At 37.6% G+C, this 72089-nt stretch overlaps 1 protein-coding gene across 1 annotated transcript; it reads left to right on the top strand.

The window, feature by feature from the left end:
• Positions 1 to 7393: 7393 nt before the first annotated feature.
• On the top strand, positions 7394 to 45036 carry RAB18 (RAB18, member RAS oncogene family). The gene is made up of 7 exons (XM_082740937.1): positions 7394 to 7643; positions 12928 to 12983; positions 32712 to 32773; positions 36338 to 36410; positions 37817 to 37935; positions 38008 to 38074; positions 42136 to 45036. The coding sequence occupies exons 1-7, from the start codon at positions 7576 to 7578 to the stop codon at positions 42309 to 42311; spliced, it is 621 nt and encodes a 206-aa protein (XP_082597063.1). The 5' UTR covers positions 7394 to 7575; the 3' UTR covers positions 42312 to 45036.
• Positions 45037 to 72089: the final 27053 nt, after the last annotated feature.

Consider the following 72089-nt stretch of genomic DNA (forward strand, 5'->3'; position numbering starts at 1 on the left):
CTTTCTTTCTTTCTTTCTTTTTTTCTTTCTTTCTTTCTTGATTTTAGTTATTTGAGAGAGAGAGAATGTGTGGGAGAGAGGGAGAGACTAGAAAGGAGAGACTAGAAAGCATGAGCAGGGGGAAGGACACAGAGAGAGAGAGAGAGAGAGAAGCAGACTCCCCGTTGAGCAGGAAGCCTGATTCTGGGCTCGATCCCAGGATCTGGGACCATTACCTGAGCCCAAGCCCAATCCACTGAGCCACCAAGGCACCCGTGACTCAATTTCTTTAACTAAAAAATGGGAGTAACATTAAGTGCTTACTTCAGTGAATTGGTGAAGAGAATGGCTGCATCGGTCAAGGTCCCAGCAAGGAACAGAACATAACTCAGCTGTCTCAGGAAACTATCATCAAGGAACTATTTACAGTAGCATGGTCACATTAGAACAAGTAACAAGGGAGGAACTCAGAGATTAATGTAGTGGGAGGACTTTTCCACTCTAGACCTAAAGGGGAAGAGGCAGGCAGTGATGGTACCAGAGCCCAGTGAGAGCTGGGACTAGAGCAGGTGATCTAGAAGTCAGACAGATGCTCCCTATAGATTATGAATTCTATGAGAAAAGCAGCATCATTTGTAGTTGCAAGTTTCAAGCTTTTACTGCATCCTAAAGGACAGCACGTCTTACAGGGTATTGTCCTTATGCTGACATCTACACTGAGCCTGCCTTCAGCTAGCTATTCCACAGTTTGTCAGACCTGCTGCTTCTGGGTGGGGCATATGACAACATCATTCAAGTCCAAGGGCCTGCCTGAGCCCTCTGCCACATTTCTTTTGCTGCAAAAATGAATTCCTTGATAGGGAGTGGTATTGCATGGGTTATAATGGGCTTGAGGTCAAATGGAGAAACCGTGCAGTGGTCCTCTTCTCAGCCTCAGCTACCCTGCCCCCTGGGCCTTGAGACAGCCCTGCTGGTGTCTAGCTCAAAGCCGAATATGCAACGACATGAATGGAACTAGAGGGTTTAGGCTAAGCGAAATAAGCCCATCAGAGACAGACAATTATCATATGATCTCCCTGATACGTGGAATTTAAGAAACAAGGCAAAGGATCGCAGGGGAAGAGAGGGGAAAAAATGAAACAAGAAGACACCAGAGAAGGAGACAAACCATAAGAGACCCTTAATCATAGGAAACGAACTGAGGGTTACTGCAGGGGCGGAAGGTAGGTGGATAGGGTGACTGGGTGCTGGACATTGGGAGGGTAGGTGTTATAATGAACACTGGGTGCTAGATAAGACTGACGAATCACAGACCTGTACCCCTGAAACAAATAATACATTATATGTTGATTAATTGAATTTAAATAAAAAAATAAAAGGAAAAAGGAAATAATGGAGGGGGGAAGCCTAATATGGCTACTCCAGCTCTTCACCCTGACCCCTCTCAGTGTAGGGCTACAGACCAAAGTTCCTGTGCATCAATGGAGACAAGGAAATACCCAGAAGGTACAGCTGGTTTGAGAAACTCTGCTCCGCCAGGGACAAATGGAGCTTGGGGGAGGAGGGAGAGTGGGAAGGGAGGATGTGTGACTGCACCAGTAGCACCTGAACTCCAGCCACAAAGACTTATTGTACTTGGACATAGCAGCCCTGTGCAAGCCATGAGTCACAATCCTCGTGTTGGTGCCTGTTAGAGTGTGCACGTTTTGCAAGCAGCATTTCTATTCTCTCCACCCTGATGCTGAGAGTCATAGCAAAAAGTTGCAGAAAAGTCAACGGCTCAAATGTGATCCTTTTCCTACTCTGTTGTCCCTTTCTGGCAATATGCTGGGAGCATGTTGTGGTCAGCACAGACTCAGAAGGCCTTCCCCGTCACATTTCCAAGTGGTTTCATACTTACAACCCCTTCCCCTCCATACTGAGCTTCCTCATAGGTCGTCTCAAGCTTCAGGTTCTAAGCATCTTGCCTTTGATTGAGCTGATCATATTTTTTGAATATGGCAGAAAGAATTAATATTAGTGTGGAACCATAATGAGGTATGTCTGAAGCCTAAGCAAGAACGATTCTTTTTCCAGAGATTTAAGCATAATAGTGTATATGTGGAGTAGGGCACCCAGGCCAAACTGTTGGTTGAGAATGTCATTGACCTGTTTGTTCTATTTTGGTGTCTTGGCATCTGCCCTGAATTTCAGAACCACAGGTCTAAAAGAGTTCAGAAAACTTTGGTGTCAAGGCCCACCTTCATATGAAATTCACCATGGTTGAAACCTAACTCATTTTCCTCCCTCTTTCTGCCTTTTCCTTCTTATGGGTAGTACTAAAACTTAAAATATTAGACAAATGCTTGATATTTTTCTCTTCCCTTTCTTCTCCTTGCCCTTCACCAATTACCCCTTGCAATTTTCCCTTGTGTCTTTTGTAGGCAGCCTTCCTTTTCTAAGCCTCCTGCCACCACCATATTCTCGCCCTTTTCTGAATACTTCCTATACATAGCTAGATTTATCCATTTAAAAGATTCTATTTACCTATCATCCCAATGCCTTTGTTTATACTGAATTCATTCTGCCTGAAATGTTGCTCCCTTGTTTGTACTGATCTAAATTCTACATTTTGTCATGTCCTGCTTTCTTTGTGAAGCCTTTTCTGGTTGTTCTAAGTTTCAGTGTCCAGTTGCTCTGATCTGACTTTCCAGAACATGTATTGTCTGTATTGGTCATTTAGCCCATGCACGCACACACACACGCACACACACACACACACACACACACACACCCCACACATACACCCACACGCAAAATGCTACTTTGGCTTATCTGTGCATGAATGCTGGCTTCCTTTCTAGCGGTACTTGGTAATCGTTGTGCAATAAGAGTTACTGAGGTTTCTCCCTCATATTCAAGATAGAGAGTCAAGAGACATCCCAATTTATATAAAAAGAAACTAGCAAGCAGATTTTACATCATTCCAATTTCCTGAGGCTGATTTGGGGTTTTTAAATTGATCATTTTTCTGGAACAACTACTCTATGTCTCTATGCTAGACATTATACTAGATGTTGAAGATGGAACAATGAAGGACAGCAGTCAGTGCTTTCCAATAATGCACGTTCTGACCAGGAAACAAACAATTCAACACAATTATAACACCATGGAGTGCACATCACAATAGATATGTAGGCACTATCAGAACACATAATAGGAACATGCAATGCCAACCTGGGGAGCCACAGAAGTTGTCCCAGAGAAAGGGATCCCAAAACAGGAACATGGGGAATGAGTAGAAGTTGCCACGTGAAAGTGTGTGTGAGTGCATGTGCAGTGATGGGGTGGGGAATGGGGGACAGGGGATTACTTCCAGGCAGAAGGAACAACACATGCAGGGTCCTGGAGACAAGAAAAATTTGGTTTGTTGAAAATACGAAGGGCATTTAATTCGGCTGGAACACAAAGTACAGGGTATGGGAAAGCAAGAGATGAGGTTGGAGGGACAATCAGGGCTTATGATAAGATAATAAACACTTGTGAGGGCAGTGAGGCGTGGACTGAAGGCTGAGTGACTACATTAGATTCATATTTGGGGAATACCACATTGCTTGCAGCGTAGAGGATAGCCTGAGGGGACAGGAGAGCGGAGGTGGCAGGCCAGCTGGGCTGCTGATAATGGTAGGTAACCCAGCAAAAAGTTGAGGATGATCTAATCATAGCAGTGGTGGTGACGAAAAAGTAGATACATTTCAAGGATGCGTATGGTAGAACTGCGAGGACTAAGTGGGTGTAGGGAGTGAGTGAGTGAGAGAGAGAGAGTTAAATGGATACTAGTGCCATGTCATAAGAAGAAAATCAGGAGTGGGGCACCTGGGTGGCTCAGTGGGTTAAAGCCTCTGCCTTCGGCTTGGGTCATGATCTCAGGGTCCTGGGATTGAGCCCCGCATCGGACTCTCTGCAGGGAGCCTGCTTCCTCCTCCTCTCTCTCTCTCTCTCTCTCTCTGCCTACTTGTGATCTGTATTTGTCAAATAAATATATAAAATCTTTTAAAAGAAGAAGAAGAAGAAAATCAGGAGAAAAAGCTAGTCTGGAGGAGAAGATAATGCATTTGGTGTCAGGCGTGTTTAGCTTGGTGTTCTGCACCTGGGTAGACCCATATGGCTATGTCATGGCAGCTGTGTGCACTGGCCTAAATCTCAGGACAGAAATCTTGGCCGGAGATGTCACCTTGGGATTACTCCAAGCAAGTGGGATAAGGAAGCTATAAGTCCCAGAAGACAGTGTAGAGTAGCATAGAGTAAGAAGTGTGTGTAAAGTCAATAGATAAAGCCATACCTAAACCCTAAAACCCAGAGAACAAAAATGTTTAAAAGACAAGCAAGAGGATGTCATTAAAAACAAACAAACCTGAAAAGTGGCCCAGAGGTAGGAGGATATCTAAGAAAACATGGTGTTGCCTAAGTAGGTCAACAATGTTACATACAATATCAGTTAATCCAGGCCTGTTATTTATGAGAAGGTTTTTGGTTTTTACCTTGGTGTGAATACTATAGTGCAACAGTTCTCAAACTTTTTGGTTGTACAAATGACTGTACACTCTTACAAATTATGGAGCAATCAGAGCTGATTTTGTGGCTAGATCTATTAATATTTACTCCATTAGAAATTAAAACAAAATTTTAAACTTATTAATTAATAAGTAATAAGTAATAAATCTATTGATTACTAGTTAATGTGTTTATAAAAGTAACTATTTTAAAACAAAAAAACTTAGGACAGTGGCATTATTTTACATTTTGGAAAATCTCTTTAATGTCTGGCTTAATAGAAAACAGCTGGATTCTCCTATCTGGTCTGTCTTCAGTCTGTTTTGTGTAGTCTCTGGAAAATTCTATTGTATTATCATGAGAGAGCAAGAGTGAAAAAAGTAACATCTTTTTTTTTTAAGATTTTATTTGTTTATTTGACAAACAGAGATCACAAGTAAGCAGGGAGGTGGAGAAGCAGGCTCCCCGCTGAGCAGAAAACCCGATGGTGGGGCTCGATCCCTGGACCCTGAGATCATGACCTGAGTCAAAGGCAAAGGCTCAACCAACTGAGCCACCCAGGGGCCCCAAAAGTAAATAACGTCCTAAATAATTATGAAAATAGTTTGACTGCTTTGCAGACTCCTTGAGAGGGACCTCTAGGGCTCTGGGGATTATATTTAACTGCCCCAGAGTGGGAAAGCTTGACAACACCGTGAGCTTCACAAATAAACTCTTGATACTGTAGTCAAAATTAAGGAAGATAGAGTCGACTGAGTTTTCAAGGGCTATTTTGTGAGAGGTTGATGTTACCGGGTTGGTACTACTTCCAAAGTTAGGAATGGATTCAAGAATGTTCATTCAGTGAATTCACTCAACAAATATTTATTTAGGGGTGCCTGGGTGGCTCAGTCAGTTGAGTGTTGGACTCTTGGTTTTAGCTCAGGTCATGGTCGTGGGGTCCTGAGATCGAGTCCTATGTAAGACTCGGTGCTCAGCATGGAATCTGGAATTCTCTTTCCCACACCTCCTCTCCCTCTGTAACCCCCCTCCCCCCCAACTCATGCACATACTCTTTTCTTACAAATAAATAAATAAATCTTTTAAATAAACCCAAATATTTATTTAGCACATATTCTATGCCAGTAACTTTCAGATGCAAAAGATATAACAATAAAAAGACAAAAATCCCCTTCATTAAGCTTCCCTTCTGTTGGGTAAGACTACACAGTCAACAAAATAGTGAAATATATAGGGCACAGGAGCATGGTAAGGACTCTGCAGAAGTATAATGCAAAGAGGTATAGGGATTGATGGAAGGATTTGCACATTTCAGTAGTAGGGACACAGAAGGACTCATTTGAGCAAAGGCAACATTCTAGCAAAGACCTGAAGGAAGTGAGGGAGCCATTTGGTTGTCTGGCAGAAAAGCTTTTCTAGATATTTGAAAAAATTAGTTTTTAAAATTAATTCTAAATTTTATTTATATATTCTCTAATGAGATATCTATTGTACCTGGCATTAGCTGCAAGTATTAAGAAAACAAGATTTGGGGGTGCATGGGTAGCTCAGTGGGTTAAAGCCTCTGCCTTTGATTCGGGTCATGATCCTAGGGTCCTGGGATCAAGCCCCACAGCGGGCTCTCTGCTCAGCTGGGAGCCTGCTTCCCTTCCTCTCTCTCTGCCTGCCTCTCGGCCTACTTGTGATCTCTGTCTGTCAAGTAAATAAATAAAATCTTTAAAAAAATAAAATAAGATTTGAGAGCTAATGTTTATTTAGTGTCTGCCATGTACCAGGCACTTTGCTAAACATATGTGAGGGTCGGTACTTTTACGAAGATTTGCAGATTAGTGAAGAAGATAAAGCATGTACCTACAATTCCTGCAGTTATAGGGGTAGCAGTTCTAATGAGGAGCAGTAGTTGGCTTGAAGTTGCACCAACAGAGGTTTGTATGCACCTGATCTGACATTTACATCTCCCTTCCACAGTGAACTGACATGTGACCGGTACTAGTCTTTAACCTAACAGAAGCTAAGCCGGGAGGTTAATAGCACCCTATCGCACCTTTTACAGAGCACTTGAGTTTACAAAGTGTGTTCATTAATTATCTCATTTAATCTTCGTAACAATTTTAAGTCAATATTATTCTAAGAAGTATTATTGGCTTTGACTGTGAGACAGGAAATAGGGTCAGAAGGCTAGATAATGTAACATGGTTATATGGTATGGTGTGGGGTTTCTGAACACAACAGTACAGAGAGAATTCTTGAGGAGTTGTATGGTGCAGCGTAAGGAGTTTATTTAAGTAGCATGGGGACAGGACCCGTGAGCAGAAAGGGCTGTACTCTTTGCTGTATGATGCTGGTGGTATATGCTTAGTGCTCAAGAGGGAGGAGAGACGTGCAGAGAATACTAGATATTAATGTTTTCTTCCTGTTTCTACACCTGGAACTACTTTTACAAGATTTCTCTGGTGCTTATCATTCAGCTCAATATTAGCCACCAGTAAGACGTATAGGTAGTCATGAGACTATAGCAAACAGCACATATCTGAACCCTATCAAAACTATGCAGGCCGCAGGTCAGCCATTTGGTCTGAGGGTGAACACTTTCCTGCTCCGATCCCTCATCAGGTAGCACTGGGACCTAAATTTAAGATATCTGCCTTCAAGCACAAGCTTTTCCTATTGCATTGCACCTATTACGAGCAGCTGCTGAAATAAAAGAGCATTATGCTCTGCCAGCTCAGTCCTTTCCCAAGTACACCACTGAAGGAGGGTTAGGTTAGGAGACGGGAGGTGTAACCGCCTACAAAAGGGCGACATCACACGCGGCCCTTCCCTTCTGCGCTTGCGCAGAGGATGAATAAGCGCTCCGGAAAGACGCCTGGGACAGAGTTTGCGCAGACGCAGAGCTTCCCCAGGGCGGAACTGGGGCGACCGGGACTTCTGCAACCTAAACACCCGGGGAGAAAGGAAGGTGGCAGACGTGCAGCGCTGCGCATGCGCGGGCCCCTCTCTCCGGTGAAGGGTTGAGAACCGGAACGGGGTGGCCAGCTGGGCTCAGAGCGGAGCGGCGTCAGGATGGACGAGGACGTGCTGACCACCCTGAAGATCCTCATCATCGGCGAGAGTGGCGTGGGCAAGTCTAGGTGAGGCGGGTCTGCGGGCGGCGACGAGGGCGGCGGGGCTCTCTGTGCCTCCCTGGCCGCTGTCTGCTGGGCCGCGTCGGGAACGGTAAAGGCGGCGGCTGGTGCGGGCCGGGCTGGGGGCGGGCTCTGCGGGTTCTCCCGGGCCTCTCCGCGGCGCGGTCCTGCAGCCCCTGCCCCCCAAGCCCGCCTGGTTGTCGGCCCCGGGCAGGCCCGACTTGTCTGGATACGTTCCCGTCCTGTCGTAGCAAAGACGAAAACAGTTCCGAGGGCCGCGTCTCGGTCGGCGGCTTCGCGGCCGAGGAGCTCAGGGCGTGGCGGGCGGGTTCGGGCCCGAGTGTGGCCGCGAGCGGAGCCCGGACTCGGCCCTGGGGTTCAGGTTCACTGTCACCCCGCGAGTTGAGCTGTAACTTCAGCACTTTGGTGGTTCTGGCAGGCTTTCTCTGACGACGTAGTATTCCACTCGGGAAGTTTCGCGACGCCGGGGGTCACATTCCTGGCCTGTTTCGGGGCCGCCCATTGCCGCTTCTCTCTCTGCCCCTGAGTCAGCTGTGAAAGAACTCTCGGGCCTTCTGACCGCTTGAGTAATCGCTTTAGTCGGGGAGTTCAAGCTCTGGACCGCCTTGGAGAATAAAGTGTCATTGTCCCTTCGCATTCTGCCGCATCGTTTAGAGGTGAAAGAGCGAATTAGTGCTTTGTGTATTCTTTCTTGACTTTTTCTGGAGGGAAAAGATTAACTGACAGTAGTTGAGTATCAGGTAAGAACAATGACGCCCAGTGAGTGTTGCAAGTGGGTTGTGATTTCATCCAAGCCCTAGAACAAAGTTCTCCAGGTCAAGTTCTCCTTGCCCTCTTAGGATGATGATGATGGTGGTGGTGGTGATGATGATTACTAGGTTATATTCTTGGCGATCTGGATTTTTAAACAATATTCCAATTCCAGGAGCTGTAATTTCGTATTTTAGCTACATCTGCTGCCAAACTTATCTTTCAGATCGCTTCATCAAGTTGTACCTTTTTAAAAAAAAAAAAATTTTTAGTTTCTTTATTTGATAGAGACCGGCAAGAGAGGGAGCACAAGCAGGGGGGAGTGGGAGAGGGAAAAGCTGAGCAGGGAGCCCTATACCGGGCTCGATCCTAGGACCCTGGGATCATGACCCGATCCAAAGGAAGAAGCTTAGTGACTGAGTCACCCAGATGCCCCAAGTTGTACTTCTTTAACTTGAATTTTGTTTTGTAATATGTTCTGCAATTTTTTATACTTTAAAAGTGTGACAGTATGCTTTCTAATTTTTCTCACTTAATAATTTTCTAATTTTTCTCATTTACCTCCATGTATATTGGAGTGAGGGACTTGTACATAACAAGGAATGAATTAATGAAATACTGTGGGATAGCAAAATAGTATGGGGAGTGTGTATGTGTGTATATATATGCATTATTTAAAGAACTGAATAGGGCATCTGGGTGGCTTAGTTGGTTAAGTGTCTGCCTTGGGCTCAGTCCATGATCCTAGAGTTCAGGATCCCAGAGTTGTGGGATTGGTCTTGCCTTAGGCTTCCTGCTCAGAGGGGAGTCTGCTTCTCTGCCCCTCCCCTGGCTCATGCTGTCTCTCTCTCACAGAGAAATAAATAAAATCTTTAAAAAAATAAAGGACTGAATAAAGTACTTTTCATGATCACTGTTTGAGGGTTAAAAAGTTAATATTTCGAGCATTGTCTTAATAGGACTTCTATAGCCTCGTGATCTTTCTTTCTTGAGATGTGACCCTCATTTAGGTTAAGGCATATGAAATGGCTGATTTTGAGGTCAGGGGTGGTTGAATGTCATTTCGCGTGGTTCAGCCCAATCCAGGTTTGGTTGGCAGCATCTTCCTAAACATATTGGATGGATGACCAGTTAACTGTGTTAAAATTTTCTGGAAGTTTAGAGTGTTTACGTAATTGAGGTTCTTTAGTGTTAAATCAGTTAGGCGGATTTAACTGTTTCCTTAGTTCCCTCCCTTCAGACAAACTTAGTTGGATCTAATCTGCTCCAAACTTTTCTCAATTCTTAATGGTGAATTTTCAGCTGCTCACTGCAAAATATTAACCTTTGCCTCTTTCAAGAAAGGATTACGTTTAGGGAGAAAGTTGGCTTATTTTTCTAGCTAGATGAACATTATTGGTGCATGTGCTCTGCTGTGGAAAACAACCTCGAACACTTATTCTTTCTGGGTATGATGAGAATAAATGACTCTACTAACATAGAAGCCTGTTCTTTTTAAGGTGAGTTAGTAGAGTTAGTACACAAACATTTGTCCGGATATAATCTCTAAGGGTTGTTCTGACCAGTAAGTTTGTTTCTTTACAGATCTAGAGTTAAGGGAAGTGAAATATCATTTGTATTGTTGCAGGAGAAAGGACATCTTAAGTAATTGAAAGTAGTGGGTTATTTTTCCAGTTTATTTCAGACTGTTGGAGTGTGATGAGCATGTGTGGTAGCAGCCAGGAGACCAAGATTATGAAACTGGTGTTGCCACTTGTGTGACCTTGTGTGTGATACTTAACACTCTAGGTCTTCTTTTTTATTTGAAAAATGAGGTTGGAATAGAAATCCCTCACACCTTATCGAACGGTAATGTGTAAGATGCTTTGATTCTGTGGCTAGCCATGGTGAAGTAAAGAAGTAGCAAAGTGTTTCAGAATCTGGGAGGGATTATAGAGACCTTCTGTTAATTAAATTGCTGTCCTTCTGTGTCTCTGTCCACATCCTTTTTGGCCAACTTCAGGTGTAAATTAAGAAATGCAGACTATTTATGATCACACTGTTTATTATAAATTTGGTTTCCTCTAAATGATATGGAGGTAGTTACTCTTTCTACCTGTAGCTCTGTGTGGAGAGTGTTTTGTTCCTTGACTTTGAAAATACGAATGCTTAACTATATATCCTTTAAAGCATGGTTCTTAATCATGGAGTCTTTAAAAACTTAAACAGAGAAATAGACTCTGCCTAGAAAAAAGCATCACATAGAGTTTTGAATACATTTCCAGCTAACAGTATACCCGTGGCTAAGATCTCCTTACATTTAGAGCCAGTATTAAAATTTGTTGCTTTGTACCATATCAGTTCCCTGCCTTTCCTGACAAAGGACCTTTAAGACAAGGATTATCACAAGGATTAGCAATTATGTAAGAAGAAACACAGGCTCAAGTGTCTGGCACATTGTTGATGTTCAATAAATAATGGCCAATACCATTGTTATTATTTGTATTATTCTGGTATTATTATTACTACTGCCACTGCTACTCTGCAAGTTTCTTTTATGTAATACTATTTAGTGTGGTGACTAAGAATGGATACTTACCTTTTTCATTCTTAAATATGAGTAACTAAGTTTTTAGTGAAATTTTTACTTTTGTTAATTTAAAAACTTACTGTTGGGAAGAGAAGAAAATTTTTTACAAGTGCAGTCTTTTAAGATTCTTGTTAGTGTTGTCACCTGACTCACATTGGAATAAACAAAGTTACAGTCAAGAGGGTACAATGTTAAGTGGAAAATCTGCTATTTCACTTTTGTGGTGCTTGTTTCATGATAGACACAAGAAAGCAAAACCAAAAAAGGGAGAGTTAATCTTTTAAATACAATTAATGGCACTGGATTTTGAATACTAAAAGGCCATTATGTGTTGCATTATACTCTGGGGGAAAAAATAACCTCTAGCAGTAATAATTACAACCTACAGAAATATGCATAAGTTTTTTTTTTTTCAGACATCGGATAGCTATATCCTTGATTTTGTTAATGCATGCACGTCGATAGAACAGTCTTGTCCTATTAAAGGAGATAATGCAAATGAAGATTGATTAATTTTATAAATCTTGGGCTTTAACAAAAGCTTAAACTGCATTTTTGAAGAGCTCCTAATAATTGACTTCCACCTTATATTAAATAAATAATTCTGGAATATATAAGATCTTTGAGTACTCATATGGTGTCTTTTTTAAAAAAAATTTAAATTCAATGAAGTAACATATAATGTATTATTTGTTTCAGGGATACAGGTCTGTGATCATCAGTCTTATTGTATGTGCTCATTATAGCATATACCTTCCCCAGCGCCCTTCACCCAGTTACCCATCTCCCCATTCCCCTTCTGCCCAGTGAGCCTCAGTTTGTTTCCTATGATTAAGAGTCTCTTATGGTTTGTCGCCCTCTCTGGTTTCCTCTTGTTTCACTTTTTCCTCTCTTCCCCTATGATCCTCTGTCTTATTTCTTAAATTCCTGCTCAAATGGTGTCTTTTGCTATTATTTCATCTCTTTCTTTCTAGTTTCTTTACTATTTCCTAAGTTTAGTCCTTCTTACTCTCACCATAACCATGGCAGTTGTCTTCGATTAATTTTCTTGCAATTTTTGCTGGCATTAACTTTTCAAAATGTGGAGCAGTTCTTTCCATTCTTTTTTCTTTCTTTCTTTCTTTTTTTTTTTTTTTTAAATAAAAGCTTTCAGAACTCCCTGTTCGTAGTTGATTTCATACACCCTACCTAGCATTTGCTAGAGTATACCTTCTCTGGCTCTTGTGTGATCTACCTTCACTTTTAACTGTATGTTTTCTTCCCGCTAACTGTATGTTTTCTTCCCGCTTAGGAAGTAGTCCTACTACTTGTTACCAGATGATAGATTTTCACAGCTTTCTGTTCACTTGAATTCAGAGTAGTGCACATCAGATTTAAACAAAAAATTAATTTGTTGCATTTCAAGAGACTGATTTTCACCCCTTTTGTCCATGTTGCAGTATGACGTGTTGCTGATTCTATTTTCTCACAAGGATATACCATTACAATTAAAAATTAAAACCAAACCCAAACCCAAATCTTTTCACACTTGGGAATTGTGTAGGAGAGCATGGGCGGTATAGTAAGTAAACTGCTTTGCTCTTGGGATTCTTTCATTGCCTTTTATGTATCTGCACTGAGAGGTAGTATTTGTGGGAGCAGATCTACATCAGCTATTCTTATCTGTGTCTAATTTATTTTTTTACGGAGGCTCTTTTTTCTTTAGATTTTATTTATTTGAGCGAGAGAGCAAGCACGAATGGAGTGAGGGGCTGAGGGAGAAGCAGACTCCCTGCTGAGCAGGGAGCCCAGTGTCGGGGTTGATCCCAGAACTCTGGGATCACGACTAAGCCACTCAGGCGCCCATTATCTGTGTCTCATTGGTGACAAAATGAAATAATCATGAACATTTGTGAAATGGTTAGGAGAAAAAGACAAATTTCTAATCTCTCTTTTTAACATCTTTTTTAGCCTGCTCTTGAGGTTCACAGATGATACTTTTGATCCTGAACTTGCCGCAACGATAGGTAAGCCTATGTTTAAAGTTCAGTAGAAATGCCAGGTATTTTCTTGCCTTCAGTATGTTTTATTTAATTTTTTCTACCCTCCATCTACCACCCCATTGCTTCCATGTCTTTTGAATTCTTTGTCTTTCGAGGCTGAACTAGTTTCATTACATTTCTGGAGTCTTTGTAGATCTCATCAAGCAAAAATAACTCATTTGTTGTTTCGTGGCACTTGGTTAACAACGCGGATATTACGATTGTCTGTACATACATTTTTTCTTGTACTATGGATTGCCTTTCACTTAGCAACATGCAGTTATCTGAGTATTTATTGTCTGTCAGGCACTCTCCGAAGGGTGGGGTTATAATAATGAATAATATGGACTCGGTGTCTATCATCACGGACCTACCAGTATCACCTAATAGTAGAGTGTGTTAATTCTGCGTTTTTAGCATTTGCTTCTATATCCTGCGTATATTGTGAACTCACATGTTTACTGACATTAGTTATTAAATATCATTAGGAGCAATAATACCTAAATGCCTTTTTAAAATGAAATTTAGATTGCTAGAAAGTGGTTTGCCCCATTAGCTCACTAGAATATATGAGAAGATTGAGCTATTTAGTGTGTGTACCCATGTTCAGGGAGTAGATGACAATGTAAATGTATCAAGAGACAACTTGCATTGTGAAAGAGCTGGGTCAGAGTAGGGGAGTGGTCTTGGCTCTGCCTTAAACCAGTTGTCTAGATCTTGAGGAAGTCCTTTAACCTCACTGTTTTCACCAATAAATGGAAGAGTTTTGGTGAGAGGCAATGTGTTTTTCTTACAGCTCTAAAATTTCATGATCTATTCAGTGGAATGTAATAAATGTGATCCTAGCATTATTATTAGGGAGAATAAAGAGTTTCTCTTAACTGGCTTTGTTTCATTTATTGCATGTGGGGATTTGTATTTTTTTCTTTTTTTCAAATGTTAAGTAATTTCATACTAGAGAAAAGTTGTAAAAATAGTACAAGAATTCTTATATGTCCCCAAATGTTAATATTTATCACATATGCTTTATCATGCTCTCTCTAAATACACACACACACACACACGCGCACACAGTGTTCTTGGTTTTTTTTGAATTGAGAGTAAAATTGCAGACAAGATTCCTCTAAATACTTTAATGTGTATTTCCTGAATGAACATAGATATAGTTCTGCTGTATACAGACAGATTTCATTAATTGTCCCTCTAAAGTCTTACTTAGCAAAAGAAAAAAATTGTTTCTGGTCCAGGATCCAGTCCATGATCACAACAGAGTTTAGTTGTTATTTCTCTTCAGTGTCTTAATCTGGGCAGTTCTGTTATCTTTCTTGGTCTTTCCTGGCCTTGACATTTTTTGAATACACACCAGCTCAGTTGTGTAGAGCATCCTTCAGTTACATCTGTCAGATATGTCCTTGCGGTTAAATTCAGTTTATGGATTTTTTGTGGGAATTCCACAAAGTGCTTCTCAGAGCATGGTGTGTATTTGTACCATATATTTGTACCATGATTGGTGATGGGACTGGTTACTTTAGGTGATAAATGCCAAATTCCTTTAAAGTGTCACCCTGTCATTCTACCTATGGTGGTTGTCAAACTGATTTTTTTAGATTTCATCATTCTGTCTATATTTCTTATTTAGAATTCTTTAAGGAAGAGGCCTTTTTTGTTTCTTTTTATCAATATGAATTCATAGTGCCTCTAAATGTTTAATAGGTTATACCAGGCATTATTAGCTTTTGTGTGGCATATTAACTTTTACAGATCTACATTTATGTATGTGAAAAGGAATCATTTAAAGCACAAGTAATTTAAAATCTATTTTAATTCAGCTTTGATATATTATTTGTTCTTTAAGATTCTTTTTTTTTTTTTTTGACAGACAGAGATCACAAGCAGGCAGAGAGGCAGGCAGAAAGAGAGAGAGAGGAGGAAGCAGGCTCCCCACTGAGCAGGGAGTCCTATTATTTATTCTTTAAACAATTAGTAATAAAACTTCATTTCACTTAGTACATGCCTAGCAATGGATAGCAAGGAGTCGAAGAGTAGTAACTGGCAGGAAAATGAATTTGCCTAGAGTTAAAATTTTACTAAGGGAATGATCAATATATGATATAAACTTATCTGTCTCCATTTCAAACCCAAATGAAATCTGGAGAGTTGGACAATGACAAATTATGTATTGTCCTCATTATTAAAAAGCCTTTGTCTCCTTTAAAAATAAATACGAAGATTGTGGCTTACTTATGATGTACATAATTTGTTTCCCAAATGGGCTCTGGGTCTTGGAAGGTGTCTTTTACATTTAGGCATCAGATTATTTTCTGCCTGAGGTTGTAACTAATATACACACGAACTCTTAAACTAAAACAATTAGTTCAGTTGCTAATGGCCTTGTAAAAATTCGTGTTTTGTGGAAAATTAGTATTTTACTGGTAAAATAGTAAGGAAAGCACACCTTTTTTTTCCTTTTTCTTTCTTTTTTTTATTAGATTTTTAAATTTTATTTTATTTTTTCAGTGTAACAAAATTCATTGTTTATACACCACACCCAATGCTCCATGCAATATGTGCCCTCCTTAATACCCACCACCAGGCTCAGCCAACCCTGCACCCCCCTCCCCTCCAAAACTCTCAGTTTGTTTCTCAGAGTCCATGGTCTCTCATGGTTCGTCTCCCCCTCCTGATTTTCCCCAACCCCCTTTTCCTTTCCTTCTCCCCACGTCCTCCGTGTTATTCCTTATGCTCCACAAGTAAGTGAAACCATATGATAATTGACTCTCTCTGCCTGACTTATTTCACTCATCTTAATCTCCTCCAGTCCCGTCCATGTTGATACAAATCTTGGGTATTCACCCTTTTTGATGGAGGCGTAATATTCCATTATATGTATGGACCATATCTTCTTTATCCATTCATCTGTTGAAGGGCTTCTTGGCTCTTTCCACAGTTCGGCGATTGTGACCATTGCTGCTATGAACATTGGGGTACAGATGGCCCTTCTTTTCACTACATCTGTATCTTTGGGATAAATACCCAGTAGTGCAATGGCAGGGTAATAGGGAAGCTCTATTTTTAACTCCTTAAGATATCTCCACACTGTTTTCCAAGGTGGCTACACCAACTTGCTTTCCCACCAACAGTATAACAGGGTTCCCCTTTCTCCACATCTTCTCCAATGCTTATTGTTTACTGTCTTGTTGGTTTTGGCCATTCTAACTTGGTGTAAGGTGGTATCTCAATGTGGTTTTGATTTCAGTCTCCCTAATGGCTAATGATGATGAATATTTTTTCATGTGTCTGATAGCCATTTGTATATCTTCTTTGCAGAAGTGTCTTTTCATGTCTTCTGCCATTTTTTCATATTATTATCTGTTTTGGGGGTGTTGAGTTTGAGGAGTTCTTTATAGATCTTGGATACCAGCCCTTTGTAGTGTCACTTGCGAATATCCTCTCCCGTTCCATGGGTTTCCTTTTTGTTTTATTTACTGTTTCCTTCGCTGTGCAGAAGTTTTTTTTTATCTTGATCAAGTCCTAAAAGTTCATTTTTGCTTTTGTTTCCTTTGCCTTTGGAGATATGTCTTAAAGGAAGTTGCAGAAGTCAGTGTTGAAGAGGTTACTGCCTGCATTCTGCTCTAGGATTTTGATAGATTCCTGCCTCATGTTGAGGTCTTTTATCCATTTCAAGTTTATCTTTGTGTATGGTGTAAGAGGATGGTCAAGCTTCATTCTTTTATACAGAGCTGTCCAATAGGAAAGCACACCTTTATCTTTCAGTAATATAGTGAGACATTCAAGTTTCAATCTTGTATAAAATACTCTTTTAACATAATTGTTAGATCTTGAATCCGAGGACAGTACAGTAAAGTTGGCATTTTCTTCTTTTGCTTTCTGGTGGTTAACTAGAATAACAACAAAGAGAGGGACAAACTAAAACACAAACCCCATATTCCACTAAAATAGAAGAAAGCTAAAAACCCTAGGCCACAAAATAGGTGGAATGGCTGCCAAAGGCAGTGAGTCTAAGCAGGCTGTATGTGGGAAGAAGTAGAGTGAGGATGCCACACAAAGATAAACTTGAAATGGATAAAAGACCTCAACTGCAGAGCCTGGAACCAGCAAGAGAAGCTTCAGGAACCCGAGAGGCCCACCCTGAGATGCAAAGCCTAAATCCCTTGTTTGCGAAAGCAGAATGGGTTTTCTTGTTTGTTTTGTTTTGTTTTGTTTTGTTTTTTTAAGCTAATGGCAGGAGTTTTCCTGCACCTGGTTTGATTCTAAGAAGTTGGGGAGATGAAGCCAAACAAAGAATCACACAAACAAGACATTTTTACATTTGTCTGTCTCTGAAGCGGTAGGGGAAGTAATGGCTTTTCATTGTGAAAACCTCAAGGCTGCCTATCTCCTTTGGTTGTTGAAAAGTAAAAAAACAAACAAATAGAAAAACTTAAATGATTCTCATATGAAACCTTGAACCAAAACATAGTTTTGATGGTCAAGAACTAGAACCACTGGAGCCTTCTGCATGAATCTCTTACAACTAGCTTGTCCAGAAAAATTTCACCTCTTTTAAAGATGAATTATGAAAAGGATTTCAGCTTTAGGCCACCCCGACCACTCAAGAATCAAAAAGAAAGAAAGTAGCAGAAAAACAACAGACAGATGAATATTCAGCAGAAAAAATATTTCTGTAGAAAAGATGAAAATCATGCCTAGCTGTTTTGCTCTGAATGTAAAACAGTTTTTGGAAGCATTTACCACTGAAAGCACAAAGCAGTGGTACAGGAGTTCAGGAAGAGATAGTGAGACTGCATGAGAGAATGCAGCGTAGGCTGATGGAGAGGAAAGAAAAATAAGGTAAGAAAATAAAACCATCACGGAAATAAAGGTGAAATTAGAAGGATCACAAGGGATAGTAGAGACTGTGAAAAACAAAATAAAAGACAATAGAAGCTAAAAATGGAAAAAATGGGTAGAATTAACCAAAATGAATGAAAATGTTAAAACACATTGGAGAGAAAAAATGATATGGAAATTAGAAAAGGAAATTCAGCATATGTATATTTGAATCTCAGAAGAAGAAATAGAATGAGACAACAAATATTTAAATATATAATCCAAGATAATATTTCTGACATAAAAATAAATACACACATAGACAACACACACAGACACACACAATTATAAGAATATTTTGACCGGGTTTTTTGTTTTTAGTTCAAGGGTATGTTTGGAAAAACAAAAGGCATCAGGTTTCTTTTTCTGCTTATGGAAATTAGTTACACTGATTTTATATAAGCTTATTAAATTGGCAGAATTTCCTTCATGTTAAAAGTTTTTATTTTTTATTTTTTTTTAAGTTTTTAATTTTTTAATGTACCTTGTTTTAGGTGACTGAGAATAAAAAATGCTTTGAGTAAAACATTTTTCAAATAAAAAAATTAGAAAATTTATTTCTTTAAATTAAAATTTGAAACAAGTTCTCTACTTTTTCTTTAAAGATTTTTTTTTTTTTTTTTTTTTTTTTGAGAGAGAGAGAAGAGAGAGCACTTGCAAGTGCAGGGAGGAGCAGAGGGAAAAGGAAAAAATCTTAGGCAGGCTCCATACTCAGTTCAGAGCCTGATACAGCCTTGATCTCACAACCCTGATACCATGACCTGAGCTGAAATCAAGAGTTGGACATTAATTGACTGAGCCACCCTGGCCCCCTGAGGAATATATTTATTTAATTGTTTGAGAAATTGCTTTATTCTTTACTCTCTCTCCTTTCTACTTTTTTTTTAAATTTTTTATTTTTTATAAACATACATTTTTATCCCCAGGGGTACAGGTCTGTGAATCACCAGGTTTACACACTTCACAGCACTCACCAAAGCACATACCCTCCCCAATGTCCATAATCCCACCCCCTTCTCCCAACTCCCCTCCCCCCAGCAACCCTCAGTTTGTTTTGTGAGATTATGTATTTATTTATTTGACAGAGAGAGAGAGAACACGAGCAGGGGAAGTAGAGAGGTAGAAGTAGGCTTCCTGCTGAACAGGGAGCTCGATGGGGGGCTCACTCTGAGGACCCTAGGATCGTGACCTGAGCCGAAGGCAGATGCTTAACAACTGAGCTACCCAGGCTAAACCTTTTTTATCTCACTGTTCCTTTTTGCCATAAAACCATTATACCGTATATCTCCCTTTAAGTAGTCAACAAAAAAGCCCTGGCTTCCCACCTTATTCTTCATCTCAAAAACTTTAATCTCCATAAGGTTTTGTATGTCTTTTCTCACACCCAGCTTTCCCTCCTTCTCAACTATTAAAATATATTTACTCTGTCCTCTGGGGTGGCAGAGCCCTTACCTCATTTTATTGTTGATACTTTTAAAGTTTGTAAACTCAGTTTTGGGGATCTAGGTCCTCATAATCGTTTCTCCATGGGATCTTAAAGCTTTTATAGTACCCCTCTTGATGTCATCTTACCCCGATGTTCTCACCCTCCCTCCTTCCAAAATAACTAGCAGGTAAAGCAGGAATTTTTATATTCCTTGATGAGAAGGAGGAAACTGACTTAAGAAGGTTAGGCTTCTGCCTATCTAGACCTCAGTAAGAGAACAGATACTAAACCCAGTCTCCTAACTTCTAACTTGGTATTCTTTTAATCACGACGTAGTAATACAGAAATAAAAAGGATCAAACACAGATTTGAATAGAATGTCAAAAATGTTGAACAGAAGAAGGAAGCAACAGAATTAAAATATATGTTAATTACATGTGAATTGGTCCAATTTTAGTAACTCACATTGTCGGATGGACTTGAAGAGTACTTAAATAATGAAAGGTTGAAAATAAAGGGATGAGCTAGGCAATTGCAAGCAATATAAAAACAGGTGGTAATATAATGTAATTTAGAGTAGAATTTAAGGTTAATGCACTGGATATAATGAAATAAGATAGTATGTAATAATGAGAGGCCCAGTTTATTAACAAAGTAGCTGTAACAATCATAACAAGTAGGCACCAAACATAGTGTTCTGTATAAGAGCAAAACCTGTTCAAAACATGAGAGTTTGATGAAAATACAGTTATATTAGGAGACTTGTTAAATCTCTTTCATAATTAAATAGACCCAAAAGACACAGATGAGACCATAGGAAAATAGAATAACACAATTGATAAACTTTTTTTTTTTTTTTTTTTAAGATTTTAAAAATACCTACATTTACCGTGGGGCTTGAACTTGCCATTCCAAGGTCAGGAGTTGCATGCTCTATTGACAGAGCCAGCCAGACACCCGTTAGTCAACACCTTTTTTTTTCTTTTTTTTTAAGATTTATTTATTTAATCGAGATAGAGATCCTGGCTGGGGTAGGGGGATAGGATAGGGGTGGAAGACGCAGAAGGAGAGGGAGAGGGTCTTAAGCAGACTCTGTGCTAAATGTGGAGTCTGACACAAGGCTCAGATTTCATGACCCTGAGATCATGACCTGAGCGGAAACGAAGAGTTGGTTGCTTAACCAACTGGGCCATCAAGGTGCCACAATCAAATCTTTTGAGTGAAGAGCTCATTACTTCAAAAGCGCATGGAACAGTTTTACAGAATCAGTCTTGGACTTCGTGGCAAAGTAAATCGTAAATCAGAAAGAAGCAGAAATTTTGTAATACATGTTCTCTGGTAATTTATTCTTTTAGAAAATATTTTTTATATTTTATATTCCTAGCATAAAAGTAGACAGTGTTTTGTTTTTTTTAATTACCATACAGTAAAATTGACCCCTTTCTGTTATATAGTTTTTTGAATTTTAACATGTGTTATACAAATGTATATAGTTATTTAATCATTACTACAGTCAGGATATGAAGCAGTTCCATAATTCTAAAAAACGAGTGTCTTTTTAGTCATACTTTTCTCCTGCCTCTAGCCTCTGGCAACCACTGGCGAGCCTTCATCACTATAACTTTATCTTTTTGAGAATGTCCTATAAATGGAATATCTAATGTAAACTTTTCAGACTTTTTTTCACTTAGCATATTGCCTTTGAGCTGTATCCATGTTCTTGCAAGCCAGTAGTTTGTTTCTTTTTACTGCTGGGTTATATTCCATTTTGTGGATGTTTTACATCCACTTTTTATAGGACACTGGATTGTTTCCAGTTTTTGGTGGTTATGAATAGACCTGTAGTAAACATTTAGATACAGGATTTTATATGAATACAAATTTTTATTTCTTTAGAGTAAATACCCAGTAATAGGATTGCTGGATCATATGGTAAATGCATGTTTAAGTTTGGAAAATAGTTCATCCATTTCTTAATAAAGTGATTGTGTCATTTTACATATCCACTAGCAGTACATAAAAGTTCCTGTTTCCACATCCTCACCTGTTACACCTAGCATGATTAGACTTTAAAAATTTAACCATTCTTATAGGTTTGTATGTTGTGGTAGTCTCATTGTGGTTTAATTTGCATTGTCTAATGACCAGTGATGTTGAGTGTCTTTAAAGTTCTTATTTGCTGGAGCACCTGGTTGGCTCAGTCCGTTAAGAGTCTGTCTTCAGCTCAGGTCATGATCCCAGGGTCCTGGGATCAAGCCCTGCATCGGGCTCCCTGCTCATAGGGAGCCTGCTTGTCCGTCTCCCTCTGTCTGCTGCTCTGCCTGCTTATATTCTGTCTCTCTCTGTCAAACAAGTAAGTAAAAATAAAAATAAAAGTCTTTTTAAAAAGTTCTTATTTGCTATCTATTGAGCTATATTTTGAGAGTGTGTGATGTGAATAAATCTTTTGTTCATTTTTTATTTTTTCTTATTGTTGAGTTTTGAGAGTTCTTTATATATTATGCATATGAACCCCTTATTACATGATATATGCTTTGCTGATATTTTCTTGGACTGTGGCTCCTCTTGTCATTATCTTTAACAGTTTATTTCTAAAAGCAGAAGTTTATTATTTTGATAAACCCAATTTGTCAGTTTTTTCTAATGTTTTCAGTGTTATATTTTCTGCTTAACAGAGCATTGCAGTGATTTTTCTCTATGTTTTCCTCTAGAAGTTGTTTAGTTTCATGTGTTACATTAGGTCTGTGATTCATTTTGAGTTAATTTTTGTATATAGTGTAAAGCATATGAATCGAAGTTCTGTTCTTTTCCTTTTTTTTTCCCTTGTATGTTCTAAAACTATTCGTTGAAAAGAATGTCCTTTCTGCACTGCATAGCTTTTGCACCTTTCTAAAAACTTGGTTGTTTATATATGGTAAAGTCTATTTCTGGACTCTATTCTATCTCATTAATCTATTTGTCTATGTCAGTGCCTCATTGTCCTGATTTCTGTAGCCTTATAGTAGGCCTAGAAGTCATGTATTCTTAGTCTACCAATTCTGTTACTTTTTTCAGAGTTATTTTGACTCTAGTATCTGTATTTCCTAATGACTTTTGGAATCAGTTTGTTGATTTAAAAATAAAAGCCTTCTAGGATTTTTATAGGGGTTGCATTGACTCTATATACATCAATTTGGGGGAGAATTGACCTTTTAACAACATTGGGTCTTATAATCACAGAACAAATTATGTGTCTCCCGTCATTTGGGTCTTTAAAAATTTCTTTCAGAGTGGCTATATGTCTTTTACATCTTTTGTCAGATTTAATAGACTTTTATTAAAAATGTTAAAATTTAAAAAAATCCTTTGTTCATTGATGATATATAGAAATACAATAGATTTTTTTTTTAAACATTTAGTTTGTATCCTCCAGCCTTGCTAAACTTATAGTTCTGGGAGTTTTTTTATTTAATTTTTTTTAATCCTGTAGGTTCCATTGAATTTCTACATTTTTTTTCTTTCCAATCTGGGTTCTTTTTATTTCTTGTCTTACTGCCCTGGCTTTTAAAGAAAAAGGTTTTTGGTTTTTCTCTTAAAAAAGTGAAGAGGGCTGGGATTTGTCTTTTGTTCCTGATATGAAGAGGAAAAATATTCAGTCTTTTACCATTAAGTGTGATGTTATCTGTGTTTTTCATAGACACCCTTTATCAGGTTGGGAAATTTCCCTTCTGTTTCTAGTTTGCTGAGAGGTGTTATCAGGAATGCATGTTGGATTTTGTTAAGTGCATTTCCTGCATTTGATGGTGATCATACGAAGTCTGCCCCCCCCCCCCCCCCGAGCTGAAGGCAGAGGCTCAACCCATGGAGCCACCCAGGCACCCCCTGAAGTTTCTTTCTCTTTTTTTTTTTTTTTTTTTAAGTTTCTTTTTTTAGTGTAGTAAAGTCCCTATTGATTTTTTTCAGTGTTAAGTCAAACTTTTGTTCCTAGGATAACACCCACTTGGTTGTGATGTGTTGTTCTCTTATACATATTTGGATTAGTTATGATAAAATTTTGTTTAGGATTTTCATCTGAGTCATGAAGAATATTAGTCTATATAGCTTTTAATTATAATGTCTTTAGTTTTGGTATCAGGGTAATGTACAATTGATAGAGTGACTAAGAAAGTATTCACTCTTCTTCACGTTTCTGGAGGCATTTGTTTAGAATGGATTATTATTTAAATGTTCAGTAGAATTCACTCTGGGCCTGAAATTTTTTTCATGGAAAGCTTTTTAATCATAGATTCAATTTCTTTAATAGATGCAGGACTCTCCAGTTACCTATTTATTTTTTTATTGTGGTAAAATAAACATAAAATTTACCATTTTAACCATTTTTAAGTTTACAGTTCAGTGGCAGTAAGTATATTTGCTTTGTTTTGCAACCATCACCACTATCCGTTTTCAGAACTTTTTCATCACCTCAGACAGGAACTCTGCACCAATTAAACAATAGCCTTTACTCCACTTTTCCCTCAGCCTGTGGTAACCGTTATTCTGTCTTCTGCTTTTATGAATTTGCCTATTCTAGAATTATACAATATTTGTCCTTTTATGAGTAGCTTATTTCTCTTAGCTTAACGTTTTCAAGGTTCATCTATGTTGTAACATATATCAGAATTTCATTCCATTTTATGACTGAGTAATGTTCCATGATATGTAAAAACCACATTTGTTTATCTTCATCTGTTCATGAGCACTTGAGTTGCTTAGGCCTTCTGGTGTGAAGTATCTGTTTTGTTATCAACATTGCTACACAAGTATCTGTTTGAGTTTCTGCTATTGCTTCTTTTGGCTATATACCTAAGAGTGGAATTGCTGCATGATATGGTAATTGTATTTTTAGCTTTTTGAGGAAACATCAAACTATTTTTCACAATGACTCTACCATTTTACATTCCATCAAGCAATGCACAGGGGTTCCAGTTTCTCTATATCCTTGTTACCTTTTGTTATTTTTTTTTTTTTAATAGCTATCTTAATGGGTTTGAAGAATGGTATCTCATGTAGTTTTGATTTTTGATTTGCATTTTCCTAATGGGTAATGATGTTTAGCATCTTTTCATGTGCTTATTGGCCATTTGTATATATGTCTATTCAAATCCTTTCCTCATTTTTGAATTAGGTTATTTTGTTACTGTTTTTGAATTACAGTTCTTCATATATTAGTGATGCTAATCCCTTATCAGCTATGATTTGCAAATAGTTCTTACTCGTGGTTTGTCTTGTCCTCTTGATAGTGTCTTCTGATGCACATAAATTTGTAAATTTGATGAAGTCCAGTTTATCTGTTTTTTTTGTTGTTGTTGTTGTTGCCTGTGCTTTTGTTGTCATACCCAAAAAATCAGTTCTGCATCCTGTGTCATGAAAATTTTTCCCAATAATTTCTTTTAAGAATTTTAAAGATTTAGTTCTTACGTTCATGTCTTTGTTCATTTTGTGTGTGGTAGAAGGTAAGGGTCCAACTTCATTCTCTTATATATGGATATTCACTGTTGTCCGGACCATTTGTTGAAAAGACCATACTTCCCCATTGAATGGTCTTGGCTCCTTTGCTGGAAATCAATTGGCTTTCTATGTTAGGGTGTATTTCTAGGCTATCTCTTCTGTTCCGTTGGTTTAAATGTCTGTCCTTATGCTAGTACCATCTGCTTTAATTATTGTAGATGTGTAGTAAGTTTTGAGGTTGGAAAGTGTGAGTCTTTAGACTTCATTCTTCTTTTTCAGTGTTGTTTTGCTCTTTAGTACTACTTGTTTTATATAAATTTGAATATCAGTTTTTTTCTTCTCTGCAAAAAAATGTTGCAATTTTTATAGGTATTGTGTTGAAACTGTAGATTGCTTTGGGTAGTATTATCATCTCAAAAATATTTAGTCTTCCAACTCATAAATACACTTTTTCCACTTATGTCTTCTTTTATTTCTTTCAGCAGTGTTTTGTAGTTTTCAAATGTACAGGTCTAAAAGTCCTTGGTTAAATTTATTCCCAATTATTTTCTTTTTGATGTTACTGTAAATGGAATAGTTTTAAAAATTTTTCTTTTTGGATTGTTCATTGCTAGTATATAGAAATGCAACTGATTTTTGCATGTTGATTTTATATCCTGCAACTTTGCTAAATTCATTTGTTCTAACACGTTTTTTATTTGTTTGGGGTGTGTGTTTGTGTGTGTGTGTATGTATGTATGTACTAGAATTAGGATTTTCTGTATATAAGATCATGTTTTTGAACAGAAGTCATTTTATTTTTTCCTTTCCAATACGGATACCTTTTATTTCCTTTTCTTGCCTGATTGCTTTGACAAGAACTTCCAGTACTCTGTAAAATAGAAGAGGTGAGAGTAGATGTCCTTGTCTTGTTCTGATCTGTGGGGAAAGCTGTCAGTCCTTCACCAGTGAATATGTTAGTTATGAGTTTTATATAGCCTTTATCATGTTAGGGAAATTTTGTTCTGTTCTTAGTTTGTTGATTTTTTTTTTAATCATAAAAGGATGTTGAGTTCTGTCAGATGCTTTTTCTGCATGAATTGGGATGATCATGTATTTTTCCCCCATTCATTCTTTAATGGGATATATTATTTTGATTGATTTGCTCATAATCTACCAGTCTTATATTATAAAAGTACAACTCACTTTATCATGGTGTGTAATCCTTTTAATAGGCTGCTCAATTAAGTTTGCTAGTATTTTACTGGGGATTTTTGCATCAGTATTCCTCTGGGATATTGGTCTGTAGTTTTCTTTATTTGTAACATCTTTGTCTGGTTCTGGTATCAGAATAGTGCTACCCTCTTAGAATGAGCTTGAAAGTGTTCCTTTCTCTTCTGTTTTTTAAAAAGAGAATTGGTGTTAACTCTTTAAATATTTGGTGGAATTTGTCAGTGAAACTTTCTGGTCCTGAGCTTTTCTTTGTTGAGATGTTTTTAATTACTAATGATCTCTTCAGATTTTCTTTTCCTTGATAAGTCAATTTAGTCAGTTATGTGTTTTCAGGAATTTGTTCATCTAGTTTATCCAGCTTATTGGTATATAATTGTCCATAATATTCTCTTATAATCTTTTTTGTCTGTAAATTAGTAGTAATGTCCCCATTTTCATATCTGAATTTTGTAATTGGAATCTTCTATTTTCCTTAGTCTAGTTAAAAGCTTGTCAGTTTTGTTGATCTTTTTGTAAAAACAAACCAAAAAACCCCAGCCCTTGGTCATGGATTTTTCTCTGTTGTATATCAGTTCCCTGTGTCCTTTATCTTGGTTCTGATCTTTATTATTTCCTTCCTTTTATAGCACTTAGTTTGCTCTTCTTTTCTAGTTCCTTAAGGTATAAACTTAGATTATTGATTTGAGATATTTCTTCTCTTATAATGTATATGTTTATAGCTATAAGTTTCCCTCTTAGCACTGCTTTTGCTACATCTCAAGGTTTGGTGTACTGTGTTTTCATTTGTCTCAAAGTAGTCTCTAATTTTTCTTATGATTTCTGTCATGTTGTTTAAAAGGGTGTTATTTAATTTGTGCACGTTTGTGAATTTCCCAGTTTTCTTTCTGTTACCAATTTCTAGTTTCATTACATTATGATAAAAAATACTTCATAAGAGTTTAGTCTTTTAAAATTTATTTACTTATTTTTGTTTTTTTAAAGATTTTATTTATTTATTTGACAGGCAGAGATCACAAGTAGGTAGAGAGGCAGGCAGAGAGAGAGAGAGAGGAAACAGGCTCCCTGCCGAGCAGAGAGCCCGATGCGGGGCTCAATCCCAGGATTCTGGGATCATGACCTGAGCCGAAGGCAGAGGATTTAACTCACTGAGCCACCCAGGCGCCCCTCTTTTAGAATTTATTAATCCTTGTTTTGTAGACAACATGTGGTCTGTCCTGGAGAATATTTCATGTGCGCTTGAGAAAACTTTATTCTTATGTTGTTGGGTAGCATGTTCTATTGGGTCTTACTGGTTTGTATTGTTGTTCAAAAATCCTATTTCCGTCTTATCTCTTTGGCTGTTTTATCTATTATTGAAAGTGGTATATTAAAATCTAAAACTAATACTGTATTTCTCCTTTCAGTTATGTAAGTGTTTGCTTCATATTTATTGGGATCTTTCCTTTGGTGTATGAGTCTCTTATAGACAGCATATAGTTGGATCTTTTATATATATTTATGTATATATTTATATATATTCTGCTAATCTCTGACTTTAATATAATTACTTATTAGGAAGGATTTCCTTCTGACCTTTTGCTGTTTGTTTTCTGTGTGTCTTACACAGTTTTTTCCCTTGTTTCCTTCATTACTGCTGCCTTTTGGGTTTAGTTGATTTTTTATAGTGACATGTTTTGATTTCCTTTTGTTTATATTCTTTAGGTATTTTGTTTGTGCTCTATTTATTTTTGAGTCAGTTCTGATAGTTTTTCATCTTTGAAGGAAATTGACATTTCATCTGGATTGTCATGAACTTTTGGTATGAACTTGTTTATAACATTTCCTTGGTAGCTTTTTAACCTCTGTGCAATCTGTAGTGATGTGATCTTTCTCATTCTTTATAATGGCAGTTTTTGTTTCTGTTTCTCCTCATCACTTCGGCTAGAATTTATCAGTGTATTGATTTTTTCCTTATAGAACCAATTATTTTTGTTTCATTGATTTTGATTTTTACTCATTTATTTTAAAATATTTTATGTATTTATTTGAGAGTGAGAGAGTACAAGCTGGGGGGAGTGGCAGAGAGTGAGGGAGAAGCACAATACCCACTGAGTAGGGAGCCTAACATGGGGCTTGATCCCAAACCCCAGGATCATAACTTGAGCCAAAGGCCGCTGCTAAAGTGACTGAGCCTTCCAGGCACTCATTGCTGTGTCTTCATATTCACTTATGTTTTCTTCTGTGATGTCTGATTTTTGTTAATCTCATCCCATGTAATTTACATCTCAGACATTGTCATTTCATCTCTTGATGTTTGATTTGGGTCTTTTCAATCTCTCATATGTACTTCACTTTTTCAACACAGGTTATATGTTTAGACTAGTTTTTAATTTATTGTTTGCTAATTCTAGCATCTTTGTTTTTTTTTTTTTTAAGATTTTATTTATTTGACAGAGAGAGAGAGATTACAAGTAGGCAGAGAGGCAAGCAGAGAGAGGGGGAAGCAGGCTCCCTGCTGAGCAGAGAGCCTGATGTGGGGCTCAATCCCAGGGCCCTGAGATCACGACCTGAGCCGAAGGCAGAGGCTTAACCCACTGAGCCACCTACGCGCCCAATTTTTGTTAGTTTTGAGTTAGTTTCTTTTGATTGCTTTTTAATTCTGACATGGCATATGATTTCATTGATGTGTTCTGATTTCTCATTGATGAGTGTCTCTATATAATACAGTTGATACTATCTTTGGTAAACTTTCATGTTCCATTTACTGCTTGTTTTAAAGGTTTTATTGACTGTAATGTCTAGTTTTAACTGAACTATTCATCTGCTTTAAAAAGATTACTTTAAAAAACCTGAATTAACTATTAAAAGTGCAAGCCCAAATGAACAACAAGAAAAAGCCAAAATTACAGTTTTTCTGTGGATATTTTGATTTATAAGAAATATATATTTAGTTCTTGGCACAGAGTTTTTAAAACCCTTTGATTTTCTTAACTGATCAAAGCAGTAAAGCTGTCTTTTGTTTTTCATATCTAGCCCCTTTCAATGATTCCTGAGTTTATGTTGGTGCTGTGACTTCTGGAAAGCCTCTAAGGGTGGAGGCTGGTTGCCTGAAGAATCAACCATGTGATTACGGGGTTGGGATTTTTAGTCCTCCTCTTTCCTTTCCTACCTCAGGGGAGGGGAGAGGGATGAGGGCTGGGAGATTTTATTCAGTCACTGAAGGACAATGATTTAATCAGTCTTGCCTAAATAATGAAACCTTCATAAAAATGCTAAATTTACGGGTTCTGAGAATTCTGTTTTGGCAAACACATGGAAGTTCTGGGAAGATGGCATACTTGGAGAGGGCATGGGAGCTTTGTGCCTTCCGCATACTTTTCCTTATTTGTCTCTTCCATCTGGCTGTTCCTGGGTTATATCCTTTTATAATAAAATGATACTCTGATAAGTAGCTTTTTCTGAATTCTGTGAGCCACAAATTAATCCAGTCAAAGGAGGGGATTGTGGGAAGCTTTGATTAATAGCCAGGTGGTCAGAAGCACAGGTAACAACCTGGATTTGGGATGGCATCTGAAATGGGAGGGCAGTAGTCTTATAGGACTTATTAATTAGCCCTTCCCCTGTGGGATCTGACTCTATCAGACTGAATTGAATTATAAGACACCGATGTCCCCAGAGAGTCGAGAATTGCTTGTGGGAAAACCCCTCACAATATGGTCACAGAAGTGTTCAGTGTTGTAGGAGAGTAGAAGAAATGCACAGGAGTGTGTTTTTTTTTTTCTTCCCCTAGACGTTCAGCTTCTGTTATAAGCTCCTTGTCATCCACATGAAGAAGTTGAAAAGATAGTTTAATCAAATCTAGTAAGAAGTTGGCAAAATCAGGTTTATTAAAAAGATTCCCAGTGTGGCTATCATTAAAAGGAAGTTAAGAGCCGCTTGCAAAACAGAAGAACCAGACTTGGTGAATAAGCAATTTGAGCAGATGAAAGCTAAAGTTTGTGTAGGAGATTCCCCAGAGGGACGAAGGAAAGATGAAATGGGGGACTTGCAGGCCCTGGGTCCAGATGAGGTGCCCTTTCCAGGCTACCTGTGTGTATTGACTTTGATGATAGGACATCTGTGGGCATTGTTTCCTAAGGACGTTATCTGTAACTTGCAGATTTAATATCCCAGAAGAGTAGGAAACAGTTAACAACACGTAAGTGATACATATGACAGAGACTATCATTAGACTGTCAAGAAACACAGGAAATTGTGAAAGAGAAGAAAGAAATTGGGAGAGGGGAGGTAAACACAAACATTTTGGAAACAGTGAGTTTCTTTTCTTGGGTGCACTAGCTAGTAGCTGGCAAAAAGCCAGTCTGCCCTTGAGCATGTTGTCTGGAGTAATTAGGGAAAAAAGAGTTCTTTATTCTGTGAAAAACTTGGAGAATTTAACTGGAGAGTATGTATGATGGATTATCTCTATGTATGGTCTACAGTGGCCTTAATTTAGTAGTACCTGTACCAAGTCAGAACCATTTCCCTCATCTGAATTTTCTCAGGTTTGGTTTTGTTTTTCAAGTACTACAAAGAAAATGTAAATAATTTCCTACTTTTTAAAGAAAGATTTTATTTTTATTTTATTCATGAGAGACAGAGAGGGCAGAAGAAGATGCAGGCTCCCCACAGAGCAGGGAGCCCAATGTGGGACTTGATCCCTGGACCCTGGGAACATGACCTGAGCGAAAGGCAGATGCTTAACTGACTAAGCCATCCAGGCGCTCTTCATAGTTTTTATATAAGTGGTGTGGCATAGTATTTCGTTATCTAGATCTAATGATATCAAGTGATTTAATAAGAGATTCTTTTATATGTTTAGCTGCAAAGAAATTTCAGGTTTTCCTTGGACTATGTTATTAGCACTGTCCTTTAACGAACAATTGCCCATGATTCTGGGTGTGGCTTTCTCAGCTCCTTTATCACCCTAGCCCAGAACACTGAACTTTTTTTTTTTCTTAATCTTTGGCATACAGAAGGATCTGATATAATGCATATTTGAAACGCATTTTTATTACTTACTGTGTGTTTGTAATGGATCACCTGAAATCATCCAAGAATTACTGATGTATTTCCATATTGGTGACAGGTGTTCTCGTAAGCATTTAGTATATGAGGGTGCTGTTCATCTTAGTTGTGGCTGTTCTGAATTAATTGTGACAAGCTAATAAGATCTTTTCAAAGTTTCTTTCCAAGCTTCTTGAGCTAATGCTTTCCCTCTGGCCAGTGGGGTAGCCTGCACATTAATTTTGATACTCTTTAAAGACATGTGGGCAGTTACTGTTCATTTAAGCCAAATGGCTTGTGTCATCTCCTTTTCCTGGAAAGGGTTTGGTTTTTTTTTTTTGGAGGTGGGGGCACTATAGTAAAACGTTATGTGTCTTCTTATGGAACTCTTCTCTTTACATATATTAGTATTTACAGCAGATTTTTTTTTAATTTTTTATTTTTTATAAACATATATTTTTATCCCCAGGGGTACAGGTCTGTGAATCACCAGGTTTACACACTTCACAGCACTCACCAAAGCACATACCCTCCCCAGTGTCCATAACCCCACCCCCCTTCTCCCAACCCCCCTCCCCCCAGCAACCCTCAGTTTGTTTTGAGAGATTAAGAGTCACTTATGGTTTGTCTCCCTCCCAATCCCATCTTCTTTCATTGATTCTTCTCCTACCCACTTAAGCCCCCATGTTGCATCACCACTTCCTCATATCAGGGAGATCATATGATAGTTGTCTTTCTCCACTTGACTTATTTCGCTAAGCATGATATGCTCTAGTTCCATCCATGTTGTCGCAAATGGCAAGATTTCATTTCTTTTGATGGCTGCATAGTATTCCATTGTGTATATATACCACATCTTCTTGATCCATTCATCTGTTGATGGACATCTAGGTTCTTTCCATAGTTTGGCTATTGTGGACATTGCTGCTATAAACATTCGGGTGCACGTGCCCCTTCGGATCACTACGTTTGTATCTTTAGGGTAAATACCCAGTAGTGCATACAGCAGATTTTCATAGCACTTTGAGCACTCCTCCTTTTCACTTATGAAGATTCTTAGAGGATTGGGCACATATGTTTTTGTGTGTAAATTCTTTTGCAGTTGTGCAGTAGCAAGGGATCATTGATAAAGTTATATAGAACAAATACTTTTTTTAGGATTAAAAACAAAGAATTCATAAGACAAGAGTAAGTGGCCTTTTTATGTTTTTACCAAGCTGCTTCCAGTCAGAATCTGAGTTAGGGGATGGGCTGGCTGTGGACAGCACCCTTAGTGACGGAGTGTAGGTGGCGTTTGGAGCCCCTTAGAAAATGGCCCTGATCCAGGGTCAGCCTGGATAGTCTTCTCTGCGTGAGCTCCATGAATTCCAGCACTTGGCTTTTAATGTGCATCGTTAATCACCTTACATTGAAGTTTATTTTTCCATTAAAGTGTTTATTTTTTTTTTTTTCAAGCAAGTATGGGTAGGTAAGTGTTTGAATTCTGCAAGCATTTGGTTTTCATTTATCCTGATTAAATGCTAAGCTGCTGAACTTTAGGCACACGTTTCTTTAAGTTTTCAATCCATAACTCCAAGAATTTGGGGTATGAATTTGAGTGTTTCATAAAGTGGCTTTTCTGTTTTCTTGGTAATTGATTTTAAAAGTGTCATTTTACTGGGATGCTTATCAACATTTTTATTTTTTTCAAGGTGTTGACTTTAAGGTGAAAACAATTTCAGTGGATGGAAATAAGGCTAAACTTGCAATCTGGGTAAGAGTTTTAAAAATGTATTTTGTATAAATATTCAACTTGTATTTTTTAAAGAAGCAGAAATTGATGTGTATAGAGTTCTAGAGGTAAACGATTTATACTAAATAACTTGGACAATTTGTTGGTTAAGGGATAAACAATAAATGGTTATGTCTTATAATTGGGTAATGAAGCAGAGACTTGTTTTACTTACCCCAAATTTTAAAGTGTGTAATCCCTCAAGAATATTTGAAACCAGAATGTAGAAAAATCATCTTGTCTGCTAGAGAGGATTATTGTTACTGAATATGTTTCTTTAAAGTTTTGAAGAAGGCAATGTATACTCAGCTCACACTGATGGCAGTTGTTGGGGAGAAGAGGATGAAGTGATGCTCAGGAAAAAATGTATTTTTCCTGTTTTTAGTATAAATATTTTTGAAATTTGATTTTGCCAACTTTGGATTTATTTTTTAATATCATTGCCCAGTCTTTACTCACTTCCTTTTCATTTGCCTGAGAACCCAAACATTCTGATGCATGTTGCTTTCCTAACTAGACCTTTTCATGATAGTGCTGACTGAATAAAGTAGCATTAATTGTCAAAAACATCCAAGATGCTCAGTGTCTATCTCTGTCTGCCTGTTTCTCCCCACCTCTTATCTACCTGTCTACTTCTCTCTATATATCTAAATGATTGCTAATATATTACATGTATAATTTATAAAAATATGCTCCTATATATCTGATTCTCACATGTACTATGATAATTAGATATATAAATATGTTTTTATTACCTGTGATAATATTAGAACTGCTTCTAATAAATATTAGAATGTTGAGATGGACTTCAACATGGTGATTAAATAGTAAATGTTTGGGCATCAGTTGCAGATTGAAACAGCAACTGTTCATGCACTGTATGATCTGATTCATTTTCCTGGCATTCTCTGAACAGCATAGTATTTCTAATACACATTTTATCCCAAATAACATGGAACTGTGTAAATGTGTCTCATGTTTTTCTGTTAATTTTTTTCTAACATATAATACTTCGTATGATTGGTAGCCTGTTTGCCTCCTCCCCAAAATATAATTATGATATCAATCAAAATAGTAATGTCTAACAGAAAACAATTTGGAAAGTGTTGGACTACGCTGTAATAAAATATACTGAACAATTTAAGAATGTTGGCTTCTTCCTGTACAAAAGTGGGGGCCTGATATTCCATATACTTTTCATGGTTGAATTTATCACTTCCTTCTGCCTTTGCTACTGTTCTGTGAGATATGCGTGTTAGAGTTGGATCTAAGGCTTGTTGGTTTCCGTGAGATCTTTCTTTTATGCAAGAGGTTTTTAAAATTTACTTTTTAGTTCCTGTGTAATAAAAAGGTTGGCAGGTATTACCGAAGTGACATCTTCATCATAGGCATATAAATATTTTTTAAGTGAATGGCTCAGTCTCCCAACCCGAGATCATGACCTGAGCTGAAATCAAGAGTCAGACGCTCAACCAGCTGAGCCATGCAGGTGCTTCAGAGGTTAATGTTCATGTGTGTGCGCGCGCGCACGTTACCGACTTTGTCATATGCTGCAAATGTTTTTTTCCTGTTTGTCATTTGCCTTCAAAGCTTGTTTAGGATGAGAGTGTATATGGGGTATGGATGAGGTCAAGAAGGATGTTCTTGCTAAGCTCTTGTTCTTGCAAAGCTCTAATATTTATGTGGTCAAACCATTTTTTCCCCGTGAATTTGGGTGTTAGATCATATTTAGGAAGACCTCCTCACTCATTAGTAGAAATACATGAAACCATTGCTTCTTCTGGTTCTTCTGTGGTTTTTTAAATATATATGTAAAATCAGTTCCTCTCCAGCTTGGGCACTCCTCCTAGGATCGGTCAAATAGAGTAGTTGAATCCAGCCCGAGTACAGTACCCCACTAGAAAGTGCTGCACACACATCACGACCTAACTTGGCTCCTCTAAAGCTTTCTCTATATCGTGCCCTCACTTCTACTCCCACATTTTAATATTTAGCCTTTCCAGATCCTTCCTAGTTTTTTATTCATTTCTATCTTTAATAATCTCTTTCTTCTGGGTGCCTGGGTGGCTCAGTGGGTTAAGCCGCTGCTTCGGCTCAGGTCATGATCTCGGGGTCCTGGGATCGAGTCCTGCGTAGTTGGGCTCTCTGCTCAGCAGGGAGCCTGCTTCCTCCTCTCTCTCTCTCTGCCTGCCTCTCTGCCTACTTGTGATCTCTCTCTGTCAAATAAATAAATAAAATCTTAAAAAAAAAATAATAATCTCTTTCCTCCTTTCCTGTCAGAGAAGAAAACCTCAGATAATAAGCTTGCTTTTCTTACCTACCAGGGATGCTTTTGCAGTTACTGCAAATTCCTATCTTGAAAACAAACACAAGCAAATGTTAACTTTTGATTATTTAAGCATATAAATTTTATAGGTGTTATAAATCCTGATCCAGTATTGTGGCATGGGGTTTTTGCCCAAATTATCATACCTACTCAGACATTTTATAAGTGGATAAAAAAAAAAATCAAGACTCTGCATAACTGGATTGATTTAGATATTTGTGTGTGAAGTGTCAATTGTGCAGTATTTTATTTTATTTTAACATTAAAACATTTTTTGCTCTAGTCTTTTTTTTTTTTTTTTAAGATTTTATTTATGAGAGAGAGCAAGAAAGCAGGAACAAGGGGAGGGGTAAAGGCGATGGAGAAACAGACTCACCACTGAGCGTGGGGCCTGACATGGGACTTGATCCCAGGACCCTGTGCTTCCTGGCTGATGTACATCTTATGTTCCTCTCCCCCAGTAGGAGTCAGAAACATGTGATAGCAAGTGGTTTGTTTTTATGCATTTTCCTAAAAGAAGATACACCGAAAATACTTTCCGACCTAAAAATTGTTTACCTAAAATAAGATACTCCTGTAATTCTCCTTTTAAAAAAAAGTTAAGTGGGTTTTAACCTTGATTCTACAATAGAATCGCCTGGGGAGACTTTGAAAACTTTTGTCTTTATCATAGACCAGTGAAGCCAGAATCACTAGGGGTTGGAATTTTTCATTTCCAGGAAATTTCATTGTGCTTCTGAAGTTGAGAACCATGGGTTTCATGTGTAATAAACAGGTTCCACGTGTAAAAAAATCTTTAAAAATACCCCTTTACTGACATGTGTTTTTCTAGAGATGAGTCAGTATTTCTTTATTTTATGTAACACTTGTCAGTAAGAGAACACATCCAATTTAAATTTCAGGTTTTACAATTTTTTTTAAAAGATTTTATGTATTTATTTGATAGAGACACAGCGAGAGAGGGAACACAAGCAGGGGGAGTGGGAGAGGGAAAAGCAGACTTCCAGCCCAATGCGGGGCTCAATCCCAGGGCCCTGGGATCATGACCTGAGCTGAAGGCAGATGCTTAATGACTAAGCCACCCAGGCGCCCCTAATTTCAAGTTTTAAATGAGCTTGAACATGGATATTTTTAGTAATGCAGTTTGACGTTCTACTCTTGATATGTTGACGATCTTTTTTTATATACTTCTTGAAATTAATAATAATTGTCACTTTTAGGATACTGCTGGTCAAGAGAGATTCAGAACATTAACTCCCAGCTATTACAGAGGTGCGCAGGGTGTTATATTAGGTAAGGTTTTACTTTGGGATACTGCTTTAAATATTGTTGTTTTATTATTGCAATTTCTGATTTTCCCTATCTGCGAAGGTCAGTAAGTTTTTATTTTTCTTCAGGGTCCCTTTATTAACTTGAAGTTATATTAACTTCATTTAATATTAATGAATATTTAAACTTTCAGAATTTCTTTTCAGTTCTTTGTCTAGCGATTGAAAGATAAAGATCTGATTAATTTATTTGGTTTTAAAAGCACATGTTGATGAGGATATAATTGAGGATTAATCCACAAATAATTGTCTGTCTTAAGAGTGTTACCAGGAACGATCTTCAGTCAGCAGTGTATTAACATTTGCTGTGCATTTATAAAGGAAGAAGTGTGCTAGTTGTTTAGTTGAATCTCTTATTAGTCCTAAAGAGTATCCACAAAGCACTTAACATTGTTGATCCATAATCATACAGAATTTAAAAGCCAAATATGGATTCTCACTGTAAGTTGTAGAAAAGTACTTGTTATTAATATTCCTGGGAAACTTCCTAGAAATAAATATTGATCAATTTTAGGGAAGATTATCTTTTTATATTATGTCATTAATCGTGAGGTTTTAGGTTCATTTTATCAGTTTAACAGCAACTCTTATTTTGGTTCAGCATCTTTAGAAAACACTTTTTTTTTTTTAAGATTTTGTTTATTTATTTGACAGAGAATAGGAGAGCACAGACTGGGGAAGTGGCAGAGGGAGAGGGAGAAGCAGGCTGAGCAGGGAGCCAGATCCAGGACTCAATCCCAGAACCCTGGGATCCTGACCTGAGCTGAAGGCAGTTGCTTAACCAACTGAGCCACCCAGGCGCCCCTAGAAAACACTTTAAATTAATAAAGTCTTATATTAATAGGCTCTTTACATATTAAAATGCAGTGGGATGTAAGATGAAAGTGATAACAGGGAGACAATCAGGATCCTGTCCATTAAGTTTTCATATTTTTTCAAAAGTTGCAAATTCTGGTTCTTATAAGAAACAAGTTAACAGGGTCATAGTTGTTTAAATCCATGGAAGAATTTTGGTATTTTGCCACAGATTGGGATCTGAACATTTTGGTTTTTGGATCAATGTCTTTTAATTACCAATGGGAACAGTTGTTGTTTTGCTTAAGTTAATTTTTGTTTATTGCACAGGATATAATTTAATTTCTCTCAGAGTGTGTCTTAATAAAATTGAAATGTGTGTATGTGTATGTTTATTCTTATTTTTTAACACACTTGTTTCTTCCATCTGGGTTAGCAGTTTACTGACTGACATTTGAAGGCTTAGAAACAGACTTATGTACATAGAAATATTAGCTTTTAGTCACATATCAGAAATATAATGTCATTGCTTCTTATTTTTAATGCTTATTTAATAAGTGACCCTTTTTATTTCAGTTTATGATGTCACAAGAAGAGATACCTTTGTTAAATTGGATAATTGGTTAAATGAATTGGAAACATACTGCACGAGAAATGACATAGTAAACATGCTAGTTGGAAATAAAATTGATAAGGTAAGAAGTCAGACACTTTGCATCTTGACTATATTTTGGTAGCTTTTCTTAATCTTTATATTTACCTTTCAGGAAAATCGTGAAGTTGATAGAAACGAAGGCCTGAAATTTGCACGAAAGCATTCCATGTTATTTATAGGTAGGTGTGTGAACATTTATCCTTTCATTATTAAAGAGGAATTTTAAAATGGAGTTTTTGCTACATTTTTCTCTTTATGAACTGTGAAATGTATGTACTTAGTTCATCATTTTCTTGTGCTATGAAATAGCACAGGTTCATTTTTCCTTCTGTTAAAAAAAAAAACAACAAAAAACCAGGTCTCATTATGTGAAGTTGCATAGGACACAGATCCTTCCTCTCCAGATATGATGGCATTCAGTAAAGGCAGGCACGCAGCCCTGTAGTTGTACCGTGTGGTCCTTGTGCTGGCGGCAGTGATACCACCTGGAAGTTTGTTAGAAATGCTTCCTTTCGGCCCAACTCAGCTTTTCTGAATTAGAACCTCTATTTGGACAAGATCTTCATGTGGTTTGTATGCACATTAATACTTGAGAAGCACGGTGAAGTGTAGGGTTCAGTAAACTACAGCATGGGGCCAAATTTGGTCGCATCATTTGTATTGGAGGACAGCCTTACCTCCCCGGTCATCTACACGCTGCCTGTGGCTGCTTCTGTGCTTCCTGGCAGAGGTCAGTAGTTATGGCAGAAACCATAAGGCATTCCAAGCCTAAAATATTGACCATCTGGCTCTTTACAGGAAAAGTTTGTTTGACCCCCTGTCTAGAAAAGTGGACGGACTATATCACTTTGGAACTTTTTTAACATTACAGGTTCCCTGGAACCTTTTCACAGGTCTGAAACGGGGCCTGGAAGACAGTTTCTAAAGACACCCTAGTTGATTCTGATGTGAAGCCAGCTTTAGGAATTACTGGTTAAGCTATTCCACTGTTAGAATCTTCTAGGAATTAAGAAATGGAAATAAAAGATCATCATCTATAGATAGAAGCTGGGTGCTATAAGTGGAAGATAATAGGGAGTTTTAGAAAGGAATTGAGTACTACCTCTTCTGCTTACTTGCGGGTGTCCTTCATTTTGATACATTAGTTCAGAAAACGCTTACTGGACTCTGAGAATATAACAAACAGATGAGCAAAGTGGACAAAGTCCCTGAGCTCATGAAGCTCACATTCTAGTAGAGGAAACAGGCTTGAGTAAGTAGTGCTGTGAAGGAGAAGAGAGTATGACGGTGGGTGGGAGGTAATTCAGGGAAGTTCTTTGAGGTGTGCCATTCGAACTAGAATCCATAATATGAAGATCTAGAGGGAGGCTATCTCAGGTTGAGAGAATAGCAAATACTTCCTGAGGTGGGAATGAGTTTAGAATGTTTAAGGGACAGGAAGAAAGCTTGTGGGCTGGAGTATAGTGTATGTTGGGGGGAAAGGTGGTGATAATGGGAGATGAAGTTTAAAAGATCATTTTGGGCTTTACACAGGGTATGGTAAAGGAATGAATTTTATTCTAAGTGTGGAAAGCGGGGGAGTGGTGCTGTAATCTGATATTCTTTTTAAAAGACCTGTTTGTACAGAAAATGGCCCCTGAGAAGCAGAAGCAAGAGGCTTGTCATTCTCTTATAGTGGCCCAGATGAATAATGCTGGTGCCTTTGACTGTGGGAGTGGTTGTGGGTAGCTTCTGGAAGGTTGGCAGATCAAGGAGATATTTGGATGGTAAAGGTGACAGGCTCTGCTGATAGACTGGGTATTGAGGATGAGGAGAGAGAACAGTCAGGGATAACTCTGAGTCTCTGGCGTGAGCAAACTGGTGAACTGTGCTGCCATTAGCTGTGTGTGAGCGTGTGAGGTAAGAACAGGTTTGCATAAGGGAGTGGGGAATCAGGAATTCTGCTTAGCATAAAGATGAACCATTTTTTGGAGAACCCGTGGACATGCTGGTCATTGACCTTTAGGTGGTATTTTAAGTCATGGAATTAAAGTGGCCACAGGAGTAACTGGAAGGAAAACAGCTGAAGATTGAAGCTGGGGTGCTCCGACAGTTAGAGGTCAGCAGCAAGAGGAGGAGTCAGCCAACAAGGCTGTGAATGACATTTTGGTGAGTGGAGGAATCCGAGGAGTGTTCAGTGTCCTTCTGAAAGTCAAGTGAACAAAGTATTTAAAGGAGGAAAGTGATCAGCTGTATCAACTGCTAGATGTTGAATAGGAGGAGGTCAGTAGATTTGACGAGATGGAGAACGTTGCTATTTTTTAAAAGAAAATGTCAATGGAGTGGTGAGAACAAAAACCTAGCTAGAGTACAGTTGACCCTTGAACAATGAGGGGTTAGGGGTCCTGACCTTGAAAATCCGCATATGACTTTTGCCTCCCCCAAAACTGAGCTGCTAATAGCCTCCTGCTGATCTGAAGCCTTACTGATAAACAGTTAACGCCTGCTCTGTATGTTCTGTGTCTTACATACTGGATTCTTACCGTAAAGTAAGCTAGAGAAAACGTTATTAAAATCATGAGGAGAAAATACCTTTACAGTTCTGTACTGTATTTATTGAAAAAAATCCATGTGTAAGTGGAATAGCACAGTTCAAACTGGTGTTGTTCAAGGTTGTTTAGAGTTTGAAGAAAAAATGTGAGAAAAGAAAGGGGAAATAGCATACGTAGGTAACTCTTTTTTTTTTTTTTTAATTTCTTTTCAGTGTAACAGAATTCATTGTTTATGCACCACACCCAGTGCTCCATGCAATCCGTGCCCTCCGTAATACCCACCACCTGGTTCCCCCAACCTCTCACCCCCCGCCCCTTCAGAACCCTCAGATTGTTTTTCAAGAGTCCATAGTCTCTCATGGTTCACCTCCCCTTCTGATTTCCCTCCACTTCCTTCTCCTCTCCATCTCCCCATGTCCTCCATGTTATTTGTTATGCTCCACAAATAAGTGAATAATTGACTCTCTGAGCTTGACTTATTTCACTCAGCATAATCTCTTCCAGTCCTGTCTACGTTGATACAAAAGTTGGGTATTCATCCTTTCTGATGGAGGCATAATACTCCATAGTGTATATGGACCACATCTTCCTTATCCATTCGTCCGTTGAAGGGCATCTTGGTTCTTTCCACAGTTTGGAGACCGTGGCCATTGCTGCTATAAACATTGGGGTATAGATGGCCCTTCTTTTCACCACATCTGTATCTTTGGGGTAAATACCCAGTAGTGCAATTGCAGGGTCATAGGGAAGCTCTATTTTTAATTTTTTGAGGAATCTCCACACTGTTCTCTAAAGTGGCTGCGCCAACTTAGAGCTCTTGATGACAGTTTCGCTTTGAAAGAGATTAGAGAGCCGGGGTGGCTGCGAGTCGGGTGTGTGGGCTGGAATGCAGGGTGGTTGGTTGCTTGGTTGGTTAGTAAGATGGACAGTAATTTCGGCAGGCTTTTGGGCTGACTGATACAATCCAGGAGTGGGGGCCCATGATTCTTCAGTGACTGAGAAGGGGTGGGATCCGAGGAGCTAGGAAAGGGGATGCACCTAGACTGCAGCAGGGGACAGTTCATCTGCTGTCACAGGAGCGAAGACAGAGCCTAAGGTTACAAGTGCCCGGCAGGTTGGTGAGCCTCTTGGTAGGAAGATCAGTAGCTCCTGTCAGATGGTTTCTGTTTTTCTTAACATAAAGTTAGGTGAAGAGCTGAGATAGAGGAGTTTTATGATAAAGGAGTAAGAGGGTCATCTCAGATAGTCAAAAATGTAATGACGAGGGAAAGGTAGGCTTGGGGGGCAGGGCTCGCTGTCCCACATGAGTTTCTTGGGGGCCATAAATGCTCTTTTAAGGATATCTGTGTCTCATTGCCAGCACAGAACAGTCAGACTGTTCAGCTGGGAGCCTGACTTTCTTTATTCTGAAATGGGAATAATAATCCGTTTGGGGGGGGTTGACTTTAAAAACTAACTGAAAAATTAAGAAGGAGCTTTGGCATATCACCAAATTCCGGGCTCATATACCACTCTTCTTGTGGATAGAATTGAATAGCTCAACTTTGAGAGTTGGGGGAGGTTCACGAATATTAAACCTGTGGGAAGAAACTGCTGATTTGCCTCTGTATATACTATCGGCTGATATTTATGCCATAATAATTTTCCAGAAAAGCATAGGAATAGGACCGTAAAAGAATAGACTCTCACATTTTTTTCTTGACTTTCAGAGGCAAGTGCGAAAACCTGTGATGGTGTACAGTGTGCCTTTGAGGAACTTGTTGAAAAGATCATTCAGACGCCTGGACTGTGGGAAAGTGAGAACCAGAATAAAGGAGTCAAACTGACACACAGGGAAGAAGGCCCTGGAGGAGGAGCCTGTGGTGGTTACTGCTCTATGTTATAAACTCTGGGAAACTCCATCTCTTGCATATTTGATCAGATAGTGACATCTTTCTGTATATAAACTCTAACTGCTATTTTAGGGACCTTGCAGTTTGCACATATTTGTTTTGTATCATGGCAGTAAATATTTGCAAGAAATCCCACTCATCAGCTTTCCCAGGTACAATGTTATGGTAAGCATGCACAGTTTGCAGTCTACAGTTTTTTATGTAACATAAAATAGGTGTACTTTTTAAAGTACATTTGATTTTATGGTTTACATTTATCATGTGATTAAAAAATCCACCTCTCTAGTCTATGTTGATACAAGGTCTACTTTTGGTCTTCTCTTTGCTTAACTGACTCCTATCAATTACTGAATTAATTGGTATGTAGAACTCCCAGAACCACTGGGAGGTATTCAGGTATCATCAGACCTGGCAGATTTCCTTTCAGGAATAATACAGAGCATGATTCCACAGCTTTTGTAGGATGTTTGCTGACAGATTCTCTTTTAGTACTAAGCAAAATTCTCTACAGGGTGCAGTTCCGGCCAATTTATAATTAAATCTCTGTTTGTTCTGATGATGCTTCTAAAACAGCATTGATGTTTTAAGAAGTTTGGTCTTACTTTTGAATTTTCTTCAATGAGTAGCTCAGTTGTTCACTGGAGTTTTACCTCTGTGACATGTACATTGGACTCTGACCCTTTGCGCAGCGTTTTTAGTTCTGTGGTGTTTGGCAGAATGGCAGTAAGGTTTTCTCCCATTTTGGTTTTGGAAGGAGAAGAATAGTGTGTTTATGTAACCCATGTAGTACTTACCACTTTAAAAACCAACACCTTTTTCTATAAATGTTGGTGGCGTCTGTCCGGGTATGTCCGTTGTAGTTTGTGTAATGTTTATGAACATCTGTATCTTATGACTTCCCTAAATGGCTAGTTGATATTCAGAAACCTATATCTGTGTTTTGAGGGTTGGGAAAAATAGAACACTAAATGACAATATGAGAAAGACGGATTGCTTCCAGATTTTGATGTGTGTGGGAAAATACTGTTGCATTGAAAATGTTGGTAACTTACTGTAACAAGTAGCCAATAGTTTATCAGAACCAACTTGTACAGACTAATAAATCTTTTCCACAGTATTCAGTTTTCTAACCTCTTGCTATTATACATTACTTTTTTTTTTCACTCATATGTTACTTAATTTACATTGATACTGGCTATATGAAGCCCCCAAGTAAGTTATTTGTCCTTTCAGGCAGGTTAACCATGATAGCCTTCACTAAGATTTGATACTAATTTCTGGGCAGTTAGTTCTTTGTATACGTTGCAAATGATAGACTTTTTCTGGGTCACCTTTGCAATAGCTTGTGATAGTGGGTTTACTTCAAGTTGGGTTCTTTATGAACTGTACATCTTCCACGTAAGAAAACCTTGCATTCTACTTGGTTCACGCTTGTGAGACTATATGTGATTAAAGGTTTTATACATTATATATGTATTTACTAAATATAAAGCATTTACTTCTTTACTGTTGGAGAAAGGTAGCTAACACATGTACTTACGATTTGTGTTACATTAAAGCTGTAGATTTGTATATTTATGTTGTGTCTGTATTGACAAGACATTTATTTCTGTTTATTGCTTTTTGCTCCTTGAGCTATATAATAATCTTTTTGTGCATTGGATTGGATTTTTGTGTTGATTTGGTCAAAATTTGGATACATATGAGTCACTTTTAAAAAACTAATTTTGTTTGATAGATTTATATTGTAACCTTTTATAGTTTTCGAAATAAATACAGCCTGCTTTCCCTAGATGCATTTGTGCAGGAGGTATTCTACGTTTCCCTGTTACTCTCATGGGCTGAGAGGAACATCTGAATATAGTGTTATTCAGATTCTCATCTGTTATATGGCTTTCACTCTACTGTTTTGTTGTAAGCTTATTTCCTAGTGGAGATTTCCTAACTGAAGTAGTTACGATATCTGAAATTAGTCACTTGGATAGCTGAGGATTTTGTTAATTCTTCATTTCCAAATTATTTGAAGTAGTTTAAAAGTGCCTTTTGCAGATGGTGCAAATTGGAACAATTGGAATGTCGTGTTTTGAATTGTAGGGGTACTGACACAGACCTAAATGAACGAATAAATACTCAGTTTATATTAGATTAATAGTTAACATTTATTGGAAGCTTCCTTAGGGCAGGTGTTGTTCCAAGAGCTGGATTATTTTTATTTCATTAAACCTCACAGCAACCTTAAGAGATTGCTTTGTACACCTACGATGCTCATTTTAACGATGAAGATAATGACACATAGGTTTTCTAGGTAACTCCCAAAGATCACAAAGCTTCATCAGTGATGGAGCTGGAGTCCAGTGAAGGCATTTTTCATATGTCCATGGTCTCAACCACCGTTCCTTTTGCTAAGGCTGCCTACTAGCTCTTTTGTTTTAACACAACAGGATTAAACACATTCTGTCAATTTTTTTTAGTCATTTTTTGTTACATGTAATAAGAGTAGGTCAGATTTCTTGGTTATAAAGTAAATTCCACTGATGTAAACTAACCAGGTAAGTCATTTGATCTAAAAGTTAAGGGAGTAGAGAGACTGGTCGCTTAGTCCTTTTCCTTCTTGGAATGGAAAGAAAATCCCTGACTTCGGAAAAATACAAAATCAGGAGATGTATGGGACCTTAACTTTGTAATTGGACCTGAGAAAAATTAAATCTGTGAATAGTCTCTTTTTTTGTTTGTTTGTTTAGAATAGTCTTTTGCTCAAAATTGAAATCTGGGGGACTGAGGGAATGTTTTCGTTTGAAGTATTTAATCGCCATATCTACAGATTCATACTTGGAGTTGACTTTATAATTGAACACAGTGGAACTGAACTTGATTTTGATTCATTGTACTTAGCATACTCAAAGAAGTATATGTGATTCTGCACAAGTTTGGAACTGTCACCCCATAGTTCATAAAAGAATCCTTATATCACTACCTTTTCTCTCTGTGGGATGGCACAGACCTACCTCATTTCCATAATATCTTTAAACACAATTCAGTATATAGTTTTTTGTATTTTCAAGCAAACTGGGATAATCCTCTAGGTACTCTGGATTGTAGTTCTTCTCAATATTTAAGTATTACGCTTCTTTATCTTGGGTTCCATTTCATTAGTCATACTTTGAAAGTTTTTTGTCTGTTTAGATAGAGGGAAAAAGCCTTTAATCCGTTTCCGGAAGACATTACCCTAGTTCTGACCCCAGCTGTTCCTTGGGTAATTAACTAGAGACTCTATCATGGGTTTTGTCTAAAAATGTTGAAAAGAGTAAATAGGAAGACTTGGAGCTAAGGAATATAAATAGAGATTTGCCCAGGGATCTCTGATTTTTTTCCCCCCAAATGGGAGCATCCAGTTTGAACAACAGCAACAACAACAAAAAAGGAGTCAACTTCTGTTGGGGCATTAAATTTTACTATTTGTTATTAGCTTTTTGTTTCATATTCAGGAATCCATGTTGTTTCTGATTGTGGTATAAAGTTGTAGAGCTGTTGTGTTACACATACATTTCCAACTATGTGCACACCTGTTCTCAGTCTTGCACCCCCCCACATCTCTCACACTTAATTCTTTTTTTTTTTTAATTAACCTGCCATAAGAGACAAATTATGCAATTTGTTTGTATTTCTTTGATTACTAGTGAGATTGGCACTTTCAGTATTTTATTGGATATTTGTATTTTCTTTAATTCCTTGCTCCTGTATGTTGTGGTCGCCCATCTAACATTCACTTCCACCATGTTTTCTTTGGATAATGGGCTTGCCATGCCCCCACCTCTAGGTAGGGCTGGCCTGGTTACCTTTAACCACTGCTACTAACTGTCCCTCTTCCCCCACCCCCCAAAATAAGTGATTCAAGGATAGGCACCTGACCCAGCTCAGACTGCTTAGATACAAAAGGCTTCCTTAGGAACAGCTGAAAGAAGACACCTTCTTGGAAGATAGTGTGGTGTGAAGATTCACATTTGAACTTGCTGCAACTAGTTTTTCTAATACAAAAGGAGCCGGCCTCAGGGCTGTATCCCCCCCCCCCCCCCGCCCCCCAAAGAATGAGAGGGAGTCTAAATTGGAGCCCTGATGCAATCTGGAACATTTGGATCAAGTTGGACCTGAAATCAGCCCTACTTATGGACCTTTTACTGATGTGAACCAATAAACTCCCATTTTTGTTTAAGCCAGTGTGAGTTGGATTTTCTTTTTTCTTGGAACCAAATGTATGCCACATGAGTATGTATGTTCTTATTTTGTAAGGGCTCTCCGTGCACCGAGTTCAGTATATTGATACTTATTTGCATAGGGAAGAAAAAAGTAACGCTATCACTTGAAAAGCTATTACTCTTAAATAACAATGTTTTAGTGAGGTTACTTTGATATATTTCTTTATAGACATTCATATAAATAAGTTGTATTCATACATGTGATTTTAAGGACCTCTTCGTTTATAGGGTCTCATGTTTTTTGGTTTAGTTTCCTTTGTCACATAAATACTCAGCTCTTACCTCTCTTCCCTGAGCTAATCAGTTACAACCTGGTGTGTATCCCCTTTTGCATTTCTCCATGCCGCCATAGTTGCCTCCAAAATGATATGCAATATGTATATATACATTGTTATATAACAAATGGTATCATCTGTGTATGTACCCCGTTTCCTTTCTCACCTTACCATAGATTGTGAAAATCCCTGCAGACCAGTTGATACGCATCTAACATCTATTTCAGTGATTGTGCAATATTAATATTCCATGGTTTTGGGTATGGATTACCAGGGTGTAACTACTGCTGTAGTGATGGGCGTTCATATTGTTTCCATTTATCGCTTTTGCAGATGGTGCTGCAATAAATATTCTGTGCACAGATCTTTTTGTTTCTGCGGGCTATGTATCTAAGAGTTGGATCCATGGGTCAAACAAAATTGTATTTTTTAGTTTTGATACATTCTGTAGATGGCTTTCCAAAAATGTGTAACAAAGAACATTTCCACCAGCATTCCCCATCAGCCACAGGAAGTGTTATCAAATTTTAATTTTCGTTACCTAGTATTTGCAAAGTGTAACTTAATTCAGTTCATATTTTCTGTAGAGCATGTTTTCGTGACTGTGAGCCATTTGGATTTGCTCTTTTTTTGAAATGATTATTCATATTCTTTGCCAGTTTCTCTGTCAGTTTTGAGGGTTTTATCTTCCATAAGCTCTTTGTGTAGTATAGCTATTAACCCGTATGTGTATGTTTTAAGCATTTTTTTTTCTGACCTGTTTGTGTTTTCGCTCTAATGATGCTGTGGTTTTTCATACAAGTTGTTGTTGTTGTTGTTATTATTATTATTATTATTATACTTTACACCTTCTGGGTTCTCTAGCTCTCCGATTGTGCATGCAGTCTCCTTAGCCTCTTCTGAGATCATGGTTTTCTTTTTTCTTTCTGAACCACTAAAACTTGGAATTACTTTTGCTTATGTCATAAGATAGGGAGCCATCGTATTCTCCATATGAATATCCAGTGTGCCTGCACTACACATTAAATACATTTTATTTTCCCCACTGAGCTGAAATTTTGTCCTAGATTAAATTCCCTTAAGTACTGGAATCTTCTTTGGCCTATTCTAGGGTCTCTTAACCTTAGAAGTTAATGCATTTCGGTGTAATTGGTTTTCTTTAATCCTGTGCATATTGTTTCATGCTTTAAAAAAACATTCTTAGAAGGGCTCTGCAGCTTTCATCAGACTGTCTCAGGGGTCTGGTGAAACAATAGTTTTGATGTTAATGGTTCTATAATGTGTTTTTGGCTAGTAGGGTGAGCCTTTTCTCATTCTTTTTCAATTTGTTTTTTACATATGAGTCTTAAAGATCACTTTATCCTTTGCCCATTTTTCCTTTTTGTGGTTTTTTTTTTAAATAACGGAGTTTTTTTCTAAAATATGATATAGATACTAATCCTTTACCATTAATATATATTGCTGAAGTCTTCTCTCAAGTCTTGATTTCTCTTGGATTTGTTTGAAATATTGCATAATTAAAATATTTTAAACCAGAAATTTAGTCATTTTCATCAATGCTTTAAAAACTGGGAATCTAATTGGAATGGCATTTTTACTTGCCATTAGGAAACATAAGGATATTTTTATGTTTGTCCAGATTTTTTACCGTTTTAAAAACTGTTAGTTTTCTTTGCATAGGTCCTGAACTTTCTTAAAAGTTATTCTCAGGAATTCTTTTTTTCATTAGTGTGAATAGAATTGGTTTTCTCATTTCAGAATCTGTGTCGTTGCTTTTCTGTCTATCCAGGTGTCAAATCAGCTTGCTCCTTCAATTTAAACTAGAGCTGCTATTTTTTTTTCTTTTTTTTTTAGGTAAACTAACAATTACATAATTTATTTTAAAATGTGTATTATCTAGAGGAAGCTGCAGGCATCGTGTTTTGATACTTTGAGTCTGTGCCCTGACAAAGTGGGTAGAGAAAACCTCTCATTTCACACCAGCTGTTAAGGTTTGCGTACCCCCAGCCTTTTGTAGAGGCCACTCCTGTGCTGCTCCTTGGCCAGCACTGCCCAGATCTCCCAGCTGTCTCCAGGCCACAGCTTTTCTTGGTTTTCTCTGGGCCAAGCTCTCCACCATTTTGACTTTTTCTAATGTAATAATAGTGAGCCTGGGCTGTCCTTTCTGTTGATAACTTTGTGTTTTGTGAGATTCATAAAATTTTCCTATGCTTTTCTACATGCTGAAATACTTAATTTTAAAAAGGGATATTTTCTGTTCGTTGCAGGATTCCTAGAAGTCAGTATAGCAAACTGGTTAAGGGTGTGGCCACTTGGCATCAGAGTATGTTCATGTTCCAGCTCAGTTATTTTACTGCTGAGTGATCTTGGGCCAATTACTTAACCTTTTTGGGTCTCATTTTCTTCATACTGAAATTGGGATATGGTACCTGGGTGGCTCAGCTGGTTAAGCATTCAACTCTTGATTTCTGCTTAGGTTATAATCTTAGGGTTGTGAGGTCAACCTTCACATTGGGCTGCACTGGGTGTAGAGTCTGCTGGGATTCTCTCTCTCTTTGCCCCTCCCCCAGAGTGTGTGGGCTCTCAAAAAGAAGAAGAAGGAGAACGAGGAGGAGGAGGAAGAAATGAGATAATAGTCTCCATAACTATGTTGGGTTGTAAACATTAAATGAACAAGGGAGTATAAAGCCTTTTATAAAATTTTTATTAACATATAATGTATTATTTGCTTCAAGGGTACAGGTCTGTGATTCATCAGTCCTACACAATTCACAACACTTCCGTTAGCACATACCCTCCCCAATATCTATAACCCAACCATCCTATCCACCCCCCCTCCACCCTCCGGCAACGACTCTCAGTTTCTTTACTGAGAATAAGAGTCTCTTATGGTCTGTCTCTCTCCCCGGTCACATCTTGTTTCAGTTTTTCCCTCCCTACGCCCCATGAACCCATGCCCTGCCTCTCAAATTCCTCATATAAGAGAGATATACGATAATTGTCTTTCTCTAATTGACTTATTTCACTTAGCATAATACCCTCTAGTTCCATCCATGTTGTTGCAAATGGCAAGATTTCGTGTATTTTGGTGGCTATATGGTACTCCATTGTGTGTGTGTGTGTGTGTGTGCCACATTCTTTATCCATTCATCTGTTGATGGACATCTAGGTTCTTTCCATAGTTTGGCTATTGTGGGCATTGCTGCTATAAACATTCAGGTGCACATGCCCCTTCGGATTACTACCTTTGTATGTTTAGGGTAAATACCCAGTAGAGTGATTGCTGGGTCATAGGATAGCTCTATTTTCAACTTTGTGAGGAACTTCCATGCTGTTTTCCCAAGTGGCTGCACCAGCTTGCATTCCCACCAACAGTGTAGGAGGGTTCCCCTTTCTCCCCATCCTCGCCAACACCTGTCGTTAACTGATTTGTTTAATTTTAGCCATTCTGACTGGTGTGCGGAGGTATCTCACTGTGGTTTTGATTTGTATTTCCCTGATGCCAAGTGATGTTGAGTACTTTGTCATGTCTCTTTTGGCCATCTGAATGTCTTTGCAGAAATATCTGTCAGTGTCTTCTGCCCATTCCCTGATTGGATTATTTGTTCTTTGGGTGTTGAGTTTGATAAGTTCTTTATAGATTTTGGATACTACCCCTTTATCTGATATGTCATTTGCAAGTATCTTCTCCCATTCTGTCAGTTGTCTTTTGGTTGTGTTGACTATTTCCTTTGCTATGCAAAAGCTTTTGCTCTTGAAGTCCCAATAGTTCATTTTTGCCCTTTTCCCCCTTGCTTTTGGGGATGTTTTTAGGAAGAAATTGCTGCGGCTGAGGTCAAAGAGGTTGCCGTCTGTGTTCTCCTCAAGGATTATGATGGATTCCTGTCTCACATTGAGGTCTGTCATCCATCTGGAGTCTATTTTTGTGTGTGGTATAGGAAGATGGTCCAGTTTCATTCTTCTGCTTGTGGCTGTTCAATTTTCCCAACACCATTTGTTAAAGAGACTGTCTTTTTTCCATTGGGCATTCTTTCCTGCTTTGTTGAAGATTAGTTGACCATAGAGTCGAGGGTCTATTTCTGGACTCTGTTCTGTTCCATTGATCTATGTGTCTATTTTTTGTGCCAATACCATACTGTCTTGATGATGACAGCTTTGTCATAGAGTTTGAAGTCTGGAATTGTGATGCTGCCAACTTTGGTTTTCTTCTTCAACCTTCCTCTGGCTATTTGGGGTCTTTTCTGGTTCCATATAAATTTTAGGATTATTTGTTCCATTTCTTTGAAAAATAAGTTGATGATGTTTTGCTAAGGATTGCATTAAATGTGTAGATTTCTTTAGGCAGCATAGACATTTTCACAGTATTTGCTATTCCAATCCATAACCATGAAGTATTTTTCCATTTCTTTGTGTCTTCCTCAATTTCCTTTATGGGTACTTTATGATTTTCTGAGTACAGATTTTTTTGCCTCTTTGGTTAGGTTTATTCCTGGGTATCTTATGGTTTTGGGTGCAAGTGTAACTAGGATCGACTCCTTAATTTCTCTTTCTTCTGTCTTGTTGTTGGTGTATAGAAATGCACCCACAATATAAAATGCATTGATTTTATATCCTGACACTTTACCAAATTCCTGTATGAGTTCTAGCAGTTTTGTCGTGGAGTCTTTTGGGTTTTCCACATAAAGTATATCATCTGCAAAGAATTAGAGTTTGACTTCTTCTTTGCCAGTTTGGATTCCTTTTTTTTCCTTTTTGTTGTTTGATTGCTGAGGCTAAGACTTCTAGTATTATGTTGAATAGCAGTGGTGGTAGTGGACAGCCCTGCCGTGTTCCTGACCTTAGGGGAAAAACTCTCAGTTTTTCCCCATTGAGAATGATATTTGTAGATGGCTTTTATATTGACATATGTACCCTCTAACCCTACACTGTGAAGAATTTTGGTCAAGAAAGGATGCTGTACTTTGTCAAATGGTTTTTCTGCATCTATTGAGAGTATCATGATTCTTCTCCTTTCTTTTATTAATGTATTGTGTCACACTTATTGATTTGACGATGTTGAACTACCCTTGCAGCCCAGGAATAAATCCCACTTGGTCGTGGTGAAAAATCCTTTTAATGTACTATTGGATCCTATTGGCTAGTATTTTGGTGAGAATTTTCATTGGTGTTCATCAAGGATATTGGTCTGTAATTCTCCTATTTGATGGGGTCTTTGTCTGGTTTTGGGATCAAGGAAATGCTGGCCTCATAAAATGAGTTTGGAAGTTTTCCTTCCATTTCTGTTTTTTGGAACAGTTTCGGGAGAATAGGAATTAATTCTTCTTTAAATGTTTTGTAGAATTCCCCTGAGAATCCATCTGGCCTTGGGCTCTTGTTTGTTGGGAGATTTTTGATGACAGCTTCAATGTCCTTAGTGGTTATGGGTCTGTTCAGGTTTTCTGTTTCTTCCTGGTTCAGTTTTGGTGGTTTATATGTCTCTAGGAATGCATCCATTTCTTCCTGATTGTCAAATTTGCTGGTGTATAGTTGCTCATAATATGTTCTTATAGTTGTTTGTATTTCTCTGGTGTTAGTTGTGATCTCTCCTCTTCCATTCATGATTTTATTAATCTGGGTCCTTTCTCCTTTCTTTTTTATAACTCTGGCCAGGGCTTTATCCATCCTATTAATTCTTTCAAAGAACTAGCTCCTAGTTTCGTTGATTTGTTCTAGCATTCTTTAGGTTTCTATCTCATTGATTTCTGCTCTGATCTTTATTATTTCTCTCCTCCTGCTGGGTTTAGGCTTTCTTTGCTGTCCTTTCTCCAGCTCCTTTAGGTAGGGTTAGGTTGTGTACTGGAGATCATCTTGTTTCTTGAGAAAGGCTTGTATAGCTATATACTTCCTCTCAGGACCGCCTTTGCTGTGTCCCAAAAATTTTGAACAGTTGTGCTTTCATTTTCATTTGTTTCTATGGATTTTTTAAAAACGTTTCTTTAATTTCCTGGTGACCCATTTATTCTTTAGTAGGATGCTCTTTAGCCTCCATGTATTTGAGTTCTTTCAAACTCTCCTCTTGTGGTTGAGTTCTAGTTTCAAGACATTGTGGTCTGAAAATATACAGGGAATGATCCCATTCTTTTGATCACTTGAGACCTAATTTGTGACCCAGGATGTGATCTATTCTGGAGAATGTTCCATGTGCACTAGAGAAGAATGTATATTCTGTTCCTTTGGGATGGAATGTTCTGAATAGATCTGTGATGTCTGTTTGGTCCAATATGTCATTTAAAGCCTCTATTTCCTTGTTCTTCTCTTAGATGATTTGTCCATTTCAGTGAGGGGGGGTGTTAAAGTCTCCTACTATTATTGTATTATTTTTGATATGTTTCTTTGATTTTGTTATCAATTGGTTTATATAATTCAGTGCTCCCTTGTTAAGGGCATAGTTATTTACAATTATTAGATCTTTTTGTTGGACAGACCCTTTAAGTATGATAGAGTGCCCTTCCTCATCTCGTTATAGTCTTTGGCTTAAAACCTAATTTATCTGATGTAAGGATTGCCACCCCAGCCTCCATTTTTTATTGTACCTCATTAATAGCTTTTTTTATTTCAGCCTGGTTAGATTTTGGTTTTTTGTTTCTCCAGAGATGGATTTATTTCTCCAGAAAGGGATTCTCTAGTATCTTCCATGCTTTTTTTGAGCCCAGCTAGCACCTTGATAACCATCATTCTGAACTCTAGATCTGACATCTTATTAATATTTGTATTGATTAGGTCCCTACCCATTGGTCCTGCCTGGTTTTTGTTTTGTTTTGTGTTTTGAGGTGAGTGTTTCTGCCTTGTTATTTTATCCAGATAAGAACAGATGAATGAGAGAACAAAATACTAAAAGGGTAGCAACAACCACATAAGTATATATATTATCCAACCTGGAAGAGACCTGAAACTGGGCGGAGAAGAAAGAAGAAAAAAAAATTATATTATAAAATACAAACACACACACACACACACACACACACACACACACACACACGTGACTGGCTAATAGAGCAGAGCCACACCCTTGATTTTGGATGTATTTTAGTCTCTTAGAAGAAACTACCTCCCAAAATTTTAAAGAAAGAAAAACTTATATATATACATATATGTATATATACATACACACACACACACACAAATAAGGGTAAACAGGATGAAGGGATGGAATATGACTGTAAATATGAAAATTTAAAAAGATTCAAAAAAAAAAAAAGGAATGATAAGTTGGTTGAAAAAAGAAAAAAAAGGAAAGAATGTGATCAGGCTGGAAACTAGAACAAAGCCATGCCCTAGACTTAAGGTATATTTTGATGTATTAGAAGAAACTGTATCTCAAAAATTTAAAGAAAGAAAAACCTATATGTATACAAAAAATAAGGTTAAATACAATGAAAGGATAGAATATGACTATAACCATGCAAATTTAAAAAGATTTTTTAAAAAGGTAAGATAAAAGTTAAGAAATAGTTACTAGTTAAGAAAAGGTTAAAATAGGAATGAGGGAAAATAAAATTGAGTAAGAAAAAAAAATTTTTAATTTAACTTTGGAAGACTAAAGAGTCATGGGGAAAAAAGCTATGAATCCCATGTGTTGCTTTCCCCTAACTCTCATTGATTGGTGAATTTGGGCTCAGCTGGATGTTCTTGCTGATGTTCTTGGGAAGGGGGCCTATTGCCCTGATTGTCAAATGTCTTTGCCTGAGGTGGAATTGACCCTCCCTTGACAGAGGCCAAGCTAAGTAATCGGCTTGGTTTTGGTCTTGTAGCTTTTGTACCCTGAACGCTTTCCCTAGAGCTTTGGAGGATGGGAAGGAAGATGGCGGCTTCCCAATCTCCGGCCCTGGAGGAGCCCAGAGCTTGGGGCCCCACTCCTCAGTGGGCCCTCGGAGATAAAGCTGTCAGTCCTTCCCAGCTCTCTGGTCTCCAGCCACACTCTGAGCTCCCCCAGCCTGGACCAAGCATTTCTGTCTCCAGTGCGGCCCCATTTGGAGTCTCCAAACCCAGCCCATTCCTGCCGCATGCTCTTGCTGTCCTCCCAGATCTACCACTTAGGTGGTCTCTGCTGGAAGAGCAGCCTGGACTGTGCCTCCGATCGCGGTTTAAGGTAAGCCTGAGCTGAGAGCCCTGCCTTGGCTCCGTCTCTGTAGCCAGCATCCCCGCTCTGATACTTGGGAGCTCAGCCACACTCAGACACCCCTGGTCTTTCTGTAACCCTACGGGACCGAGACCACACTGTCCCTGTGAGGGCTCCTCCCCTGCTTAGCCCCCGGATTGAAGTTGCTCAGTGGCGCAGACTCTAAAAGTTCCAATGTTGTGCTCCACCGCTCCACCGCTTCCCATGATATGAGGGCTCCGCCGCCGCCATCTTGCTCCTCCGCCGCCATCTTGCTCCTCCGCCGCCATCTTGCTCCTCCGCCGCCATCTTGCTCCTCCCCTCCGAAGTATAAAGCTTGACACAGTGTGGTTCAAGAAGTGTTCGCTCCGACTATAGCATATCCTAGTTGTTAGCTGCCTCAGTTTTTCTGTTGTTCCTTAAATCAATTTTTGTATTTCCCAGAGAGAAAACAATACATTTTTTTCTTGTGAGGGTTAAAAAATTTGGGGAACAAAATGGGACATACTCATGTGAAAATTATTTTTCTGAAATTACAGTTTCTCATTCATGTGTATTTTCCTTTTTGTTTTGTAAGCATTTTGTCTCTATGTTTTTTGTTTTGTTTTGTTTTTGTTTTTGTTTTAAGATGTCATTTATTTACTTGAGAGAGAGCAATCGGGAGCAAGATCACAGAGGGAGAGGGAGAAGCAGACTCACCTCTGAGCAGAGAGCCTGATGCAGGGCTCCATCCCAGGACCCTGGGATTATGACCTGAGCTAAAGGCAGACTTGTAACTCACTGAGCCACCCAGGTGCCCCCTCTGTTGTCTTTTAAAACAGGCAAAACAGTAGTCTATGACAGTGAACGGGAAATAAATAATACAATTATTTCTAGGTAGAGTAGATAAATGCAGATAAGGTACTTACTCGGAACACTGCCAGGTTCTTCTATTGACAGGCCTCCCCTCAGGCTGCACGACATCGCATGTGTCCACACACACCACAGGAGCTCCAAGCATTCAACTTGCCACGCCTCTTGCCACAAGACATTTGTTCTTTTTAGCTTCATGTTCCTTTAGCCATAATTTCCTCACTAGGAATTTTAAGCTGGTTAAATATTCCCACATGTCACCCTCATACCACCTATTTTAAGTTAAACACAACTGACATCCAAGTTTTCTGTAAGGTAACACTAATAAATCTTGTACCAGATAACTTAACCATGTACATTCATAAACTTGTCTGCTGACACTTACCTCTTGCACAGCTCACTTCACAGTAATGGAAATACGATTAAATCACTCTTACAAAATGGTTGGACTTACAATACCAATAGAATTACCAGTCAGATACCAGCTAAGAGAGTAGTGCTTCATTAGCATTCTTTTTGTCCTTAGGTGTAATTTCGCCAAGGACATACAATCAAGTGTTCACATTACTTGAATACTTTCCTCTATGGTTTATTAGGGATTAGGTTTATTATCTATTTGATACAAGTTCTTTTGCTCCTATTTATATTCAATTTTAGGTCTTTCTTTTTCATCCTTCTCATGATTTTTTTCCCATTCCTACCGATGCCATCCTGATCTCATGCCCTCACTGTATGCAGTCATTATCACTAAGTTCTGATTTATTCCTCCGGTGTTTCTTTTAATACTCTATTCAGTATTCTTTTTTCCCATTTTTTTTAACGATTTTATTTATTTATCTGACAGAGAAATCACAAGTAGGCAGAGAGGCAGGCAGAGAGAGAGGGGGAAGCAGGCCTCCACTGAGCAGAGAGCCCGATGTGGGGCTCGACCCCAGGACCCCAAGATCATAACGTGAGCTGAAGGCAGAGGCTTAACCCATTGAGCCACCCAGGCACACACACCCCCATTTCTTATAGAAAAGGCAGCATACAACATACACTCTTTTGAATCTTCCTTTTTAACCTAACAATGTAACCTGAAGAAATCTTTCTGTGTATCATTGATCCATGGAGCTCTTCCTCATTCTCTCTCTCTCTCTCTCTTTTTTTCTAATGGTTGCCAGTACTCTGTTACAGATTGCACAGCTTGTTCAACCTGTGGCCCATGAATGAACAGTGAATAACTATGCGTTTCATTCTCTGGGTAGCTTCCTGAGTCAATTTTTAAAATGCTTATTGAAGTATATTTTATGTAATATGAAAAGCACTCATTTTAGGATCACATTTTGATGAGTTTTAATAGATACATACACTTGTATAATCATTATCACAATAAAGATATGGAACATGCATATTACCAAAAAGTCCTCTTGTATATAATGTCTGGTTCCCTTCTTCTTCCCACTTCCACCATACCCAATGCTGCTTGGGGCTTTCTCTGTGGACCCCAGGCAGATGGGCTCTGGCCTCTCTTATAGTCTATACCTGGATATTCTACACTTCCTTTTCCTCTCCTTTTATCCATTAAAGGCATCCAGCTTTTCTCCATTTTGCATAGATCTGCAGAAATATGATAATGTACTTCCCTGCCTTCGGTATTAAGATGTAGTCTTTAATTCCTTTATTTTTAAGATGTTCTCAAGAGGGCACATGTGCTTGTACATGTATCTCTTAAGCTAGAGCAGTCATTGGTCCTTTAACTAATGAGGTCAACAAGAAATTGTTGACAGGAAAATAAAAAGGTAGAATCAAGAGGTGCGCCTATGAAGATAAGTGAGCTAGAAAGATAGGCAATGTCAGAGAAATGCTTGACTTTGAGATTTGGGGAGTAAATCAAGATTATAACCGCGTGTGGGCACCTAAGTGAGTGGAAGAATAGTTAGTTGGAGGTGGGGAGGCCACGATGCTAGATGGATCGTGGATTTTTTTCAATCAATGGATAAAGTTTAATCTATTTCTAGATTTGATTCTGTTCCAACGATGTAGTGCTCTGCCAAAGTCAACTATTTAGATTTACGGAATGTAAATCAAGTTCTCCCCCTCACTGCTTTTTTTAACAATTTATTTTGCCAATCATTTTATCCAGGTACAAAATAAAATCTTTCGGAATTCTGACATGAGCTGTATTAAATATATGTATTAATTTATAAACTCACAAAAAGTCTTACTACCCAGACACATGGCGTATCTTTCCATTGTTACAGTTCTTATTTTACATCCTTCAGTATAATTTTAGAATCTGCTTCATATATATCCTTTAGCTACATTTGTTAATATATTGCTGGGCAGGGGTGCCTGGGTAGATCAGTTGGTTAAGTGGCTGCCTTCTGCTTGGGTCATAATCCCAAGGTCCTGGGATGGAGCCCCACATCAGGCTTCCTGCTAATCAGGGAGCCTGCTTTTCCCTTTGCCTCTGCTACTCCCCCTGTTTGTGCTTTCTGTCAAATAAATAAAGGCAGTCTTCAAAAAAGTTTAAAAAAAATATTCCTGGGCATTTCCTAATTTCTATTGTTACTATAGTGTACCAAGTGTTTTTAATATTTTTCATTTTTTCATTAATTGTTCTCAGTAATGAATAAAAATCAGTGCATAATTTCTTATAAATAGCATTTTACCAAATTTGCTATTAATACTCATCTCTTTAGTGTATTTCTAGATTCATAATTATATGTGTGAGCAAAGATAATTTTGTTACTGATTTTATGGCAATAGTTTTGCCTTTTAATGTACTATTTGCTTTTTTACTTCAAGAACCAGTCTTTCTGGGGTGCCTGGGTGGCTCAGTGGGTTAAGCCTCTGCCTTCAGCTCAGGTCATGATCTCAGGGTCCTGGGATCGAGCCCCGCATCGGGCTCTCTGCTCAGCGGGGAGCCTGCTTCCCTTCCTCTCTCTACCTGCCTCTCTGCCTACTTGTGATCTCTGTCTGTCAGATAAATAAATAAAGTCTTTAAAAAGAAAAAAAAAGAAACAGCCTTTGTATTTTAGAATGTTGAAGTCTTTCTATTTTAGAATGTTGATGCGGCTTTATATTGAAGCGGCTTCATTCTTTTAATATTTTACTTCAATCTTATTTGGTATCGCAGCTGAATTTTTTTTCAAATTCTTTTTTTTTTAATCATCTAGTAATATAAGTAAATTTTTGTTGTTTTTGTTGTTGCTTGGTTTAATATAATGAATTACGTTGAAGATTTCCTATTGCAAAACCATGTTTATAGTCTTGGAATATGTATTACTTGTCAGAAGTGTTTTGTTAAAAAATATTTTACTGGATTCAACTTATATGTTTACTTATAACTTTTGCATCTGTAAGCGACATGAAGACATGGACAATGCTTTTGAATTTATCTGTCTTTAGAAAATTGAAAAAGGCAGTCCATACATTTAATTAAGCTTCTCTCCTCTGCCCGGTATACCTCTAGGTATTCCATTGTGTTTTATGGAAATGGATTCAGGGAGCACAACTCCATCGCCATCCAGGGAAACCCTCTATAGAAAAGTGACTTGTAGTGGATCATTTTACCCTAATTTTCAAGTTAATTGCTAATTAAGATCTCTTAATTCCTTCTGTATTTGGGGGTATATCTTGTTTCTTATTTCTTATTCTTTTTTTTATTTTTTTAATAAACATATAATGTATTTTTATCCCCAGGGGTACAGGTCTGTGAATCGCCAGGTTTACACACTTCACAGCACTCACCATAGCACATACCCTCCCCAATGTCCATAACCCCCCCCCCCCCCCCCGCTTCCCGATCCCCCTCCCCCCAGCAACCCTCCGTTTGTTTTGTGAGATTAAGAGTCACTTATGGTTTGTCTCCTTCCCAATCCCATCTTGTTTCGTTTATTCTTTTCCTACCCCCCAAACCCCCCACGTTGCATCTCCACTTCCTCATATCAGGGAGATCATATGATAGTTGTCTTTCTCCGCTTGACTTACTTCGCTAAGCATGATACGCTCTAGTTCCATCCATGTCGTCGCAAATGGAAAGATTTCATTTCTTTTGATGGCTGTATATCTTATTTCTTTTTCTTAATTGTGTATTTTTATTTACTTCCTTTTTCCCTCTTGGTTAGACTTAGGTATTTATTTTATTTGTATTTTCAAAGAACAAGAATTTATTTTTATTTTCTATTTTAAAATTTCATTTTTTTCTTACACTTTTTGTTTTACAATAATTATAGATTTGCAAGTAGTTGTAAAGATAGTGCAGACAGGTCCCTTGTACCCTTCACCTAGTTTCCCCCCAGTGGTTATATCTCATGTAATTATGGTACAATATCAAAAGCAGGAGATTTACATCGGTTAAATGCATGTGTATATATTTCTATGCTACATTATCATGTGGGAATGGATGTACCCACCATATCGAAGATGAGGACAATTCTATCCTACAAAGATCTCTCTTGTTCTATCCCGTTATGTCATAGTTGCCCTCTTTCCCCCACCACTCCTGACCCCTTGCAACCAGTTCTTTGTTCTCCATCTACAGAATTTTGTCATTACAAGAATGTTATATAAATGGACTCATATCGTATGTGACCTTTTAAGATTAGCTTTTTTTAAAAAAAATTCTGCATAGGCCCTTCATCTTTGTGAGTTGTTGTAGGTATCAGCAGTTCTCTCATTTTTCTTGCTGAGTAGTAATAGTATGTATGTACACAGTTTATCTATTAACCTGTTGTAGGGCATTTTAATCGTTTGCACTTTCAGGCTATGCTGCCGTGAATAATTGTTTACACTCTGTGTGGACGGAAGTGTCAAAGAGTATGGGTGCTTTGTCTTCCTTGATTCATAATTCTCTGTGACTCTGTTTTGTTATAATATTTAAAACTGTTCTTTAGTTGCATACTTATTTTACTGGCAATCTCTAAGTAATAGAAACATGTAAGCTCTTTTCTCCTGTGGATGGTTTATTTTGATATCAAGTATTCTTTTTATTTGTAATATTAGTTTTAATCATGTTTTTGGGTAAGAGCTAGTTCAAGGAGTGTGACTTGATTTCATATTTAAGGACTCTTTTCTTTCTTTCCCTGGAGGTTATTTTTTCATCTTCTTTTTTTTTTAATATTTTATTTATTTGACAGTGATCGCAAGTAAGTAGAGAGGCAGGCAGAGAGAGGAGGAAGCAGGCTCCTGGCTGAGCAGAGAGCCCGATGCAGGGCTCTATCCCAGAACTCTGGGATCATGACTTGAACCAAAGGCAGAGGCATTAACCCACTGAGCCACCCAGGCGCCCCGATTTTTTCATCTTGTAAACTTCTAGTTTACAATTCAATTATGATTACAGAATATAGAAATATTCTTTATATCTAAATATAGAATATACAAATCTCTCTTACTTTTTGGAATTCATTAGGGTTTTCTTGATGACCAAGAATCTGACTCATTTTTTCTGGTTGGTTTATATTTTGTCATTACTATAGACCAGGGCAGCCAAGGGCAAGAGCAGTTAGGTCATCTGGCATGCTGCAATGATGTACTCTGTTGGGTTGTTCAGTTTGGGGCATCTGAAGTTTTTCTAAGTAGAGAAGAGCTGTACTAGGAAGAGGACCAAAAGGTGCTTAGTACTCAAGTCAGGGAAGATGCAGACCAAGAAGAAACATAATTACAGAGAGAAAAAACACTACTATTTACTGTCTCATAGATGCTAACTCCCATGCTTGGCTTTCGGTTGTACTAATCATTAGTCCTTTAATTGTGTTCACCATGCTGTACTGTATGGAATACATTATGTTAAAACACGTGTATTAAAGATGTTTATAGGAGCACTAGAAAAACAAATCATTACACTCTTAAAATCTAGTGAGTAGGTGTGAAAATTTTTATTTTACAGAGAAGGGAATGGAAACTCAGATTAAGTAACTTCCAGGGTCAAAAAAGCTAATAAAGAGAGTTGGGATTTTAATTGATTTTTTAAAAAATATTTAATGGATATAAGATATTTAGAATAATTTGTAGAAAACAAAGTTTTATACATATGCTTCTATTAAGTAAGATGTGTATCACTCACATCTTCTATGGCATTGCTGTTATTTTGTCTATTTGAGCTGTCAAATTCTAAAAGAGTTGTATTATGTATATTATCATGATAAATGGTTTTAGCAAGTTCCTATAACTAACTCTAGAAGTTTTAGCTTTATGCTTAGTTCATAAGGAAACACAATGTATATAATCTTTATGATTCTATCTTTTATCCTTGTGTAATACTCCCTTTTTGTCCTGTTTAGTTGGTTGAGGTCTTGAGTTTTGGCGAATTTGATTTGATTCTTATATGTTTAGTTATTACTTTTTTTCCATCTTCATAATAAAGAATCTAGATAATGTAGTTACGTTATAAAGAATAATATGAATGTATGTTCAAATCCTACTAGTTGCGTCTGTGGGAGTATAATTTAATTTTGGAAATTCCAGATTTTGTATACATCAGCCTTGGTGATAAAATCAAAAGCAGGAATTTACCTTTAGATCTTTGCTTCCAAGTTTGGGAAAACTTGAAGAACATGCAACATACAGGAATTCAGATTTGTTTTCAAACAGGTTTCAGGTCTAAATGAGCTCAAAAGTGTACGGGATTAGGAGCAACGTCAGAGATAGGTGAACAATATTATAAAAATCTTACAAATTTATACAAATCTATATAAATTTAATGGAGAAAAGGAAGTGGTTAAAACACTCAAAGGGAAGGACATAAAAATACTGAAACTTACTTAGTTCCAAATAATTAAGATGCAACTATTAGAAATACCATTTCAGTCTCCACAGATTAATGTAATTTCTATAAATTATATCTTAGATGTGTCAAATCGGAATACTTGCACAATGTATATGTATACCAACTCATCATGATGTATGCTTTAAATATCTTTATTAGCCAATTATACCTCATAAAATGGAGTAAAAAACTTTTTTTTTCAAGAATGGGTCTTGACTTATAAAGAATAAATATTACTGTTCCTAGGTTAGTATTTGAAACCAGAGTTGAAATAAATGCAGTAGATTCGAAAGCTATATTGAATTCTAGATTCTTTTTTATTTTAAAAGAAAGCCAATCTTATATTTTGGATGGGTAGAGAAATTTCCATCCACATAGCATTAAATGTTTTGATAAACGTAGGGATGTGAGGAAGAAAACAGTCGCTGGATTTAAAAAAAAAATGGCAGTTCCTGAGTAAACCAGTTTTAATTTTCTCACTCACAAATATTTTAATTTTTTTATTTAAAAAATTTTTAAGAAATATTTTTAATTGCCTATAACCCAGGACAAGACAGACAAGTTCCTTACATTCATGGAATTTATATTCTTATGGGACAAGATAAACGATTAAAAAAGTACATTTGGGCTTTGACATCACTTTTTTCTTTATCAAAATCCACACTATTGCATGTTCTCCTGCAAAAAAGGGCACAATTGTTTGCCACATGCCACTAAAACATGAAAGTTTCTTGGAAATGAGTTTATTATTGTATGTTAACTCTTGAGCCTGACATTTCCATGGCTAGGATTGCATGGCTTGAGATAAAACCCAAAACTGGAGAGACAGAATACAAAAAAAATAAGGAAAGATAGTAGATTTTCAGTGAGGATGTTGCAGGGAGGGTAGACATGGAGCACCAAGATAATTTCGACTTTGCTGTTCTCTCAATTTTGAAACCGAGCTATTAAGATTTGTGAAGTGTGTGTTCAGGACAAAATTGTAGCCTGCCATGTCAATTTCTCTGCATAGTCATGTTTGAAGAACAGAATTGGATGATATACATCTAAATCCAAGTAATGATAACTTAAAGTGAGACTCAGTATTTTATTCCTTTCAGATGTATACACTATTTAACTATGGCCATCAAAATTTGAACCAGTTATTTGATTTAAAAAAAAATTTTTTTTTAAGTTTTATTTATTTGAGAGAGTACGACTGGGAGGAGGGTCAGAGAGAGAGAGGGGGAAAGGGACAAGCAGATTCCCCGCTGAGCAGGGAGCCCATCAATGGGGCTGGATCCCAGGACCCCAAGACCATGACCTGTGCTGACGTCAGACTCTTAACCACCTGAACCACCCAGGTGCCTGGAACCAGTGTCTTTTAAAGGAAAATTATTTATCAAGAAGAATGGGCATTTTCTATAAGGAATATTTGTGGTGGTTGCTTTTTTAGGAAAGAGCTCATTAAAAGAGGAGAGGCGATATGTAAATGTGTGACTGTGACGGCAGCATCAAGATCTCTAAATGAGATCTTCCCGTTGGCCATGAGGTGGCAGCAGCTCTTCAGTTATCTGAGAAATCCCGCCGTGCCGGTCACGTTCAAACCCTCAGGAGGCTGTAACTGTCCAACTGAGAATTTTTACAGGTTGTGCTTTTTTGTTGTTGCCAGATTTCTTTTCTTGTCCTTTCTTTGCTCTGTCTCTCTTTCTCATTTTTTCTTTTTTTTTTTGGCAGAGTTCAGCCATGGATCACCTTTTTATTAGCTCTGAGCCTTCCTCTTCTGAAATGGCCCAGTTACGGGGAAGTCAACAGGCAGACTTCACAACAGTCCTCAGGGCCAAATTACACACAGTTCAGCATCCACAGAGGTTGACTTGGCTGGAGACTGAGAAAATGGAAACATAATTGATCTTGCATTTTAGAGGAGAGGATTGCTTCCTTCCGGGGATATGCGTTTATCTTTTTAAAGAGAAGTTTCTGAGGATTAGATAGAGGCATTACAGATAAAATGTGGATGCCATGGATGTTTTGTTAAACGGTTCATTTCAGGCTTTAAAATGATTTATTTACTTTTATATTTTTTGCTTTCAAATCATTTTAGAGATTAAAATTTAGATTATATTAGTCTTTTTGTGGTGAAGGAACTGTTTTCTGGAAACACTCAGTTAAAATAAAGGATTTAAAATTGCACTTCATTTTCCACCAAACTTTTAAAACTAAATTGTTCGATGATTTTGACTACAGTATATTGAATACATTTAATTCTAATAGGCTTCCTTCCCCAAATGTTTCAAATTATGAGACAATTCTGTCATTGTATCCTTCATCAGAATCTGGCACTGCCTCTTTTTCTCTGCTTACTTTGCTTAAATGACACTATTTCTGGCCCGAGTAATGACAGACGCGCTTGATATAAATATGCGTTCATAATGGTAGAGTCATTTTTAGAAGCTTTAGAAGTCTTTTTTCCTTTAATGTTCTTGATCAACTTGCCACTTTCAAGGTGTTGGTTTTATTGATAACATCTACATTTTTATCAGTAACATTTCTACTTAATTTTTGTTTCTACGTTAACTCTTCCCTCTACTTTTAAGAAGTAGACTTTGTTGTTTTTTTTTTTAGCACTCGTAAGTTCAGAGCAAATTGAGTCAAAAAACAGGGTTCCCATATAGGTCCTGTCCTACATATACTCAGCCTCCCCCACTATCAACATCCCACACCAGCTGTTTTCCCATTATTGATTTCTTCTTTTTTTTTTTTTTTTTTTAAGATTTTATTTATTTATTTATTTGACAAAAGCAGGAGCAGCAGAGGGAGAAGGAGAAGTGGCTGAGCAGAGAGGACATGGGGCTCGGTCCCAGGACGCTGGGATCACGACCTGAGCTGAAGGCAGATGCTTAACTGACTGAGCCACCCAGGCGCCGTTCCTGTTACTGATTTCCAGATTAATACCATTGTCATCTGAGAGCATATATGACTTCTATTCTCTCAGATTTGTTATGGTCTCTTTTTGTGGCTCAGAATATCTAAGTTGGTGAATGTTCCACATAAGTTTGAGGAGAATATATGTATTTCATTGTTGGGTGAAGTGGTCTTTGGTCAGTTATAACCAGTTGATTGATGCTTCTGTTCAGTTCAGCTGTGTTTTTTGTGTTCTACCTGCTGATCTGTTTCTGATGCAGGGATGCTGAGAGCTCCGCTATGATTGTGAATTCTTCTATCTCTCCTTGCAAATCTACCAGTTTTTGGCTTATGCATTTCAATGTTGTGTTGTCAGGTACATACACATTAAGAATTGTTATGTCTTCTTAAAAAACTGACTCCCCTGTTATTATTTAATATCCCTATTTATCCTTAATAACTTTTCTTACTCTGGGAAGACTGTTCTGTCTGAAATGAATAAAGCTACTCCCTTTTTAAAATTAGTGTCAGCTATGTCTCTCTTTTTTAAAGATTTTATTTTTAAGTAATCTCTACACTTAACATGAGGCTCAGATTCAACCCTAAGATCAAGAGTCACAAGTTCTACTAAGTCAGCAGGCAGCCTTGTATCTTTACCTTTAAAGAGGGTCACTTGTAGACAACACAAAGTTGGGTTTTGTTTTTGATCCACTCTGACAACTCTGTGTAGTACATTTAGGTTATTGGCATTCAAAGCGATTGTTGATACAGTTTAATGTCTTTATATTTGTACTGTTTTCTATCAGTTGCCCTGGCTCTTTGTTCTTACTTTCCTTTCACTCTTTTTCTGCCTTTTGTGGGCTTAATTGAACATTTTATATGATTCCATTTTCTCTCCTTTCTTAGCCTTTCAATTATACTTTTTTAAAAGATTATTTTATTTTAAATTCCAGTCTAATTAATATACAGTGTCATGTTAGTTTCAGGTGTGCAATATAGTGATTCCACAGTGCTATACATTACTCAGTGCTCCTCATAAGTATACTCTTTGTTGTTGTTGTTGTTACTGTTTTTAGGTGAGCTCTGTGCCCAACACTAGGCTCAAACTCATAACGCTCAGATCAAGAGTCACATGCTCTACCAACTGAGCCATCTGCCCTAATTATGCTTTTGTAAAAAAACCTTTTTAGTGTTTTCCCTAGAGTTTGTAATATACACTGACAACGAATCCAAGTCCACCTTTGAATAATATTGTACCACTTGTGAGTAGTACAAGTATTTTATAAAAACAAAATATTCCCAAATCTTTGCTCTTATCCTGTGTCACTGCTGTCCTTCATTTCACTTAAACACAAGTATACACAGAAGCGTACATAATCAAATACATTGTTGCTATGATGATTTTGAACAAATGTTCCTATTAGAATAAGAATAAAAAAATGAAAGTTTTTATTTTACCTGCATGTATTCATTCTCTGATTTCTTCCTTTCTTTATGTAGATCTTAATTACTTAGTTTTTTTAATTTAAGCTCTATACTCAACATGGGGCTTGAACTCACAACCCCAAGATCAAGAGTGGCGTGCTGTACTGACTGAGCCAGCCAGGCATCCCTGTGGATCTGTTTTCAACCCATAATATTTTTTCTTTCTTTCTAAAGAACTTCTTTTAACACTTCTGGCAGGCAGGTTATTGGCAACAGATTCTCTCAATTTCTGTTTGAAAAAGTTCTATTTTCCCAGCACTTTTAAAGGATAATTTTATAAGATACACAATCGTGAGTGGTGTTTTTTTTCTTTCAATACTGTAAATATTTCACTCTATTATCTTCTTGTTTGCATGGTTTCTGAGGAGAATTGATTTAGTTCTTATCTTTGCTCCTTTATAGGTAAGGTTTTTCCTTCTGATTTCTTTCAAGATTTTATCTTTCTTTTGTATTTTCTGCAGTTTGAAAATGATACAGCTAGGAATAGTTAGCTTTTGTTATTGTTGTTTTATTTTTGCATTTATTCTGCCTGCTGTTGTTGGGTTTCCTGATCTGTGCTTTGGTATCTGACTTTAATTTGGGAAAAGTTTTGGTTATTATTGTTTCATATTTCTTCTGTACCTCTCTCTCTTCTCCTATAGTATTTCCACTATGTGTGTGTTATATTTATTTGTCCCACAGTTCCACTTTATTTCATTATTTTTTTCTCTTTGTTTTTGTGTTTTGGAAGTTTCTATTGACATATTCTCAAGCTCAGTGATTCTTTTCTCTGAATTTAGTCTCAGTGTCTAGTCTACTAATGAACACATCAAAGGCATTATTTCTGTTGCGGCAGTTTTGATCTTTAGTTTTTTTGTGTGTTTGTTATATTTGATTAATTATAAAGGAAATTGAGCATTTTTAAAAATTTCTTTTTCAATTTCATTGTGGTCAAATATACATAACATAAAATTTACCAACATAACCCTTTTTAAGTATAGAGTGTAGTGGTATTAATTACATTCATAATATTGTGTAACATAACTACCATTCATCTCTACAACACTTTCCATCTTATAATACTGAAGTCCTGTATCCATTAAATAGTAACTCCTCACTCCTTACAACCCACTTTCCCCAGTCCTAGCAATCACCATTCTAATTTCTGTCTCTATGATTTTGGCCATTTTAATTAACATAAGTGAAATCATACAGTATTTGTCTTTTTTTGATTGGCATATTTTACTTAGCAAAATGTCCTCAAGGTTCATTCATGTTAGAGCACATGACAGAATTTCCTTCCTTGTTAAGTCTGAATAATACTCCATTATGTAGGTATACCGCATTATATTTATCCATTTATTTGCCAGTGAACACATTGGTTGTTTCCAAGTTTTAGCTTATTATAAGTAATGTTGCTATTAACATGAATCTACAAATATCTCTTTAATACCCTACTTTCAATTCTTCTGGGTATATACTGAAAACTGGAATTGCTAGAAAATATGGTAATTCTATTTTTAATTTTTGAGGAACCACCATATTATTTTCTACAATGGCTGTTCCCCATTATCCATGCACAAGGGTTTCAGTGTCTCCACATCATTGTCAACACTTAATTCCTGTTTTTTGAATACTAGACATCTTAATGGGTGTGAAGTGGCATCTCATTTTAGTTTTGATTTGTTTTTCCCTGATGATTAGTGATGGTGAGCATATTTTCATGTGTTTATTGGTTATTTATGTGTCTTCTTCAGAGAAATGTCAATTCAAGTCTTTTGCCCATTGTTGAATCATGTTGTTTCTTTTTATATTGTTGAATTTTAGGAGTTCAGAATATATTCTGGATATTGATTCCTTATCAGATTTTTGACTTGCAGATATTTCCTCTCATTCTGTTAGCTATCTTTTTACTCTATCGATAATGTCTTTTGATCCATAAATTTTTAAATTTTTCACAAAGTTCAATTTACATATTTTCTTTTGTTGCCTGTGCCTTTGGTGTTATATTCAAGAAATCATTGCCAAATCCAGTGTTGATAAGGTTTTGCCCTATGTTTTTTCTCAGTTTTATAGTATTAGATCTTCATTTAGGCTGTTGATGCATTTTGAGTTTATTTTTGTATATGAGGTTAGGTAAGGATCCAACTATTCTTTTGCATGTGGATATCCAATTTTCCCAGCACCATTTTTTTTTTTTTTAATTTGTTAGAGCACAAGCAAGGGGGAATGGCAGGCAGACAGAGAAGCAGCCTCCCCAGTTAGCAAGGAGCCCAATGCGGGACTCAATCCCAGGACCTAAGGATCACCACTCGAGCCAAAAACAGCCACTTACTCGACTGAGCCACCCAGGCGTCCCTCCCAGCATCATTTATTAAAAAGACTGTCTTGGGACACCTGGTGGCTCAGTCAGTTAAGCCTCTGACTTGGTTTTGTTCCAGGTCGTGATCTCAGGCTTCTGGTGAGATTGAGCCCCACCTTGGGCTCCGCTCAGCAGGGAGTCTGCTTGAGATTCTTTCCCCAACCTCCTCCCTTCCCCTCCGCTTCTCTCCCTGCTTGTGCCCATGGTCTCTCTCTTTCTGAAATAAATACATAAAATCTTAAAAAAAAAAAAAAACAAATAACTTTTATTCCCCATTGAATGTTCTTGGCAGCTGTGTCAATAATCATTTGCTCATATATGCAAGGGTTTATTTTGGGGCTCTCTATTCTACATGTCTGTTTTTATGCCAGTACCAGGCTGCTTTGATTACCATAACTTTGTAGTAAGCTTTGAAAACAGGAAGTGTGAGTCCTATAGCTTTATTCTTTTAAACGATTGTTTTGGCTATGTGAGGTCCCTTGAGTGGTTATAGGAATTTTAGGATAAGTTTTTCTTTTTCTACAAAAAATGACTTCGGGATTTTGATGGGGATTGCACTGAATCTGTCTATTGCTTTGGGTGGTATTGTCATCTTAATAATATTAGGTTGTGTTACCCACAAATATGCAATATATCTCCATTTATTTATATCTTTATTTTCTTTCAACAATATTTTATAGTTTTCATTGTACAAGTCTTTCATCTTCTTGGTTAATCCCTAAGAATTTTATTCTTCTTGATGTTTGAAAATGGAATAGTTTTTATAATTTCCATTTCAGATTTTTCATTGCTTATACATAGAATACAACTGCTTTCTATGTTAACTCTATACATTATTCAGCTCCTTAGTGAATTCATTTATTTTAATAGCTTGGTGTGTGAGTGCATGTGTAAACTCTTTAGGTTTCTACATAGAAGATCATATCATCTGTGAACAGAAATACTTTTACCTTTTCCTTTCAATTTGAATACTATTTATTTATTTATTTATTTACTTATTTACTTTTGCCTAATTGCTCTGGCTAGAACTTACAGTACTAGGTAGAACAGAAGTGGTAAAAATGGGCATCTTTGCCTTGTTCCTGTTCAAGGGTATGATGTTCACTGTGGATTTTTCACAGATGGATTTGATTATGTTGAGATAGTTTCCTTCCATTCCTAGTTTGTTGAGTGTGTGTGTTTTCTCATGAAAGGGTACTGAATTTTTTCAAAAGCTTTTGCCGCTTCAGTTGAGATGATCATATGAGTTTTGGTCTGTGATTTTGTTAAGGTGTCAATCTTTGTATTCTGAACATCTTTACACCCAAGAATAAATACCACTTGGTCATGGTGTATAATCCTTTTACTCTACTGCTGAATTTGGTTTGCTAGTATTTTTGGGGGGCGGTGGGCACATCAATGTTCATAAAGGATATGGGTCTGTAGTTTTCTTGTAGTGTCTTTATCTGACTTTGGTGTCAGAGTAATGCTGGCTTTACAGAATGAGCTTGGAAGTGTCTTCACTTTTTTGGAGAAGTTTGAGAAGTACTGATGTTATTTAAATGTTGGTAGAATTCACCAGTGAAGCCATCTGTTCCTGGGCTTTTCCTTGCCAGATTTTGGATTACTGAGTCAATCTTTTTTTTTTTTTTTTAAAGATTTTATTTATTTGACAGACAGAGATCACAAGTAGGCAGAGAGGCAGGCAGAGAGAGAAGGAGGGGGAAGCAGGCTCCCCGCCGAGCAGAGAGCCTGACGCAGGGCTCAATCCCAGGACCCTTGGGATCATGACCCGAGCCGAAGGCAGAGACCTTAACCCACTGAGCCACCCAGGCGCTCCTGAGTCAATCTTTTTACTAGTGATGGGTCTATTCAAATTTTCTATGTCTCATAAGGTAGACTTGGTAGGTTTTATGTTTCTAGGAATTTGTCCATTTCATTTAGGTTATCCAGTTTGTTGTATAGTTGTTCATAGTACTCTGGAGAATTGGTAGTGATGTTCCCACTTTCATTTCTGATTTTAATAATTTGAGTCTTCTTTTTTTCTTAGCCCATCTAGCCAAAGGTTTGTCCATTTTGTTGATTTTTTCAAAGAACTGATTTTTTGTTAAGTTGACTTCCTCTGTTTTTTTTCTATTCTCTATTTTATTGTTCTCTGCTCCAGTATTTATTATTTCCTTCTGCTAGCTCAATGTTTAGTTTCTTCTTCTTTTTTTAGTTTCTCTATTAGCATCTAGTAGAGAAGTTCTATGTAAGTTTATTTCTGCAGCACCAGCAGCAACTTTGAGCTCCAGCTCTTGGATAAGTCGCATCTGAGTAAATATACACAATTACAGTATTTAAATAATGCTCTTCCTGCTTTTATTTTAATGCCACTTCTCCAAAGAAAAGTGCCTTCTAAATTAGATTGTTGATTTGAGATCTTTCTTGTATGGGTTTTTTTTTTTTTTCAGTTTTTTTAATATTTTTATTTATTTATTTGACAGAGAGACAGTGAGAGAGGTAATACAAGCAGGGGGAGTGAGAGAAGGAGAAGCAGGCTTCCCGCTGAGCAGGGAGCCTGATTCAGGGCTTGATCCCAGAGATCATGACCTGAGCTGAAGGCAGAGGCTTAACGACTGAGCCACCCAGGTGCCCCTCTTGTATATTTTAATATTAGCATTTATACCTATAAATTTCCCCCTTAACGCTCTCGTACTGTGTCATAGATTTTGGTATTTTCTGTTTTCATATACATTTGTCTCTATTCTATAGCAGTTTCAGCTCTGGTCATGATCTCAGGGTCATGAGATTGAGCCCTGCACCAGGCTGTGCA

This window comes from Mustela nivalis (assembly GCF_964662115.1).
Source record: "Mustela nivalis genome assembly, chromosome: 7".
In the NCBI taxonomy this organism is placed as follows: Eukaryota; Metazoa; Chordata; class Mammalia; order Carnivora; family Mustelidae; genus Mustela; species Mustela nivalis.

Bases quoted from the DNA above. Each gene is read 5' to 3' on its own strand.
- RAB18 (XM_082740937.1), top strand. From the start codon at position 7,576: ATGGACGAGGACGTGCTGACCACCCTGAAGATCCTCATCATCGGCGAG. The intron at 12,984-32,711 runs GTAAGCCTATGT...ATTTTTTTCAAG, and splicing joins TGAACTTGCCGCAACGATAG to GTGTTGACTTTAAGGTGAAA. The intron at 32,774-36,337 runs GTAAGAGTTTTA...TGTCACTTTTAG, and splicing joins AGGCTAAACTTGCAATCTGG to GATACTGCTGGTCAAGAGAG.